The 67,271-nt window shown below is 31.9% G+C and overlaps 2 protein-coding genes across 2 annotated transcripts in view; both read left to right on the top strand.

The window, feature by feature from the left end:
- Positions 1–8,334: 8,334 nt before the first annotated feature.
- On the top strand, positions 8,335–40,935 carry LOC130897177 (pinopsin-like). Its single transcript, XM_057805900.1, has 7 exons — positions 8,335–8,411; positions 11,958–12,210; positions 13,876–14,035; positions 24,725–24,920; positions 27,627–27,759; positions 37,576–37,806; positions 40,265–40,935. Exons 1-7 carry the CDS (start codon positions 8,392–8,394, stop codon positions 40,514–40,516), a joined length of 1,245 nt encoding a protein of 414 aa, XP_057661883.1. The 5' UTR covers positions 8,335–8,391; the 3' UTR covers positions 40,517–40,935.
- Positions 40,936–62,579: 21,644 nt separating this feature from the next.
- Positions 62,580–67,271, top strand: part of LOC130897175 (UDP-glucosyltransferase 2) — an 18,261-nt gene continuing 13,569 nt past the window's right edge. Inside the window, exon 1 of the mRNA XM_057805898.1 lies at positions 62,580–62,853. The gene's annotated coding sequence lies outside the window, so the exon portion shown is untranslated. The remainder of the gene's footprint in view (positions 62,854–67,271) is intronic.

The raw sequence follows: 67,271 nt of genomic DNA, 5'->3' as shown, positions 1-67,271 counted from the left end.
CTGCGAGGAATTATTGCTGTGACGTTTAATATAAATTATCGATTCTGTTTTCACATGTTTCAGTTGGGGGTGATTTCATTGTCTGTAAAAATCATGGTAGGAGATTACTTTTATTTATTTGTTCTGCTAAGTAACAGCTACATAGGAACGAAGGAAAAACAGGATTGATAAATAGGTTGGTTATAAACGAATTGAAACTGAAAAGTTATTTGAAAACCTCGTCCTAACCACTAATAAATAAAAGGTGATTATCAATGTTATTTACTCAGTATAGCCAATACTGGATTAAACATACAATGTACGTATTCTTTACCTCATGCTTTATGCTTTATACGACAAAGTAGTTTACAAATCAAAGTGATCAAAAAATATTTAGTCCCTTTGACTTGCAAACTGTAATCCACAAGACTGTTTCATACAAAAATGATTAAGACAACTTAGTCATTTTAAACTGTACAGGTCATGTTTCTGATAACTTTGTAACTTTTTGGTAGCGTGTTAAAACAATATACATCTTGACTTTTGGCAATTTTTTCATTAGATACATCACAGTCATAAATAACTTGGGCATATTAGCTCATTTTGGGGTTTGCTCAGTAAAAAATTTTAGTAACCCCATGCGTATTCAAGATAATGGCCTCCGAAGAAAGAAGCTGATACATCCAATGTATTTGACTGACTGACCAATACTGATTAAACTGGATTTTTGTGAAACGTTACAAGAAACGAAAGCCCTGGGTCCCAATTTTTTTAAATGTAACTGTTTTATCGATGGGGTTTCATTTATTCGACAAAATTTTTTAATCCACATAATGCTTACTTAGTATCGATTTTATCAAGAGAACCTTTTTGGTGTAAATTTAAATGATTAAGTTCACTTGAAATTTTGCTTAATAAATCTAATAACGAAAAAATTATGTTCAATATTACTTGGCGCGAACCGTGTAACTAGCGCCGTCTATGAGAGTAAGACATAAAAACAAATTCATTGGATGTATCAGCTTCCAAAGTATATTTGTAAAAAATACAATGTTGCCAGTAGTTGAGACAAAATCGTAAAAAATGTATTAACGCCCTCCATTTCCAATACGGATGGCGTTACGAAAATTTTTTACTGAGCACATCCCAAATATTTTTCAGTTCACTTTCTATCCTAGACAAGGGATCACCTTTTTTAGAACACCCTGTATTTAATAATATTTAAAAAAATTCTCTACTTGCAGTGAACTTTATCTAGACATATATTTTTTGATTTCTTTTATAATGTGGCATGAGTACCACCATAAAAATCGCTTAGAGGCGATATTTGAAACTATTATAAGAGATTAAAAACAAAACTATTAATTCCAGTTATAGTATTACTACCTTATTTCAAAACAAGATGTGTGATACTCCAAAACTTTCTCGAGTGGAAAAGCTCTATACATTTCAACAAGTGGCTGGAAATCCATCGTCATGCGTGGTTTCCAAGTGAAACCGAAATTTTATATATAAAAGCGACTGCTTGGATATCTTTTCAGTTTTCGCATCTCAGTCTGCTGAGAGTTACCAAAATTTTGTTTAACAAAAATTTGCATGTGATAAACACGTAGATTAATTTTGAGTTCGAAGTTTGAATCGTGAACGTGAGGGGAAATGTGAAACCGAGATAATAGCAAGAAAATTTGGTGAGTTTCTTTGGGAAATATCAAATTAGCTTTCTATTTCTTTGAACATTTGAAAGTCTTAGGAAACTTGATACAACTAATAATTAATAATATAGAAAGTTCATAATTAATATCCATATTTAAAAGAAATCAACAAAATGAAGAAAGCAAAAAGGAATTTTAATATAATTACTTGTTGATAGCATTGATTCCCAAACTTTTTTGTTTCATAAATCACTTTCAAAATTTAACTGGATCTGTTGCTTGCTACAGCTACATTATTACCAATTTCTAAATCTCAAAAAATGTGAGGATTAAATTAATCTATGAAAACTTGCGTTGTGGCTGGGTTTCAACGACGAATTAACAGTTTTCTAAAAGAAAAGTTTTGTGAAAATTGATTGTTTCATAGGGTTAATTATTTGATAATAGAATCAACTAACGAAATTTTTAATCAAACTTCAATTGATTGTGCAAAATACAATTGGAAAAGTGACAGCATCCAACTTTACTTATTTTAAATCTACAAAGACTAATAACACAAGAACCAACAAGTTCTCACAAATGTTTTTTACAAAACTTCCCATTCGAAGTGGAAAAAGAAATATAGTATAATCTCCTACCTACATCATTATACTAATAACTATAGTTTTTGTTTCTAAATGTCCTTGATATTCTTGATTTCAAAATTAAATAAACTAATTTTGAACCCGACGAGACCTAAAATCAAGAATACTTAGAAACATAAACATATCAAAAATTCCAATAAATAAGAAATTAAAGATAATTTTAATTTTTCTAACAGTCGTAATGTAATCAAAATTAAACACTTGAAACGGAATGTAACTTCTACAATGGTAATTCCATCAAGATATATAATTTTAATGAGAGGGATGTACTAAATGGATTGACAGCAAATTATCAAAATTTGGCTTGAGTTTTGTGAGGAATAACCGTAAATATCCACGTTCTGTGATATTCAATCTGCTCTAGTTTATTGTTAATAAGTTTGTAATAACACTAAAGCTTTTTTTCTACCTGTCACCATTGAATGGATTTATAATCCATGGTGGTATTTCCATCGACAAAATATCTTTTAAACTAAAACGTCAGGCTGTTTAAAAAGTTTGAATCCTTATAACTATATAACCAGTATGACACCATGTGATACTTCCTAGTGATACAAATCCTCAACATTTTATTACTCTCTTATTTGTAGAAATAAACTCTAATGACTTGAAAACGTCAAGTTTCCTAACAATTACAGTGACCACTACGTAGACATTAAATATTCAGAATTTTTTATCATAAACTTTTGGTGTGTATGTATCTTCTCATGTCTTATGACATCCAAAAAACTCAGATTATGAGATTAAATGAATAATATCATTTGTTTTTTTTTCGTATATTATAGTAGATTCTCTGCTTCAAATCTGGGTGACAATATTTCATCAAGTTCTTAAATAAGATGGTTAAGTTCTTTTTTATGAAAGGGGCTATTCAATATATCACAAATTGAATATTGTCGTCAAAGTGAATTATTCGAGAAGACAGCACAAATCTTTTGAATACATAATAAGTCTTATTACAGAAACTAGATAAATGTTCATTATTATCTGCTGTATATAGTACAAGTAGTCAAATTGCCAAGTATCCAATAGATATTGAACAGATTTTTCAAATAGAAGATTTATTATGATTTATCGAAAGATAATCTTTTCTAATAATGTCAGAAATAATGTTTTTTTTAAAATATGTTTGCCTCATAACTAAAAAGTCCTAATATTTCACTCAGCTACATCTGTTTTCGAATGTCATTGTCAGTATTTGGATGCTCTTCTATAAAACACTAAATCGGATGCGAACAAAGAACACTGGTTCTGACTTTAATGTTTGGAGAGAGGATTATGAAAAGTTTGAATGATATTATTTATAGCAAATAACGTACACTACTGGTTAAAAGTTTTTTCCACCCTATTGATTACAAGTATATAAAAGATCTATTTCAATATTTATACTTTTGAGAATATATCTATATAAGAATATAGTAATAATGAAGATACAGTCTATATTATCATTGTAGAAATACTTAAATGGAAGATCCCTAGATTCATAGACCTGAGCACTGCTCTCACCAATCTTTTGTTCAAGGCTGTATTGCACCACATTAGTATCTCTAATTTTTTATAAGTTTTCTTCACATACAACTACTCCTTTTCTATATTGACGCTCTCTTCTTCTATTTTCGCCTTCTTCTCTTGTTAAAGCTATTATCACCCACAATTTTTTTTCCATTCTGACTGTATGCGCCCCATCCATAGCAGGCTACTACCATTTATCACCGTAGGTTGTATAACTGTCCTGTAAATGCTTAGCTTCGCTACTCTTGAGATATCTTTGGAACTTAATAGGTGCCTTTCGACAATCTTTTGTCGCATTCTTTAGTTTCATCTCCTTTACTTGTAATCGTCACTCCCAGGTATTCAAACTCTTATACTTTATTGAACGGGAGCTTTTTGTTATGCTCTGTTGTGATTTTCAGTTGACTGTCACTTAAAAAGTCATTACCTATTTCTATTATACTTGACACGAAGGCCATAACTTTTCGCTGTCTTTTCAAATAGTAGAAACATTTTTGTAGTTCCTGTTTTGTTCTGGTTGTGAGCACTACGTCATCTGTATATGTCAAGACTTGCCTTTTGCAATTATGAATAATTCCTTTCGTGGATCGTAATCCACTATCCCTGAGAATCACCTCGAGTACAGAATTAAACAACACTGTTACCGAGTAGCCCAATTTTGAGTGTTTTTTTGTTTGGAATTTTTCGGTAAAGCTTTTTTCTATGGTTTCAGTTTTGTTTAGTGCCATTTTCACCAATCGTATTGATTTCTTAGGTATTCCAAGTTTTGCTAGATCTTGGTACAGGTGTTTTCTCAATATTGAATCATATTCCTGTTTAAAGTCGATAAATAATAGCTTCAAATTCAGTCCCTGCTAATAGCTTTGATTCTGTTTTGAACACAAAAATTTGAATCGCTAGTCGATCTTGTTTTTTTCAACCCGCCTTGGTACTTCTCTACTTTTTGGTTCAGTATTTGTTCAACTTGTTTCTCATCATTCTAGCTAGCACTTTACACACAACATCCAATAAGGTGATACCCTTGTAATTGAAGCAAACATCTTTATCTCCTTTCTTATGTATGGAGGAAATATATTGTCCCATTGGCTTGGCATCTCTTTCTCAATCTAGTTTCCAGATTTTGTTTAATATCCGGTACTGTAGAGCCTCTACCTCACACTTTATCACTTTTATCAGTATTCCATCAATTCCTGGACTTTCATTATTTTTCATATTGTTTATTACCTCTTTCATATCAATCTTCGCTTTCTTCTATTCCTTCATTGAGCAGTTCATCATATTATCTCTGCCCAACTACGACTGATCCTTTGCTTCTTTTTACATCTCTATATAATGTTTTTCTATAAGTTCCGATTGTTTTTCTAAATTGTTTTTGACTTCTTCAATTTTTTTGCGTTTTTCCTCTGATGTGTATATCATTTTTTTCTCTTCTTTCATCAATTATCTTGCCCTGTTACTTCTACTCAATGGTTATCTGCAATCTTCATCAAACCATTCATTTTTTGTTCTCTTCCTGACGCTTTGTTGCTATCTATCTTTTAGTGGTTATGGTTTTTCGAGGCCTCCTCGAACATTTTCTATCGCCGAAGCTCCTAGTGGATGCATATTTTTTCACGTTATAGTGCAATAGTTGTCGATATTTTGTCAAGAATGTGAAGATGATTATTATACAAGCTTGGACCTATAGTTCTTTGGTTTGAAACTTACAAGTCTAAAATTGCGAAAACAATAACAATTCGTATAAGAATTGATAAAAATATAGTCTCACAGGACTAACTGGGACTAAACTACAATCATAAACACCGAAAAAATAATTCACAGATACAGAATAACAAACAAATCAGATAATAGATTACGGGTAGGGTAAAAAGTTTTGACCCGTAGTGTACTAGCAAACTTCACTCGTTTCCTTAAAGTCAAAAAGTTAATGAAATCGATTTTCATTTACCATATACGCCATATAAATGTAAATATTTAATATTTTTCTATTATAAAGCGTTATTTTCCCTTTTTTTTTCAATGAAAAAAAAACATTGCAAAATTGTTTTAAATGGAATTTGAAATGTTAATAGATATGCTAATTGAGAAGGGACGGTCCTCGCTTAAGCCACAAAAAACAATTGTGTTGATATTTGCACAAATTTTTGTTGAAAAAAAACACGAATCATTCCATATTGTGATGAGTAACCTGCCATCTTGTTTTGTGATTATGAAAAATTATTCTATAACGTTATAACGTCATTTGTTCGGCTTCCCTCCACAATAACACGAAGGGATGATTTTTTAAATTATGTTGAATGAACTCGGTGCGAATGAAATTTGTATATGTCACAGGCATAATTTAAATCAATGCGAATTTGGATTTTGCCATCTTAACATGGGAGAAAAAACCTTATTGACATAGTTTAATAAACAAAAAATGAAATTTAACAGCTACAATATGGAGATATAGCAGCAGTATAATTTTCACGTCATCTGTGAAAGCAATAAGGGTATTCAAACACTATTATCACTAATAATTTCGTACAAAAAAATGATAAGAATTGTATCAAGATAAAAATAAGAGAATTATAGGAGTTGCCGTACAAAGAGTGTATTTGTTCCTACCAATTTGATGCAATATATATTTTTTGCGTCCTGGATGTTTGGTTGACACTTACGTAACACATAAAATCTGGTTGTCTTGAATAAAGAGCTTCTTGAATGGTGTTCTTAGGTATATAACGGTTGGACTTATTGCAGATTAAAGCAAATTGTGTCTTTCTTTCATGAGCTGATTTTGCTCGTTTTTTTAGTATTATTCCATTTATCCAAGCAACGTTAAATTTAAAAAACACATTTCAGAACATTAATTACTTCACTTTGAGGTGAATGTTTACTGAGTCAGTGTACACTTCGAGTAATTTGGTCATGTTCCCATCAATATCGCATACCATATCTTTCTTGGTGACACTTTTGCTACTTACTCTGTCCCCACCTCGGGCTTCTTGCAGGCCTATGCCATATATTATTTGGTTGGCTTTACTTGAGTAACATGTATGAAGAGCTTTTTACACACATGAATCACTACATATTTGTTGATTAGAGTGTAGTTAACAGTGTATTAATATGATCTAGATTTTGCAGTTCCAAATCTAGACCTATTCCTCTTAACACTGCTATTATTAATCAAAGCAGCTATTTTTCTATCTTGTTTGAACGTTTTGGGTTTCTCATACAATTTATTTCTAATGCTGTGGCCACACTAGCGGCTACCGTCAATGCCCTTAGCGCGATAATTATTGTGATAATTTTTAACGCGCTAAAGCGAGTGGCTACACTTTTACGCTCAATGTGAATGCCCAAATGCCAAAACGGCGTTAATTTTACTTGATTTTAAGCAACGAAGATGGACGATGACACAAATGCACAGGAATCGTACACTGTAAGTCTTTCTGTTTATTTATTTGAAGTTTGTTTTCAAATATGAGAATGATTCCCACAAACATAGTTTGCAGAATCTCGAGAAACACAATTACTTTCTCGATATTCCATTCCATGGCCATAGTACGAATTTCAAAGACAAACACGTGCGATTCCGTCGCCCTTACGACGTACTCTGACAATACGTAGTGTGGCCGCTTCATGGCATTAATTCTCGCGTTAATCTCTTTGGTGTACCGCCACTTGATCTATCGCCTAACGTCAAACGGCAATGTTAATACCGTTGTTAAAGTAACGTCCATTATCGCGAAAATAATGGCATTTCTCGTTAGTGTGGCCCTAAAGTAATAGTTAAAGCATCATCGGGACGTAACTAGTTGAACTGAAAGCGCTTACTGTTGTGGCTGCATGGGTGCGCTAAGGAATTGCTGACTTATTGGCACCGTCTTCTTTGTCTTTTTTTGAACTGACATTCCCTTCTTCTACAACTACAATATTGTCTTCATGTTCTTTCTTATCAAAACAGTGAACCACTACTTTTTACCCAAATGAAATGGTTATTGCACTCACAAAAACACCAGTACAACTAAACATAACCTACAAAATTGTGGGGAAGTATAAAATCAACCAGCAGCTGATTTAGATGACCACTAGCTTGTTACCTATTGTCTTTTGTGATTTTTTGTGCACAAAAGTAAGCAATGGTCATGTATTTTTTGCTTAAAATTTTTGTGCACTAGTTTTTTGCACATATACGATATGTAGTATGAGTCCTTATTATTTTCTACGTCGTTGTTTGATACCCACATGAGTAAGTTATGAAAAACTGAGGAAATTTCCACATATATACATGTTAAATTATTTATTTCTGAAAATCAACAAATAAAAAAGTATTTAACGCTGTTTCAAAGATTCTGTATCCTAATGTGAAATTTTTAGCAGAAGAAACAAGTTTTAGATTTTATATTTCAATGTAGATATTTTTTTGACGTTTAAATTCAAAATTCCCTTCGAAATATGTTTGCAGTGTACTGGTGACGCAGATTCTTTAAGTAAATACCTCACATATCAGGATAACTTACTATTCAAGGTTCATCAGCTATCTTAAGTAGTTAATAGGTTTATTTTCATTTGACAATCGTAATTGTATGCAACATTCGTGAGTTGTTTAATGAACATGAATGTTTATGCAAAGTAATCGGTAAGTCTCTTCAATCAAATAAAAAATTTGATAATTTTAAATAGATATTTTGAAAATTGAGGCATTTACACATTTTTCGATTGTTTGTTTTAAAGTTTTGTTATCACTTTTATGTCAGTTTAGTATTTTCTACTTATTTGAAACTAATCTCTTATCGTTAATCCAAAAATATTGATTTGCTGCTGAATAGCTGTGAGACATAGATATTGAATCCAAAGCGAAGAGTCCGTATAGAGGCAACTGAATTAGGAAAAGAAGTTTGAAGAGGAGAGCTGAATATGAAATAAGTCGGAAATACAATTCATAAATCCAGATTGAAATAAATCGTGTGTAAATTTTGCGGCCATTGTCAAATATACGTATATTATTGATCAAGGTTGTTGTTGTATTTGGGATTGCAGGAGCTTGTCGAATTTGTAAAATCAACCAGATATTGAAAATCCGGGAACGTTATTAGTTGTGAAATTCAAGGAAACAAAGAACGATATAAACAGATTTAAAATTACTGAAAAATATGTACATTGCCCTTCGTTCAGCAGTAGTAAAGGATCGCCGTCAGTTTTATGAATATCACAATAAAAAATGTATCAGGTTGTGCGTAGAAACCAGTTTTAGAAGGTTCTCGAAACACTGGATCATGTTCTTTGACTAAAAAACGCTAACTCATACAGGGTATTCCAAAAAAGGTGATCCCGTCTCTAGGATAAATAGAAAACTGAAAAATATTTGGGGTTTGCTCAGTAAAAAATTTTCGTAACGCCATCCGTATTCAAGATAAAGGGTGATGAAGAAAAAAATTTACATCCAATGAAGTCGACTCTATGAGAGTCAGATTCAATAGATCTAATATTTGAAAAGTTATGTTCAATACTACTTGGTTCGAACCGTGTAACTAGTGCCCTCTATGAGAGTCGAGACATAAAAACCAATTCATTGGATATATCAGCTTCCAAAACATATTCGAGTAACATTTTAATACAATGTTGCCAGAAGTTGCGGCAAAATCGTAAGGAATGTGTATAATTCCTTTTCCTTCAACGTCTTTTTCTTGAATAGAGATTGCGTTATGAAAATTTTTTACTGAGTAAACCCCAAATATTTTCTAAAATTCTAGAATAGAATATACAAACAAATAATTGTTCATTTGTTTAAACAATAGGTGGAAAAAAAGCACTAATTGTATCCCCGGAGAAAGTCTATTCATAAAAAATGACATACTGCAGAGTGAAAAATTCTTTCATATTATCAGAGACGTACATTTGATATGTTTCAAAATTTCAATCATTCTCTTATATCTAATTTTATTCCACTATCTTCTGATTGAAATGTAAAACTGAACAACACTGCATACTTCTACAAAAGCGAAGTGTTTCTGTGTTACGTTTAAATAAACATGAAGAATGCTTGATGTAATTTGCTTTGAGAAAATTATTAAATGGAACGAGGAGAACGATAACATAAAAATATTCGTTTGCCGCGGTTTGTTTGATAAAAGGAAAGTCACTCCTTTCTTTGGGTAAAGAAAGATTCATAATACATATTTAATTCTCGGTGACTTTATCATGAATTTTACAGTACTCTAACTAAGAAAAATACGATTGGTGGTGAAGTCACAAGATGAACTTCATAAAACCCAATAGCAAGCAACACCTCTTTTCCAAAGTATTAATGGAAACTATTGAGAACGTTACGAGGTATATCCACAGTGTAAGTTGCGTTTTGATGTGATTTTCTGTCATCTTACGTCAGGGCAAGAAGCCGTTTAAGAAATGATTTACGATGCAGAAATCGAAACAAAATGACGAGAATTCTATACGCAAAGTGTGTATTGTAATGTTTTTCTACTTTATCCACACTCTTTCTATTCGTGCAGTGAATCACGTTCTTAGTCTATTTAAACACTATACACTAAACTTAATCAACTTATAATAATTCACTTATCACTTGAATAATTTATTCAAATTCTCCGATAACTTTTTATTTCGGTCTGATTACTATGAATATTTATTATGAACTTAAAGAAAAGTTGTAACGTAAATTTTATTTATCTTTCAAAAATTATTAAAACTAATTTTGAAACAGAAGAGACCTAAAATCAAGATTTAGAAACATGAACATATAAAAAGGTCTAAGAAATAATAAATTGAAGAAATTTGTCATAAACTTAACCAAGCCCCTTATATATCCCAGAAGAAATTCTTAAAAGTTCTAGAAAATAAAGTAAAAAGCCTAATAAGTAGATAGACCTTCCTAGATATTAGTTTAAAAAAAACAATGCAAATAAACCGCCTGCTATAATAAAAAAAAACGAGACGCCACGCTCCGCTGAATTTTAGAATTCGACTACATCCAGGCAGGACCGGCTCCAGGCCGTAGACTAGTTTGTAACAGTATATTCAAGACTGTTCCAACCATTCGTCACAAAAAGTCTGTACCTGACCCTTCGACCCATTTATCCTCAAACTTTCCGAAGTGAAAAAATTCTAATTTCATGTCGTTATCATTCTTAGTGTACGTTATTATTCTTTGTCCAGAGTTTTGGATACCATACCAGGTGTATATGGGGAGGGGGGTAAGAATGATGAAAGGGGCATATAGATACACAAGCATTATCGAATAATCGATTGAATGTATTCAAGTCTTGACATCTCTTAAACGCTTATAGAAATCTTTGAATATATCCTATCCCTATATAAATATACCAAAGGTAAGTTGGGGCGTCTAATATTATTGATTTAGTATTTTAATCAAAATAATTTAGTTGGTTTCTTTTGTATAATTCACAATTTGAAAGAAATCTATTGGGACACTTAGATATAACAAAATCCGTAACACATTGATAAAATATTTTGAATTTTCTTTTGACATCAAAAAATGATGCGCACATACAAGCCCAAGACTGAGAGACGTGGTTTAGATGAAAAGAATCTGAAATTACTTTAAAGGTATTATCTATTAGAAAAGCAGCCAAAAAATATGGTATCACACCTGCAACTGCAAATGTTGGAAAATTTAGAAAAGCTTCTAAGGAAAATCAATCGTCGTCTTCTAGTTTGTATGGGTTAAACTGTACTCTTGCTCAGATATTCACTGCCCAGCACGAGAAACTTTTCACAGAATATTTGTTGACTTGCAGCAAGATGCGTTGTAAGTTATCCTTGTTGAAACTTTTAACATTAGCTTACGAGTCTGCAGAATATTTGTGATGCAAATATTCAGAGTCATGGGAAAAAATAAACGCACCGGGAAAGATAGGGAAGCAGAATTGAGAAAGAGAAATCAGGTGCTCAGCCTAAGAAAGTCTGAAAATAATCTATAATTGATATTGGAAGAACTATAATCTCCACATTTTGTTAAATTCACCTATCTTTCTATATTTTGAAGATATTCTCTAAAAGTTGATCTCTAAGTTAGTTTCTTATCATAAAATTTTTACTATAAATTTTCTTGATGTATACTGATTCGACAGAAATTCGAAATGCTGACTGACTAATTTAAATTCTTATTATTTACGAGACATTCTAAATTAATTGTCACTTTTTTCAGATCTTATACATGTAGAAATTGCTGGCAAAAAGGTGGAGATTGTTCCTTCCGTTGTAATCGGATGACAGAAATAATTGAGGTGGTAGAAAATGCGACTAACGTAACAAGAAGAAGGTTGAATTATGGGGGGTACGATGAAATGCTGATGACCAGTGCCGGTTACACTGCAGCGGCTGTGACATTGTTTTTCATCGGATTCTTTGGATTTTTTCTCAATTTGAGTGTCATCATCTTGATGTTGAAAGACAAACAGGTAACCGTTAACCGTAATTTGATATTTGCGCTTGATAATTTTGGTAATCTTATCGTTTATTTCGTATGACTACTCTGGACTTTCATTTATAGTTTTTATTCATTTTATAGAATGAATTTATGATCATTTATCATTGAAATTTATCTAATGACACCAGTGGCTGCCTCGACTAATGGATGGTGGACTTATTCCGCGTGTGTGCACTTGGATTAGTCGCCCACTAAGAAGACGTGAATTGCTACCTGATCCAGATGCTCTTTGGACACGAATGCCTTCACAGGTTCAAACATGAGGATTCCTCGGAGTGCCCAACATGTGCAAGAAGAAACGAAAATGGAGAGCACGTGTTTTTATATGCTCATCTTCACCTGGGAAGCTGAAATTGCAGTCACAAAAATATGTTAAAGGTTATGTTATCAATGGAGAATGCCTGGACAGCGACGAGCACGTTCGCCGCTGATTTCTTGAGGAAAGAAGGAAGGAGTAAAATCGAGACTGAATGAGCAACATACGGAAAAGCTGTATAGTTATATCCTTCCTCTGAGGAATGAGAGTGCATTGGATATGTCCTGAATATGACTTACCAAGCACCAAGCTCTGAAGATACGTAACAGTATTTTTCACCCAAACATCTACAAAAAAAAACTAGCGGACTTAGGGAAACTGATAAAATATCAAAAAAAACTCTCTTAACTTATAGAATTTTCACAAATTTAAATTGAAACCTCCTGAATCCTTTTCAAGCCTAACCATTTTTTTGAGGTTGGGCGATTTGCTTGAGACAAATTTTCTGAAACTTCACGGCCTTTAATGAAAGCTTTGTACCACTCAAATATCCGTATCCGCAATAAATTATTTTCTCCAAAATAGGATTTCGTAGCAGTGACACAGAATTTTAGGCAAACTCACTGCTCAATTTTTTTTAATAGTCAAATTTCTCGCAATATAAGCAGTTGAAAAACACCAATTGAGATATGGCATGATATTCAAATTTCAAACTATCTAGCTGGCTGAGTAGCGCCAAACATAATTAGAGTCACTTCAACTACTTTTTCGGATTTATTTGATTATTTCTTAATACGATTGGTTTATGCATGATGGAGCACCAGCTCATTTTAATGTCAATGTGAAAGACCTTTTAAACCGTCAATATTCAAACGAAGGCATTGAACTAGGGAATAATTGTCCTCAAGATTGGCATTACCGCTCACCAGATCCCAATAAATATTTTCTTTCGGGGGCCTTAAAGATGTCTGTTCATTATTTTTCACTTAATTCCCAATTGTCAAATTTGATATATACATTATTGAAAATATGTTTATTCGACTTTAATGAAATCCTAGGTCGCTTCTAATTAACCTCTTTGATTGCCTTCTACTTACCATCACTTAATGCCCTTAATAGTATTTTTATGTTAAAGGGTTGCAACGAAATATGCTTCGAACTGTTGAACCTTAATTAAGCTCCGCAAGGATGGGGGTAAATTACCCCTATTATCATATTTTAAGAATTCCAAATTATTATTTTTCTCACCCATCCCACCTACTATCTACGGTTTTTATATAAAGGGATAGAAACAAAAAAATAAAGAGCAAAATTTCATTCAGTACACCCCAATTTTACATCGCGTACATTTGAAATAATAAATGAAAAATTTGTTTATAGTTGTGGACTCCCCTCAACATCATCCTTTTTAATTTAATCTGCAGTGACTTTCTAGTGTCAATTTTGGGTAACCCCTGGACTTTAGCTTCTGCTGTATCCTATAGATGGATCTTTGGGAAATTAATGTGCCAGATTTATGGATTTATTATGTCACTTTTAGGTAAGTATCTGGAATGAATTGAAATGCAGTTGTTCTATAGCGTACCTCATTTTGAACTTAGTTACATGACGTCCAAAGAGATTTTCATTACAAATTGATTTCACAATTCTTAATATTGCTACAAATGAATGATATCAAGTTCTATAGTCCCGAATAAACATTTTATAACACAATAATACGTCATAGAAATGTGAAATGTTTAATTCTACTTGATTCTTTTTCTAAAAAATATTGTATTTCATAAAAATACTGGTAGCAAATTAAGTATGAAATTGAAGAGTTCATTTATCAGTTCATTAACTCTAAACATTTATCAAGTACTTCGGAGTATACAAGATGTATTACATTGACATAAAAATAAACGGATTTGATTTTGTACTTCGGGCACGCCGCGGAAATTCACTTCCTCTCTACTCCAACGATGTAAAAACTGATCATTTGAATAGTTACGGACAATTACATGATAATGAGGACGTGTTTTATTTTGCACGAAACTACAGTGTTGTTTGTAAAAACTGCAAAGAAAACGACCCATAAAATTAGAAAACTATTGCCCAATAAATATTTTTTGTTCATCAAGAATTTTTTTTTGTGAAATATTTCATCATAATAATTTATTTACTGATCATTCACCTGGCTTTAAGCAAATGATTCGTATCCTTTTGGCCAACAGAAATATGAATACAACTCCGCTATTTGCATCAATATCCACTCTTCTATAATCTGGTGATGTGGACTTTCTAATCTAAAAAATTGAGTTCCTCCTGTTTTTGGGCTTAGATCAGTTTCCACCTAATTTTTGAATCCGTTTGCATAATTCGTAAGCACGCTTCTCCAATTTCAGAAAGAATATCCACTTAGGAACGCGAAGTACGACCTTTACCTACCTACTTCACGTTCAGAATTAGTTAAGGGCACAATATTTTACAATGCAAAAAAATTCACTTGCCAATGGAAATCAAATCGATATCATATTTTCCCGCATTTCGCAAAAATTTTAAGGAATATTTATCGGAAAGTGCCTTCTACTCTGTAAACGACTTCTTTTCTAATAATAATATTCAATTCCGGGGATGCTGCATACTGGTTTAATCTTGATATGGACTTATGTACTATTTATTACCTATCACTATCACCTATAATTTTGTTATTCATCGTTATTCTGTATTCTGAATTCTTTTTTATTTGTATATTCATTAAGTTATTTCGTAGTTTTTACAAGCTTTTGTCTACAAATTGTAACAATTTTTTGACAATAAACAATTTCTCTCTCTATCTCTATAAATTTTGTGAAATTAGTGATGATTTACTTGTATGCTATGAGGAGACACAACTGCTTATTTTCTACAAGCACCAACATTTGAATAGTTCTCTATAAAAAGCATATTTTCGTATTTAAAACTTAATTTGACGACCTTCTTTTAAATTCGATGATTTGCACTTCACTCTATGAAACAATGATCACTATTTTATAATCACACATTTGATGTAACTGAATCAGCACCCAGTCGGCTCCCTATCCTAATTTCTGCTTATAAATTATGAAATACCGAGTCTGGAGTTTGTTTAGAATTTTATTTTTGAATGCTTCATGTGTAGCTGCATCTCAACCTTCTGAATATACGTTTTGTTCCAAATTTCGCCCAAAAGTTCAATTGGACTCAGTTGAAATACATTAGGAACATTCTTTTTCATATATAGAGGTCGGCATAAGTCAGGCAAAGAAAAATCGGTATAAGTTCCGGAACGCTATAGATCTGGCAATGCTGTCGGTTTTCTTTGTTACGTCGTAACTGCGGTATTTGTAAGTTAGTTGAGCAGCCGAACCAATCTGCAAAGCGACAATCGAGAGAATATCCGATCGTTCTTTACGACGAATGCACTATCGAGTTTGCGTCTCATCCACGTACCTCACGAGGATAAATTCGATCGTAGATTGGAATTTTGTGAATGGTAGCTCGGTTACATTTCCAGCATTAAATTTTGTGGTCGGATGAAGCAGCCTTCAAGCTGAATGGTGATCTATCTAAACTACGTATACTGGAACGACCAGAATCCTAACGTCTTCATTGAATAAGAATTAAACCTACCTGGAATGTGCGTGCGCAAGTATCCATGCGAAAGATTTGTGGGTTCGTACTTTTGTGAGGGTCACGTGACGGGCCGAAGTTATCTTAAAATGCTCGAAGATTTACGTATTCGAATCGGCAACGATCTAGCAATCGCGAACATCCGTCATATCATGCAGGGTGGAGCTTGATTTCTTCCTGCTAGGCCTTCTCAAGGACCACGCAACCTTCCCGACCTCAGAATTGCAATTGAAGAAGAATTTGAAACTCTTCACGTACAGCTTGACATACCTCGTCGCACCTGCCTCTCCATTGAGAAACGTTGCCGTGAATTGATTAATCAAGATGGGTATTGACTCCAAAGTTTACAGTAACTCTTTTTCGAATCCCTTTTGCAAGGTTTTGTTAATAAATTAATTTTGACCTTGCAGTTTTTCATCTTAATGCAAATTTGTTGCCTGGCTCATGCTAACTTCTGTATATTGGTGGTTACAGATTTTCCAGGATAAATGTATGTTGAATAACCGCTACGAAGACATCATTGGCAATACCAACATTTTGATTCTTTCGAAATACACTTCTAAATTTACTTCCTCGCCTTTCTGACAATATCAGGTTTCATTATTAGCTGTTTCACTTCAAAATTAAAATGTGACAGGTCATCGATAATGATTTTAAGTAATAAACTTCTAGGGAGAACTCGTTGCCACTGAGACTTGTAAGTTTTGATTTTTGTTCAATTTATTGCCTCTCGGTATATTTGGTCGCCGATTTTCTTGATTTTTGTACCACATTCTGTTCCTTTAGAATGCTTATCAATTTGGAATTTTTTATCAATATCCGTAATATGACTCCCAGTTTTCCGTCAGCGGCTATAACCAAGGCTTCTTTCTTCATCCTGATTTTCTTTAAATCGAAATCCTTGTCTTAATAGGCCGACAGATATAATAAATTAATTGTCTGGGTATGCCCATTCAGATCTTGATTTTTTCATAAAACTTTCAATTACTTTTACGTCGTTCGTTTTTATCTAGATTTTACATACACCTCAAATAGAAACGTTATTTATATTCTTTTATACTCAGGATATTTGACAACTGCCGAATCAAGAGAAATAATTTATAACTTTCTCAGTCAACGCTCACTCTACTTGCTTAGCTGTCTAAATATATACGGTTTTTTTGTCCCTACACCCTTATCATAATCAAGTTATGTGACTGCAGGCCTAAATTCATAGTTAATCTATGTTTCAGCCCTTCAAAATAAATAATTCTGCGTAAAATATAGAAGCTACTTTTCGGGATGTAAATCCGGCTCCTTATTACTTCGTAATGATTCATTTGGAGAGATCGACTCCATCCAACGTTTTAAATTATTATAAAGAATCAATTTTTTGCTTTCAGTGATCAAAAAACTGTTAGTGCAATGTAATCTTTGGACATTTCTACAATTTGCTGCAAATGTTTCTTCTCTCCTTGGCATGTCGTTGTTCAATGTTGTTGGTCTTCCTGATCGATATGAATCAGAAATCACCGTATGTCAGTTTAGAGAACCATCATTGGCGTTCGCGAACAACTAACAACTATCATAAATGCTTTTGTTCGCAATTGTTGTAGAACTCTAAGAGATAGTTTTCAGTATTTAGCTCGCATTTCACCTTAAATCATAAAAAAGTCTCTAATTCAATTATTTGATAATGAAAAAGTTATAATAACTTCAAAATGTTTTCGGCACGATTTCGAAATACACATCGAACTGACAACTCATAAAGCCATTACTTTCTGGTCCCCCAATACTTTTTATTTCCTCAAAATTAGATAGATAGATAACAAGAAAGAAATATTACGATTCTTTTATTATAAGATAGGAAAGTTTCAGTTCGTTTCATCGTTTTAACGTACTTTTCATTTTTAAAGTTTATAATGAGTTCAAGTCAATATCTGTTAAGCGAAAAATTGACAAAAATGACTGTAGGATTATCTTATTTCACGTAATACCCCTAGTCTTACGCATTCTTCATATAACATGTGGGATAAAGAGGCACCCACTTTAAGCAGAGCTTTATAATTTTAAAATATTTATTTACAATTTCTCCAACACAATCCATTGATATCTTCAGAGTCTCGGATATCTCAAATAGCTGCACTTTATGTTTATGTTGAGAAATTTCTTGATATTTCTATCAATGATAGCCTCGTTCAAACTTAACTAATTATCAACGGTTGATTTTCCTGGGGCAGAGACCGATTGAAGTTTATCAAAAGCTAGCAAAAGCTGCTGCACTTGAAATGTTGTAAATAACAAACTATTAGTATGACAGCTGTCAAACTTATAAACTGGTTGAAGGTTGTGGCCAATTCAGAATAGTATGAAAAAAATACTAGTAGTGCCATCTTTTTGTCAGCTTACGAACTTTTCAGGCTTACTAATATTGTCTGCAGGAATTCGAAGTTTGTAGATTCTCCAATACTTCACTTCACTAAATTGTGGGACTTAGTATGAAATTCGTAAGCTTTTAAATAAATCATACTATGTACATGATATCAGTAAAATAATTTATTGAATTGCGTTTAACTTCTTATATCCAATTTATATAGTTGTAAATTATTTTCAAAACCAAACCATAATACCACAAGCATATTTTTCAAAATATTCTCATTCACGTTCACATGTACCTTAAGTAATTTACTATATTTACCTCCAATTTCTATAATGACTCTTCAATATTTTATGATTACATCATTTAATTGAGTTAGGAGTCAACACGAAGGACGAAATTTCTCCAATTATTTCCAGTTAAATACATTGGTCAACTAAGAAAAAATTAGAGTCATTCCCATTAGTCAAATATTAGTTTTTTTTTTATACGAAATGAGAGACTATAATTTGATAAGCCGACGAATAATTGAAAAATTAACTCATTATACGTATAACACACGACATCGTTGTTTTCAATTACCTTGGGACCTAATCTAAATTCATTATTTCCATAAAGTCGAATTTGTAATCAATGAAGTTATCCTTATGATCTGGTCTACAATTGTCGATAAAACTATATTGCAGAACATGTACGAAATTTGATTATTAATAGGCCAGTAAACAGTGGTAAAAAACGTTAAAACTATGAAATTTTGTTAATCAACGTCGTTTTCCATGAAAATTTGAATTCACGCTCTACTTACCCTCTTCTACAAAATCTTCCCTGTGCCGAACCGGGCTTTCTATATTTTTTGAGGTGTAAACTACCCCTTATTGCAAAAAAATTGAAAATCTCAGATTTTATGTATTTTGTTTCGGGTAAAATAAACTTTAAATGTACTAATCATATAAAAAAATGAAAATAATCTCAACGATTATTCTTTGATCATTAAAAATGATTCAAAATTCATATTTCTTCAGTATTTTCAAGAAGTGTTGCTTTGAAATCAAAAAATAATATGAAAAACAATTTTGAATAATTATATTTACCATCACTAATATCTACTTCTTCAAGTTCGTTCCAGCCGTTGCGCGATTGTACACTCCACGTTTCTCTTTTTCCAATGCTGCCAAAATTCGTGTTCCGAAATTTAGTAGTTGGTTTTTTGACAATAACTCGCTCAATTTTCAAGTTAGAAACTTTTTTGGAATAGTTTTTTGTAGAGAATTTCATGAAATTCAACGCTATATCCATCATAACTCTCTTCAAAAGGCTGCAGTTCAAAAAGGTTGTATAAACTACATTTGGGACGAGAATGCAAAGTTTGTACTATTGTATTTCCTTAAATTTTTATAATACATAGATTTAAAGAATTCCAAAATTTTTAGCAAGGAAAGCCTTACAATAATATCTGAAAAATGGATAGTTTTTGATTTATTCAACAAAAATTCATTTTTTTCAAGGTTATGGAAATGCAGTGTACAATTTAATTTAATCAATTATCTTTTCTATAATAAGCATTTAAAATATGTAAATCCACATGAATTATATCAATAATACATGAATAAAGTTAATTGCTAGTGTATTACGATTAATTTCAATTAGGGTGATAATGGCGAGGGTGTAATTTTTACATTTATTCAAAAAAGGAAAAAGGAAACCTTATTTTTGTTATAAATCAGTCAAATCTTATGCAAAAAACTTCTGACAGTGCTCATCATGAAGGCTTTTCAATGTGCTTTGAAAAATATCTCCTGAATTTTTTCCAAAAATTTCACCGATTTCAAGTTATTTGAGATTAAAGTCTTTTAATTTTGAGGTTCCCCAAAAATAGCCATCCTTCAACGAGTGATAACTCAGTTATTATTGAATTTACAGAGGTCCTTAGATAACGAATTCCCTTTGTTTTTTATCAACTACGTTTTTGTTCCAGATAATTTTCCTGATAAATAGAAACTTTTCAATATATCCCTCAAAAAACGGTAAGAAAATATGCGTTTTTTCAATGGAAAATGAGCAGTTCCAATAGTTAATAACTCCAAGTACCTGCTTTTAAGAAAATTTTGTAGAGTAAAATTGGCTAAGAATTAGTCAATCTATTGACCTACGAAATTATTTTGTAAAATGAATTTCCATCTCCAAGACATCTCCCAGGGCAAAAGCACCCTTCGGCACATGGTAGATTCTGAATATATAAATACTACCTTTGTCTCAATTTTCAAGTTAATCGACCTTGATTATTAAAATTCCATGAGAAATCGGATGGTACCTACCTGGCCTATAAATGAAACAACTAAAGTAATTAATTATTTCATCATCATAATTTATTTATCCATTATACAGCTGTTTTGAGCAAATACTAATATCTATAAACAAATATAAACAAATGTAAAACCACAAATCGGATCATTTCCTAAATATGTTAAAGAGGCTTTTTTATTTATTTTGATGATAAAGAGTGGTGAAGAAAAATGAAAACCGAAGGTTATTTTAATGAAAAAAGTGTAATTCACGCCTGGTTCCAGTTCCAGCAAGCCACAATTGATTGTTCCAAAATAGTTAAATGATTTAGTACGTGATTTGATATTGACAAAGCAAAAACAGAACTTCTTGATCCTCATCTTAAGGAATAAAACTTAAAAGATGCGAGAATTGCAACTTTCAGGAAAGGAAACACCGCGTTCTTCACATTTTAGAAAATTAAAAACTCGTTATGTGTTTGTACTGATATTAATGATAAGATATAGGAGCTTGATATCATTCAATCTTCTATTGAATGACACTTTTTCATACATTCATCGAAATGTCTTTATCTATGATAAAAATTCGAGACTATTTATACCAGATTGATAACTGTGGCTAAGAGATAGGTTGATGATACCGAAAAGAATAAGACAGAATCTTTCACCTGGAGATGGTATGATATGTTCATTTTGGTTAAGCACAATATATGTATATTCATCAATATGACAAAATTTCTTTTCCAAATGAATATGATATGGTAGTATACCACACCACAAAAAAATAATGTATTTATGCATGTTTGAAGTATACTTTATTTTTCTTTTGTCATCTAAAATGGAAAGCGTTCTCATCATGATATATTTAAATATTTAAAATTATGCACTCGATAGCAAAAACTCAATGAAACGCATCTGAAATACGAGGAATATAAAGAAAGTATTAATAAATGTTGTTAATCAATATGCCAATGTATCTGTTGAAGAGGTGCACGTAAATGAAGCCATCAACAGATTTATCCCTCAACCATTACAAAAAGAAGATATTAATTTAATCAGAAATTCAATAGTTGTGAAAACGGTGGAGAGTAACTGAGGTTTCTTCAGACAGTCGAGACTGACAAAACAGAGACAGAGTCTTTTTTTTATCTTCATCTCCAATGTACTCAGCCTTGATCTTGAGATGTCGATGTCGATGTTTAGGCACATCTCTTTGGAGGTCTGAAGGTAATTCAATCAAAAAATCCATAATAGTGAAAACGGTCAGGACTAAATGAAGTTTCGACAGCCAGTCGAGACTGTCAAAACAGAGACAATCGAGTCTTCTTTCTCATCTTCTTCTTTAATGTCTTTAGTCTTGATCTTGAGATGTCGATGACCACGTTTAGGCCCATATTTTTGGAGGTCTGAAGGTAATTCAATCAAAAAATCCATAATAGTGAAAACGGTCAGGACTAAATGAAGTTTCGACAGCCAGTCGAGACTGTCAAAACAGAGACAATCGAGTTTTCTTTCTCATCTTCTTCTTTAATGTCTTTAGTCTTGATCTTGAGATGACGATGACCACGTTTAGGCCCATATTTTTGGAGGTCTGAAGGTAATTCAATCAAAAAATCCATAATAGTGAAAACGGTCAGGACTAAATGAGTCTTCTTTCCCATCTTCTTCTCCACCTTCTCTTCTCCTCTTTAGTCTTGATCTTGAGATGTCGATGTCCACGTTTAGGCCCATATCTTTGGAGGTATAAAGGTGATTCAATCAAAAATTCCATAATAGTGGAAACGGTGGAGCTTTTCCTTAAATAAACGGATCTGTGGGCCAAATATTGTTTGTAATTTTTTCATGATCGAACCCCCCTTGCCGTTCAATTAAATTAATTGTACACCTTTCACAAAATACTTTTTAACCAAAATAATGAAGTTAAGCAATTTTTAAAGAAGCTGCAATTGGTCGGATCTTTTAAAATATGGACTATCCACAAATAAAAAGAAACAATTAGAATTTTTTTTGCAATAGATATTTTAATTGAATTTCAATAGAGTTATAGAACGTTGTATAAGAATTGAGGAATATTACATTACATTAAAGAAATAAAATGTGACATAATAGATTTTTTCTGCTGATCATTTTAGGTTGAAGGAAGGACAAAATATTTCCGGGAAACATAAAAAATTGAAAAATTGGAAACTAATGTTAATAAAATATCATATACGAGGGATGCTTAAGTTTTGAGATATGGCAACACTGATATGAATATCAACATGATATGAAATCTGTCACTGCCATAATAAAGTTTAACATTTCTAATACTGAACCACGATTCACAAACACAGGTATGCTGAACTGTCGGCTCAAATTTGCCACGTCTCGCGTATGACGTCATGCTGGAATTATAATGTTTTGTTGGCCATTAAGATTAGGTTGAAGCTGTACGAATTTAGTGGGTTTTGGTGTCTTTGTGATTTTTTTTGTGTTTCGCGACTGTTATAGAGTTGACTCAACTATTATTTTCTTTGAAAAGATTCTACTTTCTATTATGAGATCATAATGCCGTCGCTACATGCAAAAACACAACTCGAAATACCAGGTATTTGGTTTCCAACAAAAAAAAAGACTTGGCGAATCGATGGACCTCGTGGTTGAGAGGATAAAATTGATGAAAAAAATGGTAAATGAATTTCGTATATCACAAATGAATACAAAAAATTCCGATTTTTTCCCAATAATTATCCTTATTTTATGGTTTTGTTGATTGTAGAATTTTAAACAAAAACAGTTTCAGTCTGGTTTATTTTTTATTTTGGCGTTTGTTCCATTTATTTCGAAGAGGATAGTTCCTTATAATGCAAAGTGTCTGGATTAAAAACATTGTTTATTCACCCATATTTAATTAACTGAAAAAAATTGATGAAATATACCCATAATATATCAGAAGTAGTATTATTAAATTTTGCTAAATAATTCATAAATCACACACGGCCTTAAGAATGTGTAATTCAACTAGTAAATTCGATAACCATTTAAATAATACATATATGGACATGTTTTTGCATCAAATAGGTATAATGTGTTCAGAATATGTCGTCGTACGAGGTGTTTGATTTTTTACGGATACTTGAAACATTTATCTTGGTCAAAAAATGGAATTGATTCGCGAAAGTTTTCGTGCGAAGATTTCTATGACTTTCGAAGCACTTCGAAGCCTGTTTTTTCGTGGTAGCTGGACATTTCGCCACCGTCCCATTAAAGCAACGTCAACTTTGGATAGTACACTAGCATTTTCTTACTAGAATTGTTCGAAAAAATCAGGGAAACCAATCGTAGAAGAAGAATCATTTTCCACATGACAATGCGAGCTCTCACATATCAGTGTACAAACAAAAATATTTGTGCACAGTCAAAACATCGAATTGATAGGTCATCCGCCGTATAATCTTTGTTTGTTACCTAATGATTTCTTCTTATTTATGTAGTTCAAAAATAAATTGCGAGGTCAACGTTTTTCTTCACCTGTGTTCAGTGTTCTATTTTGACTGATCACCCCAAAACCATTCTTTCATTCTCATAATAAGAATCATTCTGTTTGTGAAAACAATTTCGTCAGAAAAAGGGATCACGACTCTCGTATTCCGTCTTAAATAAAGCTTTTTCACTATTACTCCAGTAAAATAAAACATATGGCTCGAATAATAGCTACATTAAATTTGATATTTTTCATAGGAATAAAGAAAATGAAGTAAAGCACTTGCTATGAAAACTTTCTGACTTGGTACAAACATAAAAATGAACAAAAGTGAATAGAGAGATATAACTTATATTTCTTCTCATGACAGTAGATAAATTTCATGTTTAAAAGAAAATTCGTGGTGTAGAGAATATAGCTTTATACCGCAGAAAGGAGAATATCATACATTTAACTGGAAAATTACTAAAAGTGCTACCGATTTTTCATTTTTCTTAGGTATAACATCAATTACAACGTTGACAGTCCTCGCGTTTGAAAGGTATTTGATCGTTTCTAGACCTTTTAGAAACCATGGGCTCACAAGAAAAGAAGCAAGGTATTTGATTGCAGGAATTTGGACATTTTCTCTCATACTCACTGTACCACCACTGATTGGATGGGGTAAATATGTCCACGAAGCAGCCAATATCAGGTAAATACATTTTTGATGCATGGGTTGTAGATATTTTATATCCAGTTATGAGGATAAATGAGTTTTTTACAAAGATAAACAAAGAGATGAGTCTAATGCATTCACGATATTTTCTTTTGCGTTATCGGACTAGTATGAACGTCAAATTTTTATATTTCCATATGATTCTGTATTTGCCAGAAAAAAAATAGTAACACGTTCAAAGTACTTTAGGCAATAGGCATGACAGAAAACGACAACTGCAGATTCTGCGAGCAAGCTACAGAAATTAACACCATAGGAAACGTCTTCTGGAGAATCTATAGAGTCAAATAGGTATAGGTGCAAAGTGGTTGAAAAGTAGAACGACTCCCCAAACAATCCACCAATTTTTAAGATCAATATTAACCGAAATCAAAGTTTTTTTAGACTTGTGGCGCATATCTCTATGCAAACAGACCAAAGAAACCTATTTTCAAGAGTGCTTAAAGCATTACCAGAACTGCCTTCCTCTACCGATCTTTTTAAACAAAGAAGGTATATTTTTTTGATTGATCCCTCACAGGCAACAATTTTTTCAAATACTTATAAAATCGGACACAGTGGTAGTCCATGATGGTGCTCATCTGTAACATATGTTACTGAACTATATGGTTAAAAATAGTTTATGTAGAATTATCATTTGAAATATTCATTCAAATGCTTTAAATAGAATATCATCGATTTAACTTTTGAACGGCATCGCACAAACCAAATTAGTAGTTGCTAGTAGTCTGAGACAAGCAAATACTTCTCTGGGAAACTATAAGTAGAGTAGAGTTGCTGAATATATTAACCTAAGTGAAAACAATCTACGAATACTAACGAAGAGTCCTACCGTGGCATTGTCGCCTCAACAAACACCTGAAGACGCTAGCAGATAATGCGGCGTGCAGGTTTTATCGCAAAGAGGACGAAATCTCTATCCACATTCTCTCCAAGTATGAAACATTAAGGAGCTCCAGAGCACTACATCTGGGAGCGCTTGAAACAGAAATCGAAGATCTCTGGAAATTGAAGCCATCCCACATTCTAGACTTTTTAAGAGGGGTGGGATTAATGGATCAGCTGTAAACACTGGGTTCTCGAGCATCTCAGCAAGAAAAGTGGATACAATAGATCCTTTCAGTCGCAGTGTATACGAGACCCCAAATCCATATATTAATGTGCAATACTCCAATAATGATTTATCATCTTATGATTATCCCAACAAACTTGGTATCCGTCTTCCATATTAAATCCCACTGTTCTTCACCTTACGATCCCAGATTTCCAAGACATTTGTTCGAGTGGTTAGGCAGATAAAGTATCTTGATGTTTGTGAGGAATTGTGTGACATATCTTATAATTTTCAGATTTCCTAAGGAAATTTTCACAACAAAAGATCTTGTAGCTAAGGGATCATCCCAAGTGACCGCCTGTTATTTAGGGATTTTTCAGGATTTTTTTTCTAAGACCATTAAATAGATATAGCTTTAAGTTTATTATCATTTCCCAACATATATTTCTACAGTATAAATATAAATTTTAAGCTGAAAATATAGAACTTGAGTTACAGCGTTCTGAACACCACCGCCTCGATAAAATGAGCTTGCTCTTCTCCCCGATTCCGGCTGATTGGCTTATTTGACACAAAAATAAAAAACGGTGTTCTAATCTATAAGCTTTAATGCACAAAATGGACTATTATCAAATATATATACAGAAAATTGGAATTTTGGTAGACATTTGAAATAAAAGTTGCAAATTTTGCGAATTTTTTTTTGTTTTTTGCCATAGAAAAAATCGAAATTTTGAAAATTTTCGATTGATAGTAGTTCATTCTATGCATTTACATGTGTTGAGTGTGCCCTGTATATTTCAAGTTACTCGGTCGAGCCGCTTGTGATGTACGATGGAGAAAAGCTTGAAAAACACAGGTTTGAGAAAAACGCGTTTAAAGTTTCAAGACCATTTAAAACTATGAAAATCTCAACTTACCATCAATCGGTGATGCCTGGTCCATAGAGTATTCCTTCCTCCTCTAGAAAGTTCTGCTTAAGCCTGCAGAAACTTGTATAAATGTATATATGTATAAAAGGGAGCCAAGTATAAAGTCGACTGTATACAATAGGCCCGGACCCCAACTGTCAACTCAGCGCTCCGAACAGCTCTTTCTTCTTCCTGCTGTATCTTTAAAACGACTTCGAATTTTCAAAAATCACTTTACTACCATATTCTAGACATGTTAAGAAAGCAATTTATAGAAAAAATCGATTTTTTGAGCTCATCACATGGTATGACCCCCTTAATCATATTTGTTAGCAAAAATACCAGGTTTTCTGTATTTCTTCTACGTCAGTTATGTTCAAAAGCTCATATATTTGGAACTCACAGCTTGTCCACGTAATTTTGGAGCGAGTTAAATATATCTTCTTCACTTGTTTCATAAATTTTTTCACTTTAAAACTATTAGAAGGTAATTGAAATATTTGAACAAATTAAAAAATTCGGTTGAGAAATACGATGTTAGAATGCATTTTTCTGGTAAATATCTAAACTTCAACGTAGCTTCGGTGTTTATTGAGGATTAGTTAACTGGCTTTCAACGTTAAATCATCACTATACAGTAAAAATATATTATGAGAGAAACTCTCGTCGAATTGCTATGATTTTTTATTTATTTTCATATTTCTAATATTATTGCAGCTGCTCGGTAAACTGGGAAGAACAAACATCGAATGCTCTATCATACATCCTTTATTTATTCACTTTCGGATTGGTGCTGCCATTATCAATAATCACCTTCAGTTATGTTAGTATAGTACTAACTATGAGAAAGGTAACATTTTATTCATTATTTTTCGGTATAGTCACTAATGATTAAGTTTTCTGAGATTATTTGGTAGTAAAAGCTATTCTCCATTAGTAAACCATGTTTAGGATTTATCTTAAAATCGCGAATCTTATAGAGTGTTATCTATAAAGTTGAAACCTTTAGATCTGGTGATTGGAAAAAATCTAACTCCACTAGTTCTGATTCAACATTTGTTTTTATGTCTGGTAGAATATGCACTATTCGTCATAGAATAAGCTACACTATATGTTTAATATCAAAGTCGATGGTATGATGGTAAGTTAGATTTTATTTTTACTACTATAGTTGATGCATTAGAAGACACAACCATTATAATAGAAATTAATAACAAGTGAACCTTTCAAAACACAACAAGGATTAAGACGAAGAGGGCCCCCATCAACGGTACTATTTAATCCAGGTTTGGAAACCATAATAAGCATAATCAAAATCAACAGAAACGAAATGTTGTTTAACAGAAGTCACCAATTCTTAGCTTATGCCGATGATGTGGCGTTGATAACAAGAAACAGAAGAAAGCTTGAAGAAACCACGATACAACTAATAACAGCAGCAGAAGAGAAAGGTCTACACTTCAATAATGACAAACCAAAGTTTATAGAAATAAAGAATAAATGTGGAAGCAAGATAAAAAACAACTTTAAAGTACTTAAACACGGTGGAAGGTTAATAGAATTCGAGGAAGTAGAAAATTTCATGTATTTGGGTGTACTACTAGAAAATAAATGCCAAGGAGAAAAGGCAATCGAACTAAGAATTGACAAAAGTAACAGTCTTAGAAGATTATTGACATCGAAAGTGATATCCAGATCTACGAAAGTTCGAACTTTTAAGACTCTGATATACGCCTGTTAAACTTGGATAATGACGAATAAAACTAAAGAGAAATTGGATATCTGGGAGAGAAAAATTTGAAGAAGAATTTTTGAAGGAAAGCAGACAGAGTTGGGATGGGAAAGAGATCGATTTATAAAATTGATACACTTTTCAATGAGGTACCAATCAGTGCAATTATAAAGACTAAAATATAAGAATGGCTAGGTCTCTAGAACGAATGGACGAAGACAGGCTCTTAAAACGAGTTGCATGGAAGACACTAGACGTCAAGAGGAAAAGAGGTAGACCAAAAAAACGGTGGAGGGAAGCGGTGAAAGAAGATCTTAGAAAGAGAAAAATTCACAGCTGGAGAGAAAAAGCAAGGGACCGAAAGAAGTGGAGAGAAATTACAAGGTACAAGAAACAACTTTATAATAGAGAAATTATTGCAAGCACCAGAAGTTCTACAACAAGGAGTACAATCAGTTTAATGCTACTAAGAGATGGTAAGGTAGTAGGCCCTGATAACGTACAAGCATAATTCCTTAAACTGCTTGATACTAAAACGATATCTCGATAACACGATTCTCATGTACGTGATTCGCATTTTTGGTAAATTGTTTGGTGTATGATTTTTAGGAATATTTCAAGTTATGAAACATCAGGATAATGAGTCTAAGATCTTTTTTGCTTTGGGTTTCTTAGAGGGATGAAAGCTGAGCACAACCACTGTTTGGGGTAGTGACCTGTCTCATATATGGTGTTGAATAATTTATCTATCTAGTGCAATTATGCCCCCTTCATCTAGAAGTTCAAGTATTTCCGAACGAGTTGCACCTTATTCAAGTGCTTTGTTATTTTTTATTCATCTATTGATTTTTCAATTTCTTCTTCTGTTATTGGTGGACTGATCAGTAGTAAGTGAGATATTGATATCAATTTCAAGTCTAACGTCGTTAAATAGTTCTTCTTTATATTTCTTTATTCTTTCCTTCACTATCGCTTCGAGAATTATCTAATTTCCATTAACAGCTCTGTTCTTGTTTTTCTTTTTTTGTAAATATGACAGCGGTTTCTTTCAAGCTTATTTTTGGTCTTATGAATGTTTTTATACATGTTTTTATACATATTTTTGTTTATCTTTCATATACATATAAGGATCTCGTCGGTCACCAATTTTCTTGTTTTGTTTTACGATGGCGGTTCAAATATAAATCGGAATTTTACTATACAAAATTTTATCATCAAGTTTTAGACCTGAAATATTTCACTGTTTTTCTGGATAGTCTCCGTCATAATCAACATACTTTTGCCACCTCTCCGGAAGCTTCTTGATGCATTTTTCGTGAAAATCACTAGGCTCTTCTTCTAACCATTCGTACACGAAGGATTCAATATCCGCATTGTAATCGAGTAGGAATCTGCCAAGTACCTTTTTCAATTGATCAAACAAATAATAGTCGCAGAGTGACAAATCGGGACTATAAGGAGCGCGTTCGAGTATGTCCCAATCCAATTCATTTAACGTTTCCATCATAAGCGGAGCTGTTGGCGGTTTGGTATTGTCTTGCAGCAATATCGAACTACGGATTGGAATGAATATCGCATTGTAGGCAGGTTTCACCGTATTTTTAGTAGATAGACACTGCGCGTTCACAGTTTGTGGTCAGTAAAAACAGTCGACCGCAATTGATCCTTCCATGTGCCAAAACGGTACACAACACCTACCACGCTGACCGTGTTACCTTCGCTTTAACTGGCGGTCCTTCGTCTTTCTTGCTCCATTCCATAGACCAGCGTTTACTCAGAGGAATATAGTGATGTACCCAAGTCTCGTATGTAGTTGAATATTATTTATAACAAATTTTCTACCTACACTTCATACCGTTGCTGAAGCGCCTGTAAACGTGTAGTCTTGGCACCCATCTGGCTGGAATACTACCTATGCTGATGCCCATTTCTTCAGCCATATCATGTACAGTACTGCGTCGTTCTCCCAAAATGAGTTTTTCTATAGTACTGATGTTCTCATGAGTAACACTTGTTCTTTGGTGCTCTTCTCGGCCTTTTTGGAAAGCGGAGCATAAACAACGAATAATGATGCGTTGCACAACATACACAACAACATATTTTTCTCAAGTATTCTAAAAAGTGAGGTTACGTAGTCCCGGCTATTCTCCACGATTCGTTATATTTAAGAATTCTTATTTATATTTGTGTAACCCTTGTATAAACTTGGGCTTTTTACAATATCTGTAATCCAAGCTCAGTAAATTAGAAAATTTTGATCTTTCAAAGATAAAAAATTAACTTAAAACCTGATAAAAGACCTGAGGATTTACTAGATCTTATATGAATTGTAGTGGTGGATTTGTTTAAGTTTTATATTCAGGACACTTGTATCGATTTTATTATTCTGTTACTGATATATTTATTTCAAACTATATCAACCATATCATCAAACTGATATGAAAGTTCAGATATAAATTGGAAGAACGAAACATGATTGACAGTTTACGTTTATAAACAGATAAAAACTTGGAACTATTGACGCGAATATCATCAATTATTTCGAATCATCTATAAATCATTAACAATACGAAGTACAAATATTATGTTAGTATTTTTTCTACGGCTCATATTGAAATAACACAATATGAATTTTTTAACATTCTCTCATTTTATGAATAAATAAAAAACTCCTCGAAATAAAATTCATTTTAAAAATATGATATACAAAATGTAATTGAATGAGTTCATTATTTTGGTTACTGTACTGGTTAATAAAAAATCTAACTGATAAATTGATACTGTTCAACGTGAAAATTCAATTTTCATCCTTGAGATTGAAAAGTCGTTTTATTCTCTACTCCAGAATGTTATCGCTTCAAAGTTCATTGTAGTAGTAAAGATAAAGAATCAAATTGTAGTTTCCGTGGCAAAGTTTGAGAAGTGAATATATTTTGATTATAAATTGGCAGTATCTTAATATAGATTTGAAATTCCATGCAAAATTTTCTTATTCATTGCCTTTATCAAAATAAACAGTAGAGAAGCAGTTTCGAGAGTTTGATAAAGTAGGACAGCTGAAAACAGCAGCTGCTAATGCACTGTGATCGGATATTATACTCAAATTGGAGGAAAATCCGGATACATCGAGTAGATAGGCATCCACTATATTAAATGTAAACCATACGAGGATTATCTGCAGTGCAGACTTATCAATATAGTGGCGAAATTTCAGCCATATTGAACGCTCAATTCATGTTTGACAATAAATAAAATAAATAAAACGAGACATATTGAAAACTTGGAAATGTTTTTCTCTATGTTATGTCAGGAACTTTTTGGATAACCCCATTCACTTAGTGCCTATTGTCGCACATCATTCTAAAATATTTTCTTGTGAAGACTTGAAAGTAGGGTGGATTTCAATAAGCTGCAGGTATTAACATCATATCATCCAACAATGGTACAGAATTTTGAATCAAATCATAAAAAGTTTTGAGGAGATAAAATTATGAGATGCAGCTACGTGCGATAAAAAAACTTTGTTTACCAATTACTTACCCAAATAATCACTTGTTTCCAAATGAAATGAAACCTTAAAACCTCTGTCAACTACACTATCGAAACAGACATGCCTCAAGTAAAAGTCTTGGGCCCATTTTTACGCTTAATAACAGTCATTGCGACATTGCTGTCCTCGCAATAGATAGCAATCTTCAGGTAGCTTTAAATAAACTTCAAGAACCTCTCAATTATGATAATCAGCTTTCCCTCAGAAATCGAAACGAGAAAATCTCATATAGAGTCAAATGAAACCCAAATTAATATCAAATGCAGTAACAAGTTTTGACACAAATTCTTATACAAAATATGCGTAATATTCGTATACAGTTATCCTTATGCCAAAGAAAAAGCTTCTATTGACGCCAATACAATAAAAATATATTCAAATGAGTTTAAGACCATAGGAATTGGAACAAAACAGTAAAACAAAATACATTGTACTGATGATATGGAAATATCTGAGAATATACTGAGAATATCCCAAAAGTTCTCTTTGAATTCAGGCTCTCTCACATAAAAGTGGATAGAAATGATTCCAGTCGTGGCCGCTTGATGAGAGGAATTTTCACTTCAGTTTGTCGTTTACAATAATACGAGTAGGTACTCTTCAACTGAATAGTTTTAGGAAAAGCTAACTACCTATAAAGAAATAAACAACGTATAAGTCGTACAGGGTAGGGAGAAAATTCCTTACACAGAGGTTGCTGATATTGTTTCTTGGCTCCAAGGTGGCGGAAGCAGGAATTTCATTATTTATAATGAGGATTTTCATATTTACGAGGTGTGTAGTGAAAATAAAGACTAGAGCTGTTACAGAAAAACTACGCATCGCCAAACGTAGTCTTCCAAATGTCTATTGTAGGCAAACCAGTGTAACTGTGATATCCATTTGTACAGAGGCTATTTTTTTGTTTTGCCTTTAAAATGGAACAACGGATTTAACATGAAACTTGACTAAAATTTATTGGAAGAATTGTCTCGTAATGAGTGGTTTTAAGTGATTGAAGCGTTTTCAAAATAGCCGAGAAGATGCTGAAGAAAATTCACCTTCGGGTCGCCCTTCCAAGTCAACAACGGATGAAAATATCAAAAAAATCGCTAATTTTGTCCAATTGGATCCAGCTGGCAAAAATATTTGTATGAATACTTTGAATGCAATTTAATCTTTTATTTTGCACTGTGGGACTTCTACCTCTTTCCTGAGGTCAAATCTGCATTGAAACGAATAAAATTTGAGTCTGTTGAAGCTGCAAAAGAAAAAGCACTTCTGAAAGAACTGACAAAAAAAGACTTCCAGCACTTTCTCAATAGAGGAGATGTACATATTGAACGTGATAATAAATAAATGTAAATTATATCAGAAAAAAAAGTTTCATACCTCGTATATATCCACCTGAAAATCTGATTATACATACTGAGGATTGGTGAGGTTTTTTTCCATATCTACTAATTTCACACTTCCACATATAAAGTTAATGTTATCATTAGTATGAAACTTTCCAATTAATTTAACAGTAGCACATCTATTTTTCACGCTATTTCCCCTTTGATCGATAAGGCTATTGAGTTTTTAGTAGTAGAGTTATAATACATCAAAAAGAACTTTGAAATTGATTGATTTCCTTTTTTTGTAAAATTTCCAAAAGCAATGAAATTTGAATAATTTCTGTATAATTACTATTAATTTATATTGTGATATGAATGGTGATTTAGTTTGTAATTGCTGGCCAAATATTTGATAAGAAATTGGAGAAGACTTTAACATATACAGGACAAGGTTAACTTGTATCTACATTAAGACGTGTTCAGTAACAACAATGAAAAAACGCGATTAAACTCCATACTACATAATCACATTCTCAAAAAAATCAAAGGTAGAGACAAGGGAAAGATGCAGACTAAAGAAAACAGAAGGCCATTCCTAGAGCTCCCTCTAGGTATTTTGGTGGAAAAAGGTGAATTGGAGAATTATTTCTCAGTATTGCTCAGTGATAAAATGAGAGGAGCTCGTTGTGATTGGGTTTCAGAGAGATAGAGAAACTTTTGTGAGGGATATGTTTGCAATGCTATAGATGGGCTTCTGCGCAAACTTTCGCTTTCTGTTCCACGTACACACGTTATATTCCATTAGAAAATATACAAAGATATGAGTATACTAATATTCTCAATAGGATTTTGAAAAAAAATGTAAAAGCTAGCATTCAGAAGCATTTGGATAACTTAATTTTATTGAACTAGTGATTTTTATGTTTTTCTCATTCCAAATCAGTATAATAGCTGACAAGTTATGAGCTGAAATATCATCTGATCTAGAGAAGATGTTGTACTGGTTGTGGTTTCCTTTTCTGGTTTTTCAAAGAACTATATAGTAGTTATAAAACCGTACAAGCTCGTGTTCTTTTAGTCAACATTTTTGTAAATTTAGATCCTTTTCTAATGTAATTATGAGAAAAACTAAGCATAATTATCTCTCAACAAAGGAAGATAAGACTTCAATATACTATTTTCAATTCCATTCTCAAGCTTTCCCATGTAAGTTCACAATTACGGTGTATATACTGAAAGATTAATTAAATTAAATACTGATTCCAGAAGCGTCAGTGTAAATTCCACGAAACTTATCCCATTAACTCATTGTGATACAAACTCATATCCAGAAACTGGTAAAATAATTTTGTAAACTATATTAAAGAGTATTCCGGCTCAGTCACTACGAACACTATACCCTAACCATAGAATATCGAATTCTGAAACGTATTTAATTCAATTTGAATTTTACATCAAAGTTATTCGTTTTGCAAGAGGAAACGAAGATGTTTGATATCGAACAACAAATTAGAAAGGATGATATAGGGTCAATAATGTGTGAAGTAAATACTCGAGAATACGTTAGGGTGTATTTTAAATAGTTTAAATTACTCAATATTTGAGCGACAATTTTAGAAGATTATACGCTTCATTATTATAATCTCCGACTTTGAAAAGCAGCGGGATAGAGTTAATGAAGAAATTTTTCAAAAAGTCTACTAAAAGATTCAAAAATAAGTATCAGATGACTTTTATGTAAAAATGTAGCACAAGCAGAGAGAGAACAGTTACTTTACTACTAATATTAGTTTACTATCTTTTTAATATTAGTATGATCCTGAGAAGGAATTTTGCTAAAACTATGATATTTTTCTTCAACTTTTTACCTCTTGGACCTTTTTATATGTTCTTCTTAATAAATTGATTTTAGGTTTGATTTGTTTGAAAACTAGTTTTTGGGAAAGGTAAAAACATTAACGTTTCGACCTATTTTACTCTATCATCAAAATATGACTTGTCATTGGTAATTCAACATGAATATGAAATAAAAGTTTGTTATCAACCAAAATAAATAATTTTTTTTTAGTTCTCATGTCTCTATCCCAAATTTATGAGAGTTCTCTTGTTTCTATGTGAGTGGAACATTTCCAAAAATTATTTTTTCTTTGTATTTATCCGTTTTTGTTTGGTATTTCATAGCCTGCTAATTTTATGCCATTTTATTTTTTCTTATCATATTTATGACCTCCTAATCTTCTTAAGAAATTCTGAGATGTTTGTTCTACGTAAATACAGTCGTTATAGGTACTTACATTATTATATAACTGATTTTGTTCTCAGTTTAGTAAAATTCGATAATGTATTATGTCCGTTATGGCTTAAACTAAAATAATAATTAAAATTCCTTAATAGTTCTTGAGTAAGTAATTGTATATATGATAAGGAAAATTGTTTCGATGTTAAGTTTTTGTTCTGTTACTTAAATATGATCATAGATGATCCAAACACTCAATCTTTTCGACGATTTGCTCCAACAATGGTAGAAGTATAATTTTTTCTCTGCTTACCAACGTCCCTTTATATATTGGTTTTATAGACATTTAACGAATTTGTCCAGCAACTTTTTCCAATGCAGTTGCTTTGCTCTAGCGTACCAAATGCGAATGGAGCAAGGATATTTTTTGTAGAAATTTCATTGACCAAGTTAAATAATAATTTTCAAATTCTCATTAAGTTTTATTGAACTGTCATTTGTAAGCGTTGCAAATTAATTTCCAATGTACAGTAAGATGCATTGTGAACTTATTCTAAAACTATCAATAAAAAGGGGTCACTCAGTTTTTCATTCCTCAAAATTAACGTCTAGAAGCAGCTTCGCAATATCCAATACCATTATAGTAGACCAGATCTTCATTTTCATCAAAAATTGCTAATAATACACTTTCTAGTGTTCTGTATGTGATAATTCTTATCACTAATGTCAATAATTTTTTGTCTTTTGATCTTGACGCTAATTCTGATTCATGTTTTGATGAAATATGAATCTGGGGTAGATAAATCAACAATACTTTCACTGATAAACTGCACCGACTTCTGTGAGTTTGGCAACATTATGTCATGCGAATTACGTAAAGAGGCCGAAGGACACTTTCGTCGTTTAAAACAGGATATTTGGTTTATGTAGGTCTGTACGTTTAATTTATATAAAAACCTCACACAAAAGTAATAATTACGAGGGTTGCTATTTAAGTTTTGAGATATGGTAACACTAATGTGAATACGTCAAATATGACATTGAAGATAAAGTTTGACATTTTAGTGAGCGTACTTAGAACTTGTTGTCATACGAGTGCTATTTTAGTTGTTTACAGACACTTGAAACATTAAAAAAATGGAATTATATCGTAAACATTTCCTTGCGATGATTTTCTATGAATTTCGACGTAAACTGAACCAGCCTCGTTTCGACTCTTGGTGATGAAACACTCTTCTCGAGCCAGCGTGTTTAGCTGATTCTCCACCTCCGCTACAGGATGATTTTCGTGAAGATCGTCCAAAATCGGCTGATGTAGCAGAAGCTGATATTGCAAGATCAACATACCGTGAGTTTGAGGCATACCTGGGCATTAGTTCAATTACATTTAATATTGCACAAACATTTGACTTTCAGAAAGATTTGTTCGCATTGGAGACCGCATAAATATTCATATGATTGAGACAGGCCACGACTCATGGATCTATGCAAATGAGCCCCAAACTAAACAAAATTTAACTATATCGTTATTTCAAGAGAATCTATGAATATAGACGATTCTCATGAAGATATTCGTGGTATGAGCATTTAAAAACATTAATATTGCGAATATCTATAACCACGGCAACAGAAGAATTTCTTTGTCGAGCTTTGTCAGGAATAAAGTATTTTAAAACTAATATAAGTTAAATCAAAATGCAGAAATTTATTATGAGGACCACTGTAATAGTTTTGGATGAATATCAAATGATATCGTAGTTATAAAAAGCTCTAAATTATCTATTTTCAGTGAGTTTCATCAAAATAAATCATCATAAAATTTATTACAGAACAATTTAAGCATGGGTCAGACTACAAAAGCAGAGAAACGTGTTACGTATATGATTTTCATGATGATTATAGCCTTCCTGATGGCATGGTCACCTTATGCAATATTTGCCCTTTTAGTACAATTCGGAAATCCTTCAGGGGTTACTCCTGCAACTGGAGTGATTCCAGCTTTACTCGCAAAAAGCAGCATCTGCTATAACCCTATCATATATGTTGGACTCAACAGTCAGGTAAATTTTCCACTTACTAATTTTATTGTTTGTTATACAGCTTCTTCAGAAAGTTATTTGCAGGTATTTCGATGTATGTTGAATAAAAATGTTTAATAGTTATTTATGGGGTACTTACTAGATTATTTTGCCTTAAGGGCGATAGTCTTGAAAAACTGACCTTCTGGCCAGAGAAACTTCGAAAGATCATAGTATGGAAAATTAGCAATACTATATGTCGTTGTATCAACAAGGAATAGTTCCAGGAAAAGAATAATTTGATAGAGAATTACTTTAGCTTATTCAATTTGTCATTCAAACTATGGAGAAAGAAAAAACTTGTTTTATTTTTATCTAACCTTGATATTATTATTGTATATATACTGTTGTTAATACGATAAGCGACAAGTTATTTAATCGATAAAAGTTCAAAATTGAAAATTCAACAAAGTTTTGAAATTCTCAAAGAGATTAAAATAGACGCTGAAAAAGCATCGCATAAATAAGATGATCGAGTTTTTAAGAGGGTTGCAAAAATGTTGTGGAAATCTCAAACGAAACTGTAATAAAATCAACTTGTAAAAAGATTTCCTAGTGACCATTTTGATTGAGGAGTACGCCTTTGAAGCCTTCTTTGGATAGGAAGTGGAGCCAATGCGTTGAGATGAATTTCAATGTGGTGAGGATACTTCTAGGGGAAGTGAATTATTTTGTCTTTAACGGACTTAATTTTAAGGTCACAAGCAATTATATTGTTGGGTGTATAGAGCATTCACAAAAATTCTAGCTACCTTTGAATGAAATTTGTACTGGATGGCTATATTTGAGTTGGATGCATAGTTGAATTCCATATCTGCAGATGTATTTTGGTGTGATTTTATATATTAGTACATGATTGAATGGATTCTTGTATTTATTTACCATCACAGTTTCAAACCCGATTGCTTTCTTTCGGTTAGCATATATGTTTTCCAGGTTAGTCGTCGATCCAGATGAATACCAAAATATTTTACACTATCTTTTGCTTCAGTAGATATGTTTTTAGTTGCACAGATCCCTCTACCTTAGGTGTAGGTAACATTAACAAATTTATTTCTATCCACTTTCACCCTCAGGAAAATAGTGTCTAAGTTTGTTTGCTATATTTGAGAGGCTCTTGGTGCGATGCTAGAGCAGCAGTGTCTACATATTTTGCGGCAGTTATGTTTTTGTGATTGGAAATATCAGTCGTGTAGATAATATAGAAGATCGGATCATTGTGGTCAATACTTGCACCCCTTATATGATAGTTCCTTCAGGATTTTGGCACTAATTAAGTTACATCCGGGAGATTGGGTTGAAAATGCTGTGCTTATTGTTTTCATCCTGTTTATAGTGAATTTTTGGATATGGATATTCCAAAAAATATTTTGAGCTTGAAGAATGGCGAACATATTGGCTTTATCTTGGCTGCTTTTTGCCTTTGACCTTCAGGAATGTGGAAAGAGGAATTAGTTTGGTTTTTTTCGTTGTTTTTAAGAACTCACAATCTTCTGTTGCTATTAAGTTCTGTATTTCATTATTTTTATTATTTTTTTATGGGGTTTCCAGTTCTGAAGCTGCTTGACTCACCTTGTGTTGTTAGCGTGAGCTTGTTTTCTTTTCCAAATTTTCTTCAATTTCTATTAATCCATAATTTCATATTTAATCAACCACGATTTAGTAAATTTATCTATAATTAGAGTTGAGCTATAATTTGTTATATGGATTGATATAATACGATGTTCAAATATATCATTAATGTTTTTTTTTGTTTTTAAAAACTCAACAAAAATTGAAAATAAAAGTATCCATATTGGTTATTGACTATCAAACAAAAAAACAAAGAAAATGTCCTTAAATTTCGGTTTAATTGGTGAATGTTGTTGTAACGATGACTGAAACCAAAACTTGCAGAAGCTGAAGCAAGTATGACTACGCTCAAACTCTCCAAAAGGATTGGAGAGTAGTGCTGAATAGTGCTGAAGGGTATTAAAAAACAGTATATTCCCAAAGAATGAACTTTTCTGGATGTTAGCAGGCTTATTATCTGATTTCACATTTCCTCACAAGAACTAAAGACCATGACAAAAAATTATGAATTAACCTTTTCTATGGATAATACAACATTTCAGAATTTTCAATTGTATCCAAATACAACCAAATGTATATTTTGTTATATTTAATTATTCAATTTGTGAATAATTATAGAAAACATTGGAGAATTGAGTTTTCGCATTGCGCATTCAGCTTGTAAGGGCTGTTACAACGATGTCTTCTTGCAAGCCAATAGAATGTGGAGTGCCCCAAGGATCAGTACCAGGCCCTATTTTTTTTCTACTGTTTATAATTAAGATCAGCTATGTAGATGTCCGTGGTAAAATATATCCTTTTGCAGACGATACTAACAGCATAGATTCTAGTTTTCAAAAAATATTAAAATTTCCGATATTTGTTTCAGTTCCGTCAAGTTCTGAAGCAGTTTTTGGGCATGAGAAGTGGCAACACAGAGAGCAACGGTGAAACGTATGCGGTTGGAGTCTCGAAATTCGTATCATCAAGTTTAGCAGAAAATAATAAAATTGGAAAACCTAATAAATCATCGAACATCGATAGAGTGAAAGAAGAAACATTTGTTTTTAGTAATGTTGACAAGTTTGATGTTAGAATTGCACGAAATCATAAAATAAGCTTCGATTCTAGTCAAGTTTGAGCAAAATGAACATTGAAGTATATCCATGGCAATTTGACGAGAAATAAATATGAAATTATTCTTGATTGTACTAGAAAGTAATTATCGACTTATGGGTATTGAAATTCGCTGTCAAATGAGATTTAAAAATTGTTAAGAAAAGAAAACTGTATTAGAAGAGTTAATAGAATTGACAAAAGATAAATTGGTATAAAGGGGAGAATAGTCATTGGTTCAGGCTTCATAAGTATTACAATTCTCCATTTTAACTTTTGAAATAATTCAAAAACTATTATCAATATTTTTCCATTTTCATATTTAAACTTTTTACTAGATATTTCATAATAAAGTACATTTACAGGGTAGTATGATATGATGATGATATTATGTTGTTTGGCGAAATTATTTTTGAAAGTCAATAATTATATTTTTCAAAATAGTTATTTGTTTTATTCATTTTCCTGTATAAAGCTCCGTTATATCGAAATAAGACGTGAGAGTAAGATTGTATGATGGACTCAAATATTGAAACATAAAATTGAAGGAGCAATAAGTAATCCAGGTGGCTAAAGTAGAACTTGACAAAGAAAGAGATGTATAGATAAACAATTAAAAAAGACATTCTTCTACTGATGCTACCTATACAATGTTCCACTTTTCCCATCGTTTCCATACGATCAAAATTTGAAACAAGAAATTTTGTTATTAGAAAAACAGGTTAATCGATTTTTATAAATGGTTCCGACAAATTTCACGTGAATAATGTGAAAGATCTTAAGACAAAACATCAAAAACTAATGGATCGTCGCTACTGATCCATTCGTGGATCATTCTTGCGTATAAAACTGCTTAACATCAGTAACGAATATTTTCACGATCCAAAACAGTTAATGTATGGGATGCTATAAAATAAACTCACCCTTATATTTATACCTGTCACTAATAGGGTCGTATTATGAATGGACCCAACGCCTTTGTCTGTGTCAGTTCATTTCGAGACATGGAACAGTGACTTTCACGGAGACTGTTCCAGGAAACTGATGACAAGTTTAATTACAACTTTATGGCGTAATCAACGTCATTTGGCGTTTTTATTTAAAAGAATTGACAAATGAGAAGTTATAATAATAATAATAATGTATCGTAACATAGTCGCCAAAAGAAGAAGGTACCAGGTCTGAGTAAAAATGAAATTCACGACTTTTTATGCAAACGTGACATATATTTTGACGAAAGTGAGGAAGAACTTCAGGAAGGTCAAAAACTTTGACAACCAGCGATATCCAGTTCACCAAATTGTACTGGGAGACATTCGAATGGATATTAGAGAGATAGATCCGCATATAAAAATAAGTTTTTCACAAACTAGATGAAGAATTACGCTTCCGTAAGCTACCAGCTTAATGTGTGCCGAGTTTGCTTACGTTAGACCAAGTGCGCGTTTGAATGAATATTTCCCAAACCTTATTGACGCGGTCTAAGAGAAATTTTTATTTGAACTTTTTGCATTGATTTGTAACTATAGGAGAAACCAGTGGATTCAGGTCGGTCACTACATTTCTGAAAATGAAGAGAATGGATTGTGAAAGACGATCGGAAATATTCGTCGACAGAAAAAGCGACCGTTATTGAGATAATTTTGGGATTGACCATGGAAAACTTATACTCAAACAATAAATCGTAGAAATTAATAGCCTATGCTATGCCAAATGTGTAGAACATGTCGAAAATTTGAATTTGATGACTTTCAGGATTTTCTATAATTATTGGAAATTGACCGAAATAATGAATTAATTCCATTCAGTTTACACACACTGTATTGTGATGTTCATAATTTGTGAATTATGTTATTAAATTATAAAGAAAATAAAGTTTGCCATCAAAATGTTTTTGTTTTTGTATGAGACAATCCCTTATGACAATGAGTTTCTCTACAACAAAGTCATTGATAATTATTAACTCATAGAGTTTTTGATTTTTCTATGTTTAAGAAGGTTTCAAAATTTGATGATAGCGGTGAAGTTACGCCGTTCGCATTAATGCTTGAGTCAACATCACTTAAGCCTCTTAATTTCAAACAAATGTGATATACCGATATAAAGGAGGGAAGAGATTTTTTTTCCAAAAATTAAAACTGAAATTTTAATTATAACACATCATTCTTATATCCTCAAAGTCGAAGCATGTCAGCTTGAAGGAGAAGTTTGTTATATTAAATATCTTCAATCTCCTTCTTCAAAACAGTATAATATCGATAAACGATGAAAAACGTGTTTCAATATTGGAGCGAGATACAAAGAAAGTTACAATACAGTTATCCTTGTTAAATATCAGAGGGTATAGAGAAGGATAACAATCTTTGTATATAAAAAGGTCCATTGAAATGCGTTCAGAAAGGATGGAGCCACATAAGCAATAGAATAAATTTCTCTCCCTACATTATTTTGTACAATGTTATTGAAATTGTCAATAATGTCAATTCATCCACAATTTCCATATCATACTCTTTCCATTTCACCAATCACCACCCAGTGGACCAAAAATAACTACCTTCGATTAGAAGCTGCTTCTTTCTAAGTCATAACTTTTCAATATGGAAAGTATATTAATCGCGCAGTTTTACTATATCCATGATAATATGACTATTTCGATAAAAAAACATGCAATACAACATCAGAAGATGAAAATTAGAACTAAAAGATAACGAAAGTAGTTATAGAGACGTAGAAGACAAAGAAAGTTACTATAAGACATATACATGAAAAATAAGCCAGAAACATTAAAATTAAAAGAACTTTGAGACTACGGAAATGGAAATATCAGATTTTGAAACATATTTCACTAGACCTATAAATGATAATATCATAAATATATATAATAAAAATTATAAATATATATTACAACTTAAGAAATATTACATCAAATTAACGATACGATAGTGTGGTGAAAATAGCAAGGAATTAATCTCCAATTGGAACATGGAGTGAAGGTCGACAAACAAAGACATGGAGAGACAACCTAGAGCCTGAAGAAGAAACAGGTAATAGTCTTATTAAGGAACAAATATTTGTTTGTTGGTGGAGTCGAAAAATTTTTGAAAAACCCTCATAGAGTAGAGATCTCGGTAAAGACGTGAAAAATTAATTAGTAATCCATATTAATCCGACAAAAATATAGGAAATTTAATAATAAGGAGAAAACTTCTATAAGGTAAGTTATACATTTGATATTTTATTATGATCCACCACTGTTCATCACATAACTAAAGTCACGTAAACGCCAGTAATTATCCGACTTTTTAGTACCTTTGCTAATTTGGAGGTCAATTACATTCAATGTTAGAACTATCAACTGTGATTGCTGATTGCAAATTGTTTAAATTTGACTTATATGTAAGACGAATAATAGTTTTTATTGAGTCTACTTTATTAGGTACTTGTTAATGGTCAAATTATAAATCTGCGTCGTATCTAATATTAACAGAGACGAATATGAAATAGTTCTCAATAATAATATTGCAAATTTGGAAAAATACGTTGTTTTATTAGGGGTTTAACCTTTGTGGATACTTCAATATTCAGTTCCAACAAGAATTCATGAATATTTAGTTGATTCTATTGACAATTTCGCCAAAGGGAATTATATAGAGGATCGAAAATATAGATAAATAGAATATTATAATTGATATCATTTGATTTGCCATTATATCAACGAATGATTGACAACCTACACTTATGAGACAAATAACCAAGAAAATTAATTTTATTCAGAATAGATCGATTAAATTTGAATAAATTACTGATTCAACCTCTAAGTACATCCTCTATAAGGTCTCATACTCAATATTGAAAGAAATCAATGAGCCCTTATTCTATTTTCAAGCAAACCCTGAATGCCTTGCATATATCGGGATACAATTTTATCTGTGAATTACAATTAAAAAGAAGTTTAGATGATTTTTGAATTGAAATTGAAGAATTTTCAAACTTTATGGTATGAAAGTACCAAAAATCCTGATACACACATAAAAGTTGAAGACTCTATATTCAAAATTGAGGGATTCTCATGCAACCCATTTGAGGGTTGCTTTCTTGCTGTCTTGATTAAGTTCAATCACGTTCAATCTAAAAATTCGCTAAAATTAATACAGTAAACCAAACTCACATAACCTCAACATGGAGTAGCGTTAAATTCAACCTTTAGTACAGTCAATTATTCACTCAATTATAGCGTTGTCTCTTTACACTATTATTAATATCAATTTAATGAAACTATATCGTGTGTTTTGTAATTGTTCTTAAAAAGAGGACAATCGATTTTATATTGTTCTTTTCGATTTCCATTGATAGTAGAAACGTAATTTAGATAAATCTTATATTGAAATTGAAGACTTTCCACTCTTTATGGTTTCAAACTCAAAAGATCCGGAGTTGATGCAATATTTATGTGTCTAATGAAAAATAAGGATTTCTTCTTTGAGAACTTGGTGAAACCATTCTTTGGGCTTAGATGCAAAAAATTGTCGCATTGCATTTCCAACATTTCCGTTCTATGCATATTTTTCTCTCACAAAAGAATTCTATCACGGATCTGAATATCTTGCACAAAATATTGTAACAAAATTGGGACCTAAAGATAAAACTTCTTTTACTTCATCAGTTAAATTTTCTATCCATTTAGATTTTATTTTATTTGTGTTTTCAGCAATCGGTTATTGTTTTAATATTAGGTTATCAATTATCTTAAATTTTCTTCCTTTGCTTATATTAAATTGTGATTCAGTTCTTTCTCCACATTTTTCACCATATGAGATAACGACTTGAGCTTTCCTACATTTAATCTAGTGAACCAAATTCGTAGGGATACCACACGCTTGAGGTTGTTTTGTCCGCTTCGTGGTTTAACCTACATGTTATTTTATGTCAGGTTCATTCTCTCCAAGTGCTCATTCAATTACTAATTTATCATCTCTACACTTTTTAATTGTTGTAAACTTGGACCAGCTGTATTTGATGAATTCATTTCATGGTCACCAATTCTAGGACACTTCGTCAGTTTCCTGTATAATATGTTTTAAGAAGGAACCCGATTTAATTGGAAGGATAGGAACATAAATATTTGATTAAAAAAGGAGCAAAGTATTCTCCACAAAAAATAATTGCACCGAAATAAGTACATAAAATATTTTGAAAGGAATTTGTTTGTCTTCCTTGAACGAATGAGGCTTCGTTCGAGTCAAAAGTCATTGTCTAGAACTCCCATTAATTTCTGGTCAAACATGATAAAGTGGAAATTACTTGGAAGAATAGAAATGTATACCTTTGTTAATTGTTTCTGTATTGCAGCCATTATATTTCTAGATTGGGGTAAATTACACTTTGATGCTGAACTGTTTAAAATAAAGTGAGAATGTGATTGGAAAATTGAAATTTTTTAAAAATAACTCCAACAAAATAGAAAATATTGATACTTCTATTATCAAATTAACACCGAAGAATTCGTAAGACAACTTACATCGTTAATATGTAATGCTAGGACGTGAGAAAATTTCTCATAAAACCCCCCGTTTCTACTATCTGGAGGCTCATGCCATATGGTTAACAATCCCTAACTTTTACTGGGACAATCTGTACAATCTGATGATAGATAAAAACGTTAAATTCAACCTTCAGTATATCAGTTATACACGTCAATTATAGCGTTATCTCTTTCTACTATTTTTACTATCAATTTTAAGAAACTATTACGTATGTTCTGTAATTAGTTAGGTGAGGTTAAGTTGAAGAAGAAAATCGATTTTATATTATTCTGTTCGGATCCTACTTATAGAAGTTAGTATGTAAATATTTGTTTCTACAACTGCTATGAAATGCGACGTATTTCTCATAGCTAACTTAATTTCAAAACCACATATTGGTTACACTATCTTATATATTAAAAAAATTGATGATTTTCATTCCGAGTCCGTTCAGGCGTTCTACCCAACCGATTTGCTTAATGTTTTTTAAATGAAAGGTATTTTTGCACAGATCAGCCATTAACCATCGGATTTCATTTAATTTTCACCATTCTCAAGTTACACTCAAATGCGATTTCCCCCTGTACATTACTTATGGGAGTTTTTCACATACACACGTTCTATCCTCAATATCTCAGGTGCTATTCAAGATAGAGACTTCGTTTTGGTTTAAGAACACTCGCTGAAACATCTTCTTTCCTTTGAGCTTTTAACCATTTAAATCGGTTGATTGGGAGAGGAGGTAGGCGCGGACATTCAATGTGGAATTATGGATTTTTGTAGGTTTTTGGCAATTTTTCTACATTCAAAGATCTATATCTCAGGTTCTAATATAGCTACAGAGTTCGTTCTTTTCTATTATAATGATTTCTGATACTTATTTAATGGATTCGATGCGAGCGAAGCCGCGGGTAAAAGCTAGTAAGAAATATTATTTCTCACGGCACTTTGTCCACACTACATATAATAGACTAGACTAGAATAGACAAAAACTGACGATAATTTATTTGGATATTGGCAACTTCAGATAGTTAACACAAATTTCAGATTATTTTATTTCATATTATAGTTTTCATTCGTGGTTTGATAAAAATCGCAATTTCCATCAAATATTGTTCAAGCAGGATATAATTATACCAATTTATAATAAATAAAATGGATACTCACAGTAGTGACGATTTTGATATCACTCCGAAAAAAACCGCAAAAATAACTTTAGATTTGTTGCCGAAAATTTCGAGGATAAATATTAATTAGCATACTAGAAACATATGGAATAGAGAAGAAATACAAAAATAAAATCGTTTTCGTAAACTATACTTTTTGGTATACTTTGAAGAGTTGTCGCAAACTTTAAAGGCGTCTACACTTTGGTCACTATAATCAATTTTGCGAAGTATAAAAAATAACATTGATATATCCACGTATCAGAAATTACGTTTATTTTTGAAAAGAAAGTTCAACAATTACTTTCCCAAAAAATCAAAAATATTGACACAAGAATTTTATTTTTTCCTTGAATTAACATAGATCTTTCTAATTATTGGGCTTATCAGTAGATAAAAAGAATTAAATAATCACTAGAAATTTCATTTTAAATTATGGTATTGATGATAGGAAAATCGTCAACTCCATTGAAAAACCACTTGAACCCTTTACAGAAATTACACCGTATAACCCTCCACATCTAAAATTAACATAAAGAAAATTTAATAAGGAGAAATGACGTTCCGAGTTTCCGGGTTTAACTACACAAAATTGTAAAAATTTCACAATCAACTACAATTTTAAATAATATTATTTAACAGTTAAGAGGATACTTTAGTATTATTTTGGTTTTACTTATAATAAAAATAAACATTAAGTTCCATTACTTTTATTCTTTCAATTTGTGCAGTTGTAGAAAAAGTATAGTGTGCAACATGTGGGAAAAGTACTTTTCTCAGTCGTGTGTTTGTGTCTACACTCGTTAGTAAACCAAAAAAAAAACGTTGAATGATGCGAAACATTATAAGTATGGCGATACAATTTCTGGACAATTGTAATGCTCCTTAGAGCTTTTTTTTTTGATTTTTTTTTATTCTTTTGTTTGTTGCTTCCAGCTTCTTCCGTTATTGTGGTCAATTTTCACTTATCCAATATTTTATATGTCTTCTCACAGTCGATCTCTCAATCTAATTTTCAAAGATCTACTTGGCGCATTTTCATTAGGATCTAATTTTTCACTTTTCTCATTATAGAACCCTGCTATCATCTTTTTATATGTCCATACCACTTTCTCTATGATTTTATGAATTTAAATATAGCACATCTCTCTCAAATCCTCATTTACTTACCTTATACATTGATTCTCGCCCATTTTGTTCTTCATTAATATTCCTCCAAACATTTTCCTCCAAATTATCATTAAGTTCCTTCGAAAGAGATATATTTTATGTGGTATAGATAACACAAGCTCTAATGGATACTCTTTATATTTTGAAATCTGTTTTGTGTTTAAATTATTATTTCTTCTAAATCTGCAGTATTTCCAATATGTTCTATATCCAAATCGTATGCGACCTTTTATCTTTTCTTACCTCACATCTTTGTCATTCACAAGTATTTTAAACTTTTTCAAAAATGTTCTTTTCTTTTTTATGTTGGTTGTAATCATTTGTCTTCTTGTGCTCATCATGAACTTGGTATTTCTCTTTCTTATTACTATTCTTGTTATCCCCAATTCCTTTTTCATTGTTTTCTCGAGAGTTTCCTGTCTTAGGTTTATTGCTTCGTCTATCTCTTCTGTTAAACCTTAGCGAAAACTTAATACGTTTGGCTTTTCCACTATCGTATTTGTTCTTTTGATTAGTTTTGTCGCACCTTCTATAACTTCTACGTTATTTATTCGTTTACTTTATGCTGTCGAAAGCTCCTTTAAAATCATTAAATAATGTATATTCGTAGGACTATACTTGTATCTCCGAGTTTATTAGTGTGTATTTTTGGCCTTATCAATAAAATTGATGATTTCATGTGGTATTTCATAGAAAAATTCATGTTTCTTTTTCCCATTTTTATTTTGGAATCACTGAAGAATATAAAGATATTGATTTTTTTTTGATATAGGACAACATCTCAATCCTAGAAAATAAATTAAGAACTCGTAAATAAAATAAAATCATGAAAGTACATTGAAAAATTATAGATTGGTACGCATTCAATTATTAATCTTCGGCAATTGAGGATAGAAAATGTTTGTATGTATGTACGTATAGTATGAGTATAATTGAGTATTTCTTTCTCAATACCCTCAAATTTAATCACAAAATAAGCAACAGTAAATGGAAATAAGTCAGTTGATAATGTTCGTGACAAAAGATAAGCCTCATTTAGTTTTTTTTTTTCAATTTATAATCACAACAAAAGTGATTCCTATCTGTGTAACGAATATTTCAATATTAGTATTGTATATATGCTTGGCTACCTCCAATAATTTTTATTATTTCATAAATTAGTTTTTAAATTACACACAAAACAATCTCCATGGGGTATTAGTGCATTACCTTCTAGACCAGCAGGTAAGTTATGTATTTGGAGATCAATTTGCATTCTTTTGAGATATATTGTTTTTAAAAGTACTAGGGATTTTAAAGTAAATAGTTTATGCGTTGATGTTCGAAGAAAACTCTTACATCTTTTTTGATAATTTATTCAATTTTAACATGCTGTCAAATTTTTTTTACTGCTATGAATTTTAATCTAGCACAACTGATTCAACAAAAAACAAGTAACAAGTACCAAAAAAACGCTTTCAAGAATAGTGAAAGATGTACTGCTAAGTGGATAAATAAATTAGAAGGAATAGTAAGATGAAAATAACATGTTTCATAACAGAATCAAACTGATTTAACTGAAAGAACGAGGGTTAAATGTACCAAACAAATACTGGAATTACTAATCGAACAGAGAAAGAGCTCCAAAAAAAGCGTCGGATGTCGTGATAGTCCGATCATTTTATACAAAAATTTGTATAAAGCTGAAAATTTGTAGGAATGTTCAATCTAAATTATAAATGGAATTCATAAAACCAGCAAACATTTGAATTTAAATTTGAATTCGGAGAAAAATTGTAGATTATAAAATTTTTCACACGTAACCTTTCAATGCTTTTATTTATAAGTGTCACCATTTCTGAGACAGTAGCTGAAAAAAATCCATGCTATCTGTGAGTTAAGTTATGTTGTCTAAAGGTCGCGAATAATACTTACCAAAAAGATATTGGTTGTGCTTGACAACAGGCTGTAATTTTACCTAACACACTTGAGTTTTAATAAATTATAATCATATAAAACATCGTTCTTATTTATTTCAACACACCTCGTATTCATTGAGTATAGACTACGAACATTGGTAATGTCTTAAACTTTTTATTTCATTTTATTTCAATAACATTATAAAACTAATATTAATTAGTCGTGTTTCTTGAAAATGCTGATAACTGAGGATACTTGGAAATATCTTTGGGCTCCTCTATTAAAAGGATAGAATTTAGCAAGGAATAATAACATCATAAGCCTGATAGAGATTTTGATGCAACAGATTTTTCGTGGAAGTATGCCAAAAGAGAAGCTTCTAAAACTGCTGTAGTAGTTCGTTTGGTACTAATCCTTGATATGTCATATCATACTGTTTCCTGGCATTTTTCTGGCAACAACGATTAACCAGCTGATTAATCTATATACATTTCGCTGTTATGCAAATGAATAATTCCGATTTCTCTCAATTTTTGATAATAACCTACTAGCTTGACGTTGTTGATGAAATAAAAATGCTTATGATGGTTTAAAAACCATTAAAATCTGAACATTATTTCAAGCAGAAAGTATTGGATTAAATTGATAAAAATCGAAGAATAATGACGAATTCACTTTTTCGGTCTATGAAACCGGTTTTTTCATTTCCGGAATAGATCGGAAACTTTTCAGAAAACCCTCGTTTGTTGATTTCTCCCTCTTGTATAAAGCAACTTCTCCAACTAGCGCTTAGAAACTTTTCAAATTTGCCGTGAATTTCAGTTTTACCACAACAATATTTGTACCAAATTTGACCGGACTATAAAGTATACTAATGGCAGAGTTTGCGAAAGTTAGAGGGGGACTTTAGACTGTTCTGAACGTTTCTGTTCCAATTTATTTCATTATTTAATTCAAAAATTAGTGTAATTATTACAAATTACGAATGCGTGCATTGAACTGAAATTCAAACATTTGCAATCGTTAAATATTTCAATTTTGTTTTGAGTATCATTAAATTCGAGAATCACTTTCCTATTACACTTTCACTATATGATAAATGATGTACTAGGTAGATATTTTTTAACTGATATAGGAAACAAAACGCAGATAACAATTGCATATGAGGTTCCTTAGTTTTGAAGAGCTGGGTAGATTGTTTTCGTGTTATGGTTCAAACGGAAAAACGAAATATTTTCAATATTTTATTATATTGAATTTGTATTTTTTCCCGTTTTTACTGCTAATGGATATATCAACTCCACTTTATGACCATGGAACTAAAAAGTTTTCCAATTATATAGTAACATCTTCCCTAATCATTAGGTGAAAGTCAGTTAACTATATCTCGACTTATCTAGGAGATTTCCGCTTAATAAATTTCAGAAAACTTTTAAAAGCTTTCGAATATTGATTGTAGCAAATTAAAAAAAAAACAAAGATACTATATTTTATGTTACTAACTTTTTAAGTAGAGAAGCGGATTTTTATGATTACGTTTTTAATATGGATAGTGATGTACTTAAAGATGTTAAAACTTACTTCTGATATGAATTTTTCTTGAAAAAAAAGTAGAATAATTTGAAAAAAACATGATATAATATATTATATGATGATAAATATGAACTCAAATAAGACATAATAAAATAGGGAAATAATTAAAGCAGCAGCTACACCGAATGAATTGAATTCAACTAAAGAATAGACAACAGAATATTTTGAAGAAGGGAACCATAAAAATATTCAATCATACCACAAAATGTCAGTTTTTTCCAACAGTATGCTGTTTTTTTCTTTAATTCAATCGCAAATTTACAATCTACTCAAAAAATGATATGATTTCTTGCTAAATGATTTGAGGCAGGCACCATCCACTGCTGGGTCTCCGTAGATAACTCTACGAGGTCTTTTGGCCAGCGTTGTTCCTTTGGATCAGAGTAAAGCTTGGATATTAGTGGATTTTGATGGTTTCCGTTGCGGTTTTTGTTTCTTATCGCTGATATTCGCATAACTTCGTTGATGGTTGAAATACCGAGGTCTGTGTGTAATATGTGGCTGCTTATAAACCATGGAGCATTAGCTATTATGCTGTGGATATGTACGTAAAATTTGGAACCTATTGAGATTTATCCGGTTGAACAAGAAACAACTGCGTTCTAAAGAATACTCCTATTCTGATTCCTCTACGGCATACTACCAATTTCCAGATCTTGAAAGAAGTGAAGATTAGATTTGTCTGGCTTCAATGACGAATTAACAGTTTTTGATAAAAAATTAATTACTTGATAGAGTTAATCATTTGATAATATCAAGTGAAAAAGTTCACAATCAACTTTAACTAATTGTGCCAAAAGTGATGCTGGTGAATCGAAAAAGTGACATCTAACTTTACTTCAATGAAATCTACAGTGACTCACATATTTGATTTAGAAAACTTTACATTCGGAGTGATAGAAAGAAATATAGTTTATTTTCTTGTCTTGTAGGTGTTCAGTAAAGCATATAACACTATCAATTATAATTGTTATGTAGTTGTTACAAAATCAAAATTGAACATATGCTAATAAAAATTCTGTAATAGTATTTACAAAAAAAGAGAGGGAGATATTTGATGAATTGAAAGTTTTGTTTTGCAATAAATGAAAATCTCCTTGTTCTGTGATAAAGAATTTCTTCTGTTTTTTTTTCAGGAATTTTCACTAACCGCCAAAATTTTTCATACCCTCTTTTAAATATCACTTATAACATTAATAATAAGTCGTATACATCAATGTAATCTGTTTCTAGAGAAACACAATCATTCCAACGATTCTCTAACTTTTCGATTCCGATTTCTTAACGGTTTCCATTTTTTGAGATCAATGAATAATCAGTAGTCACTGGGGGCCAGATCTGGACTATACGGTGGATGAGGAGGAGTGTAATTCGTTAAATTTAACCATTGTTCCCATCGACTTGTTAATCCGTGCGTTGTCTTGGAGAAATCATGATTTTCTCTTTGAGGTTTTGATCCAACAACTCTATGGAGTTATTATCTTTCCCTTCTGGAGATAATCGATGAACAATATTCCATGCGTATCTCAAATACTTGAGACATAACCTTCCCAGCTGACTGTTGCGCCTTTGGAAACTTCGGACGTGGTTCACCGGCTGCAATCTACTAAGATGATGACAACTTTTGATTCCGAAGTGAAGTGATTGATTTACGATTAGATATCACCAATTTGTGGATTTTGTTGATGTTTTTTGGAATAACCACCTCAATTGGACGATCAGAACGTTTACCATCATCGGTACCTGTACGGAATTCAGAAAACCATTTGAATGTGAAGCCAAAGTATTTATGTTTTAGTGTAGTTGATACATAGTAAAAATTCTAGTAATATATTATAAATGTACCTATCTCATATGGCAGGTTGTTTGTAAAAGATTTCTTTCCATTTAATTTCGATTTTTTGTTTATAATAAATTGTCAAATAGATTATATATAAAATAAAACCTTAGGCATATAACAAATAAAAAAGTGGTTACTTAAACAAATGAGTAACGTTTATCTTTGTTATTCGTATTTGTATGGGTGAAGAATCAAGCGAGTTCATGCAAGATTTCAAGCACAAGTATTAATTTGCACGTCTGAACAAGTGTTGCGGAAGGGACTGGGGCAAGTCTCGAAGCATTGTACTAAATATGGAATATACATGTTATCATACAGCAATTGCCGAGCTTCTTAAAATATTATCTGCCTAGCTTGATAGGAGAAGTTAAGTCAACATTTTAGTTCTTCTTATCGAGACCAAATAAATTTTCATGGACCCCCGCTTACGATTGTTGATCACCATGTTTTGTCAGGTCCTACATAGACACCCGCAAGTCTATCCTGGACTTCTTTGGGAATGACGGATTTACGTGATGCCATCGCCAACGTACAGAATGTAGGTAGAACAGCTATTTTCTCAGCAACATACCAGTACGTCGGAAGTCCGCGACATATGCGTGATTACGTTCAGGATGCTATGTAAATATTCATAGTTAAGACAGAACAACGTTTATTGGGTCAGCTAGTAACTGAAGAAAATCAATTAATAACTTTAGTTTATCGAGTCCATTCTCCCCCTCGTTTTGGTTAGTATTGTACGGCTTTGAATGCGAATTGAATGTAAAGTATATGAATTAATCATACAGTTTCGTGTGAAACAAAACTTTTCCATTAAATATATTAACATTTTGTTGTTTCTCTGAAAATCGACGAATCTTTCTGGATAATCTTTTATTTCCGAGAAACTGCTTTTAAAAAACATTCTGAATATTAATCTTCAACACAATAAATTGAGTTGCGAGATAACGTGCACTGGTTGTTTACATTTTGACATTTACTCAAGATTTCTAAAGAAAAAGGACAGTTTTTTCATTCTTTTAACTTCAAACATTACGTTTGAAATATTCATTTGAAGAGCTCGTTGCCTTGTCAAGATTGTTAACCTCTGATATAAAGCGTCTATGGATCTCTTTTCATTCCTAAAATGGTATCGATTTCCTGGATACCCTGTATTATCATATTCAAAATTGAGGGTCAAAAATCTGAAATACAAATAAAATTGAAGAGCTAATGCCACCTTGTCCTGGCAAAGTTTTTCCAACTTCCTAATTTTTCACTTTGCAAGAAAGCAGTTAAGCGATTGAAGGAAAGGAGATGATTGGTATACATTTTCATGAACTTTGAGAAGTTTTCCTTAACATGGAACCTGCTTTGCTATACACTTCACAAAAAAATCTACCACCAATAACTCATGTAGTATAGTGCCTTGAAGTTTTTAGTTGGTGATAAAGCTATGTACACCAAACCACGACATTATTTCTCCAGAGAGGTTATAGTCACTGCGCGCTAAATCATCACTCTAACCATAAACTTACCATATAACTTTTATAAAAGTTTCTTTGGCGATAGTGCAACGCCAGACAAGTGTTTGTTTGCTACTACTTTTCGTACTTTTAAAAAATGCATCCCAACATACTATAGACATTGTTTTTTTATTGAAAGAACTTCCTCTTTGTGTGTTTTCACTATTCTTCAAACTCTGAATCATCGTACAGAACTCAAATACCATCTTCACTTCAATATTTTTCGAAAAAATGTTGTGCTGCATGCGTGATAGCTACTGTGAGTCAAGCAGACGAAATGTATAACATTTTCAGATCAATAGTGCTCTTGCTACGAATTTCACCAATACCCATGATTACTATATAATTCATGAAGTTGTTGCTAAAAAACTGAAATTTTGAAAACTTTGTTTACGTTGGGTACACAAATAATAACGAACAAGCGTGGATTTTCTTTCTTGGATAGTCACAAGCAATCAAAATTTAGTATCTCAGGACACATCAGGACACCATGGAACATCGCTGATTGATTTCTTATAATCAGTGCTACGCCATGACAATTGCCTACAAAATTTCGAAAGCTAAGTAGAAAATTAGTTTAATAACTATAGATTTTCGTACAATAAATATTTTTCTTTTATCTGTTTTTTCAATTTAACTAAACCAAACTTACTGAGACAGATAGTTTTTGAAATCGTTGATTATTGCCACCATGTTATACAGAGATGGACGTGAAATTTTTAGAAATTGTATGTAAGTTTAATAATCATGAGCCTTGCGAATCACTTGATTGTAGGAGTGCATCCTTAAGCTTGTACTCAGGAAGCATCGTTGTTTTCGCGTCGCTCGGTGACGACTTACAGATTAGAGTCAGCACTGGCGGTAGATACACTGAAGAAGAGACGCAATTATTCTGAGGAATTCACCTTTAGAAATTGACATTGAAAAAAATACAACGTGAGCAAGTATATGTTGCTGCTATATCGTGATATATAATGTTTCAACTTGTTTCAGACGAATTTAATCCAACTGATTGTGACTCGATGAAAAACAATTCAATCTATTCAACAAGAATGATCATTATTTCATCACACAATACGATCCAATTTTATTTGGAACTGAGCTCAGAAAAGTTTCTTCAAAAAAACGAAAAATACTATTAGTATTTTCTTTTTTTTAAATAAAATATGTTCCAAAGCATTTTCGATATTTTTGAAGGAAATTCATGAAACAAAATCGAATAGTCAGTATTTTTTAGATTGAAACAAAGGAATCCTGTAAAAGTGTTGAAGAGCCCTCGTAATATAAAATTCTACTCAATTTATACATAAAAATATTCAGTGATCGTGATTTTTCACTTACATGTTATAAATTACATAACGAAGAGGTACTTTTAGGTTGATGAGAGTATGACATAACTTTTTACTTTTCGAACGAATTGAAATTTATTCCATTCGTATTCTGAAATTCTTCGGAAAGCGAATATTACCAGTGCAAATATTTGAAAACGGTTTTAAGTGAATTAATGATACTAACAAAACCGACAAATTGAATGACAAATATGGTTTTATTGATTTATTCTCAAGAGCAAATATTTAATAACATTCAATGACCTATATCAATTATGGCACGGTAAATTATCTTTTCGCAATTTGTGTTATCCAAAATATCAATCGTAGCTCATCATCTCAATTTATCATAAGAATGTATATAGAAATGTTTCACGCACTTGAGAATAATTTTTAAAAAACTTTATTTCCTACACACAAAAACAAAAAAATGGAACTTTCTTACAATTTTGTTAATGACAATTTGTACGAGAATTTATAATTTACTTATGTTGATATCGCATCTTTGCATCATTCTTGACATGACGTTCACATTTCTATACAGGGTGTTCGGCAGATCTTTGAACATAGGAAGGCATGGTGTAGGCGGAGCCATTTTCTATCTATTCGGGCAATAAAAAAAATCCAGGTCTTAAAAAAACTTTTTATAGAATTTTTTTTGTTTCTTAGAAATTTTGTCACTTTCGTACCTCTGACCTTTTGTAACTTTTTCATTTTTATAGCTAGGTCCAACTTTTTTTCTTTGTTAGAATCTTGCTGAATGGTATGGCCCATAAAAATCAATATTGGTCGCGAATTATTGCTAGAAACTAACTTGTAGACCGTCGAACTCCAAAGAAAAGTTAATAAAGATTTTAAGCTTCAACTTTGCGTTGCGTTTGAAAAAAGTAAAGATGATAGGAAGCTTTTGATTTTTTAAAAACATCGATAGTAGGCTTTCTAATGGTATGTAATTTGTTTAGATATATTTTTCCTAACCGGAGTTGTAATTTTTTCTACGTAGTTGGACCATTTCGACGAAATTCGACTTCATTTAAAATACAGATTTTTTTAAAAATCAATACAAGGATGGAAATAATGAAACAAACAAAACAAACAAACAAAAGAACTTGAATTATTCATTTTAAGATCAGTTAAAATCATCATTTAATTTAAATTTTGTTCGAATTGGCGCCCCTCATTGGTTATGCAAGCTCTGCATCAGTTACGTATTTCCACTGTAGTAGTCCGCAACAACATCTCTTGTTTCATTGTTTCAAATGCAGCGTCAATCCGAAGAATCAATTCTTCACGGCTTGTGACAACTGTGGTGTATACTAAATCTTTGGCCCTTCTCCAGATATAAAAATCGATAGGGGTAAGGTCGGGTGATCGCGGGGGACAAGGAATTGGACCACACCCCTACCAATCCATGAGTTGGGAAAGACGTTGTTTGAAAATACCTTCACATTCAAGCTCCAATGAGCCAGGTAGGTCATTCATCAGAAATTCTAAGTAATTCTGTCCAATTAAATTGTCGGGTAAATAATACGGCCCTATTAACTGGTTGCCGATCACACCTGCCCAAAAATTTACGCTAAATCTTCTTTGGAAAGCCTTGTCTTTCTTGACGCTTGGTTTTGCGAGTTTTGGTGCCCAGTAGTGTAAAATGAAAAATAGTTTACGATTCCCTCTTTGTCAAATTTGGAGTCATCGGTCCAAAGAATCCTTCTTAGAAAGTTAATATCATCTACATTGGTATGGAGCAAATGGCGGCAAAAATTAATACGCCTCGCAAAATCGCTATCCTCAAGATCTGGAACAAACAAAAATTAACTTACGAAACAAAGTTACTATTACGTTTATCTAGTTTTGTCATAACATAAAGGCGTAATGGTTAGTTAATCAAAGAAAAGATAAACTACTGTGGCGATTATCAAGATTGGCGCTGCCTACATGGTTACTACACGATTTCGGCCACGTTGACTTTTGAAAAACAAGTTAATGCATTATTAACATATGAGAAAAAACAAGAAGCCGAGTGTGCCTAAGAGTAAGTACATACCTTGAACTGGTGTGTAGTGGATATTGATTATATAATCAAATAGATTACTGCTAATTTACATTTTTAAGTAGATATATCAAGAATTGAAAATTATCATTTTCATTCAAATTTGACTTTTTACATGAAATATTCGAGATTATGTAAAATAATCACAGAATTCAAAATCGAATAAAAACACTTTAAACAGTTCATTTTATTACCCATCTGTCATTTGTCAAAGTTGTGATATCATTAATCTTAAGTCAATCATAAAAAAGTTCATAAGAATCCAAATAAACTTAGTTTTAGTGATAATTTCCAAATTATCTAAACAGTCTATTAAATCAAAACTATTTCTTATACGAATTGTTCAATCTGTATCCACTTCATTATCTGAAACAGTCCTAGACGATGGTATACCAGTTTTAGCATATATGTAATAGAGTTTGTATGGGAAAATAAGTCCCTGCATTACGGTGGTGACAATATTCATTTTCTCTCTCATTCGAGACACTTTATCTATACTGCGCATGCTTGAAAATGCGCAGAACCAAGCTGGAGGATAAAGAAATAATTGCCATTAAGTCTGCCTTAGTCGTAACAGCTTTCACTTATAGAAACTGCCCATATAGAAGTATTACGTTTCGATCATCTTCGGAGGTATATGTATCATTTCATAAATACTCCGTTCCATCAAGTCTTCTAAATTTTTTGTTTGTGTGACATTAACAACTTTTCAAATGTTCTTATAAATTTGATCAAGGGTAGAAAGATAAGGTTCGTACTTAGAGCCACGTTTCCTTTAAATTTGTTATTCAGAAATCTTCAAACATTAAAACCATAATGTGATGATGTATTGTTGGAACCAAATAATGGGATGCAATTTTTCCTTGTTTTTTGGGTCCGAAAATACCGCAATTAAATTCGGAAGCAGTGCGATACGAAGATTCTCAAAAAACGCTTAGCTGTTAATTTTCGGCGCAAGTAATAAGGACCAAAGAATCTTCTACTGATAATTCCTACTCGGATTTTAGTTTTTAAGAGGAGCTTGGTGTGTCGATTTACGAGTTACAATGCCTAAAAATACTAATCAATTTCGAAAATTTGGATTTTCATCACAATGAACCTTTTATGAGAGTTTGTGAACAAATTCAGGTTTGTTTCCATACTTTTCTTACCACAAACCGCCATTGTCTTAACTGTAATGTTTTTCTCTCGTTTTCTATACGTTGACACAATAAAGAATATTTTTTTTTTTTCGTTGAATACAATAAGTAAAAACAAGATTAAAGAAAATATCATATCTCTTCACAACGGATATTGACCTCCTATTATTGTGGAATCATTAATTCTGTATTTTTGGGTCTAATGGATTTCTTTACTCATAGTCATAAACAAAACAACTATAATACATCAATTTCCTTCACTTGACTATTCATTATTTTTAGAAGTAAAAAGCTTTTTCCGGCGTCAAATTACTGAATTCAAAGTGATTTTCAGTATACGAGAGTTGCTACACACGTCTTGACATAGACACATGAAATTAAAGTGGATAGTAGTCTGGCCAATATAGACATTTAAAATAACAAATAATCCCGAATAGCCAAATATTGGTGAGGAACTGAGGTTTACCATTACAAATCTAGTTTTAAAAATCACCATTGATTCTATGTGTGCTACAAAAGTTATTCGGGATCAAAGATAAAAATATATATAGATTTTTCTCAAAAACGGTGACTTTTATAAAAAAAAACTTCAAATCAAAGTTGTATATTTCAAAATTGTCTACAAAAATGGTCCATATAATTTTTTTCTAAGAGTGACCATTCCTGAGATATCACGATTCTAAGAGTCACATTATACCTGCAATGCACACATTTCCACGCTACCTTTGAGGTGGTTTTTTTACCGTGGTTTCCGCTGTAGGCCTACTCCACTAACTGTCATGACAATTTTAGGAAAATTTAAGGGAACAATACCTGTCAAGTTCTAGATATCACCTTATTATTGATATTCCTATTGATCATTCTTTTGATTTCTTCAGATATTTTAATCAGATTCATACTCTTGTCTAGTCTACTTCAACAGTCATGTCTTCTTCGATTACTTCTTCCTCTAGCTGGATGTTCATAAAATGTTCAAATGTCAAATTGTTTTAGGTGTAAAATCAATTTCTGTTTGTAGCACACATAGGATCGATGGAGATTCTATTTTTATATCAAAATTGACCGGACTATATGGCTTCATTGTTTTTCAAAATATTCTCCATTGCATTCGTTTGAATCAATTCGATATTTTGACTGTTCAAAAACATTTTTATTTGAACTGATGTGTCCAGTTATTCCAAAAAACAGGCCGCTTCGAAGTGCTTTGTGATTGTCAAATTATGCGGTATCCAATGCGAACAAATCTTTATCTAAGACCATAAATGAAATTAAGCATTTGAAAACTCAAATAAATACGCGAAATTACATATTAAACATTATATGTTTAAAACCGCCCGAAAAAGAACAATTCTTTTCAAATGTGAATATCATCATAACATTCTTTTTTTATTTTCTTATCTATCAAGTTAATTAGGACAATTTTATGTTGTGTATTTTGTCAAAAGTTCTGTGATTTTAATAATTTTGTACTGTTATTGAGAAGTGTGAAATTTCATCGTCATTTTGCAAAACATGTTTCTAATTTTGATAGATAAAACACTGATTGTTTAGCTAAATAAATATAAAATAAGAATCTGATTGCACTCCTGAAATTACAGAAGTTGCGTGCAGCTAAAAAATCAAAAATTACACTATAACATATTTCTCAGAAAAGTCAATCCGATGTCAATGGAAATTATCAACGTTAAGGTCCCATTATTCAATGTTTAAAACTACCATGAATTCAAATCTGAACATTGATATGGGTATATTTCATAAAAGTATTTCTTAATATGGTCGTATATAAAATAATGTATGATATTCGTGCGTAAAATACTAATGTATGCGAGTGGACATAGTGCCTCAATTTCACGGTATGTCACGTGACAATCTTGCCATATCAGTTCACGCTTGTTATCGATGTTTTATGGCACGACAGAACGATCTTCACAAGTTGGAATTATGAACACACCATTTACACTAACACTACACCAACTCTCGCAATTACACTGTCTGTCGCGCGTTTCGGTAAGCAAGTTATCGTCTTCAGAGACTGAAACGAAATTAATCCTGCAGCGAAGATCGACCACGATTTCAAATCCAAAGAAAAGTTACGAACAAACAAGCTCACAAACAAACAAACAAATCTATACGATTGAAGATTATATAAACTTGTTAAAAATGGGGTCTAACATTAAAATTCATCGTTGATTTTGAGAATAGCATTACAATTCTTCGTATAAAGGTCTATTTGCGAAATTACAATGAATAAGTTATGGGACACGTTAAAAACAATACGTAATTTTATTTTCGTTCTTATTTTTTATTCTGGTTACTGATGTTACAGAAAATCTCTGCTGTACCCAATGAACGATCTTAAAAAAGAACTAAGCAGGCTTTTCAAACATCTTGTCATTATCAAAATCAAAGGATTATAATAACGAATTTTCAAAATAAGCTCAAAATAATAACGAATCGAAAATACTATCATTTTGTGTAAGTATAGTTGGTAAGGTTGTAGAAGTGCTTAGTATCCTGCACGGAGATCGTAGGTTAGAATCCTTTGTCGAAAAAAATGTTTACTTAATAAGCAACTTGCTCTAAGTCCAACGAAAAGTTACGAACTATTTATTACTACTATTACTAATTATGATGCTATTTTGAAAATAGCATTATAATTCTTCGTATAAACGTCTATTTGCAAAATTACAATAAATAAGTTGCAGTACACGGTAAAAGCAATACGTAATCTTATTTTCGTTCTTATTTTTTATTCTGGTTACTGATGTTGACATTCAAAAAAAAACGAAAGTTCTCGATTACTGCATACTACGAAACTTGACACAGTGAAGCAGATGAAACATCAACATTCATAATATCTACAACTGCAAAATTATATCGAAGTAGGTTCTACACGGTTTGATATCACGCTAGGGTACCCACCATTTCTCCTACTTTCGAAGCATTCACTATGGTTCTAGTACTCACTTAACACTCCACGACTAATCATTCTCTCGTAATTTACTTGTAATTCTCTTAACGGTTATCAAACGCCGCGGATTAAGATCTTGTGCAAAGTGATTGAATTATGAAATGTACAAGAAAATATGTACTAATAGTTTTTGAAGTGATTTGAATTTGGAGTCTTAACTTAAACCTCGACAAGTAAAAGTAAGTTTAAAATTTGACCTGGTTGAAGACTTTCCATGATATTATTGTTGTTTTGGTAGGAATCCCATAATAATGTTCAATTTATTTATCAATAACGAATTCGCTTGGGTTAGAAAGTGGTGATATGAAAGGAAATAATGATCTTAAAATGCTACAATAACGTCTTTAGATCAAAAATCAAAATAAATTTGACAAAATATTTATTTAGCGTTAAAGAATCTGATTTATATCAAATCAAAATATATTTTATCATGAATATTAACCAATTAAAATTTCTAGTTATGATTTATCATTTTTTTTTCAATTCATCAACAGAAAAAGTTCATTTTCATTACTAAAATTAATGGAAATGGTATGGATATATCATAAAAACTAATATCAGTCTTGTGACCTTTCTCCTATTCCTTCCTATTCTTTCTTACATCGTAGGTTTCTCGCCTATTCGTTCTTTGATATCTTCCTTTTCTCCTCATACTCTTCCGAGGTTGACTTCTACTCGGTATTCCAATTGTAGATTTATCCCTCATATTCCATTTTATTTAAATTTAACTGTACAAAAAATTCATATCTTGTTGCATACCTCTAACTGACATCACCACAACTACTGGAAATGCTCAGTATTCATAGATGCTTTCTCAATCACATTCTTTCTAGATCTATGTAATCAGCCACCAAGAATAATGCTCTGAGCTCCGTAGTTTTTGAGAGAATCTGGATTCTCTACGTAGCAAAATTTGCGTATTGCGTTCCCTAGTAACATAAAATTGTCTGATATATTGTACAAATCTGAGTAGTTAGTCCAATTTATTCTCTAATATTCTTCTTCTGTCCTCCATATTGGTCTGAATGAAAAATTTTTTTCTCTCATATTTTTTTTATTTCAATCAATTTCAATCAGCAACAGTGGAGTAAACGAAGTAGAAATCAGAAAATTAAAATTCTGGCTTCTAGAGAAAAACTTAAAATAGAAAAAAGGCACCGTTTGTACGCTGGTTTTCAGTCCGTCGTGGTAAAAGTGTGATCTTCCTAGTTATTCCATTTTATCTTAATGAAGCTGTACAACAAACTGAAGGCGTACCACGTCTCCCAAATACTGGGAATGATCAGTATCCATTGCTGCACTTAATTAATTGATTCCACTCCTTTCAGAAAGTCCAGGATGTGGAAAGACTCATATATATTTAAGAATCTTGGTTATTAATGAAGAAAGATAAAAGCAGCAAACATTGTGGGGCCACTTACAAAGTATGGAAAAGTAAAATACCCAAAATAAAAAAGGACCACAAGTTTTGAACAGCAGAAAAAGCAGAAAAAGAATAGGTTATAGGAAGAACCGAAAAATTTGAATAGGTTAGGTTATGTTAGGTTAGGAGCCATAAAGAAGAAGAAGAATAAAAAAATTAGGTTCCAAATAGAAAGATGGACAACTGTTCATAAGAAATTAGTTAGGTAGTGAAATTTACCTTACAGGATGAGAAGGAAATACGACTTGTATTTGTAGCTTCAGTAAAAATCATTCTAACTCGTGGTATATAATTATTTTATCAATTTTTCACCCTTTACCATATTTGATAAACAATTTCAACGATGTAATCATCGAATCATGTAAAAATGTTACGTTACGAACCAAATTAAGAAATATTGTTACTTCATACATAGTTGTAATAATCATCAACAATGAAACAGGAAATGAAAGAATGTATGTTTTACTTGAGAAAGTTGATCAAACAATACTTTGACTGACGAAAAAAATTAAAAAAGTGGTGAATTAATCGATAATCTCCTGATTGAAGTAAGATTAATTCGTGTCTCACTCTTTCATATCAACTGGAACTCAAAAAATTGATTATTTTATTTGATTCTGTTGTAAATTCTAGAAGAAACAAGAGAAGGGTTTAAAGTGTCTTGATTAAATTGATTTAAGGGTCGTATTATTTGTCAATTACCCTCCAACACGAAAATACAAATTTATGTCTGAAAAACAAAACGTAATAATATAATTTGGTGTGAATGGAATCGTATTTCTTGGTATGTTGTTTGATCCCTCTTAAGCTACATAAAATCAAATCAAGTCACAAGAAATTGTGGTAAAACTTGCCTTTAAGAAACGTCACGAAATTTTCAAACATTGTTAATTTTTATTTCAAAATTTCTGTAGGATAATTTTTTATCGATTCTTGCAATTTTGAATATAGTAGTTAACTTTCCAAATTGTAAATTTCAGAACCTTCATATCCAACTTCGTCGAAACTATCGCTTCTTCTAATAGAATTTGTGGAATTTACAAGAACGATTCGATAAAATAGTAACTTTTAATTGAATTTCTATAGATTATATCGACTAAGTATATGGTAAAAACTAGAATCGTCTCCGTAGTAGTGGTGAATTTTCTTGCAGGCTAAGTAGGATGTAGCCTAGGTGAATAAATGTCAAATAATCGCAAATTTTGTTCAAAAATTGTATTTGGTTTGTAATGGACCTGTATTATATGATAATGTCTTTCAACAATTCTTTGACCTGTAAAAAATCAAGGATCTCACACAAACCCTCACTTCTCCATTAATTATTAAGTTAAAATTTTATTGATGAAAATGTAATTGAAATAATTGTAAACTAAGTTATTGAATAATAAAAGGTCAGTAGAGGCGACAAAAGGCGAATCTGTAAATGTAACCTTGAAATTTGATTAGTTTGAGATTGAATATCAAGCAAGGTCTGAAAGATTTTCATTTATTTCAAATCGTCGAACGAACCCTTATAAGATCGACAGAGAATTTTGATATACGATAGCTACTGAGGTGGAATATTTTCCCCCTTTTCCTCAAAAAACTTAAATACTAATGTTAAGATGAAGGTTGAGAAACATGAAAAAGTCGCTAGAAGCCAGATCTGGTGATTATAGTATGTGGTTAACCACATCGAAGCGCAAATCGTGAATTTTAGGCTGAAATATTATAGAAATGCGTGGTTCTGATGAAACCTCACATTTTTCACATAAATGTGGTCCTTCTTCACAATTCAAATTATCAAAGCATGCTCAAATATACTTTCAACTTATATTGAGTTCTGTATTCAATATATGAGGATGGTCCTACAGGTACCTGGTCTGATCTAGAGATGGCGGTAGTTGCTTGAAAAATAGTACACAATCTATACAGCATACGTTTTAAGTTTGAAGACGTCACGTTGTTTAGTCCTTGTTTGGAAGCCATCAATAGTGAATGTTTTCAGTGAGTTTGTAAACATGGAAAAATTGATCATGGTTATATGATACTATACTTTGATTTCAAAGGCATTTTCCCAACGAATATAAAAGCTTCACAAGATTCTACCCTGGGTGAGACAGCTTCTTCGTTATCAACATTTAAATACCAAGTAGCAAAGTTTAATAGAGGCCGTACGACCTGCAGAATACAACATCGCAATGGTCGATCAAATGAGGTGACGACTCCAGAAATATTGAAAACAATTCACAAAGAGGTACCGGGTGATCTTCGACTGAATGTGCGGAGCTAGCAGATGTAGTAGGCATTTCAAAAAATGCAGTACATCGCATATTAACAGGATATGAGAAAGCTAGACGCAAGGTAGGTGCCGCGTTTGCTTACAACCGAACAAAATCAGCGTCGTGGAGATGTTTCCATTCATGTGTTTGGCAAAGTTTCACAGAAAAATGTGTTCGTGAAGAAATCGAGCAAAACGGCTAAGAAGAAAGTGTTGTTCCATACATTAGCTCACACATCCGTTATTGCAATGACTAAAATCAACGAATATTGATTTTCCACCTTATGCATTATTTTATGTTCTCAGACATGGAAAGTTGGTTCGGATTTTCCAACACTAAAGAGGTGATGTCCGGCAGTTAATTGCTATTTTGAGGACATTGACCATTCTCATTAGGGGAAGGTTATCAAAATAAATAGATTTCCAATATACGAGTTTAGACACAAATTAATTAGGAGTTTATCCCCGAAAAAGTCCAAGAATTTAACGTTTTGATCGTGTGTACCAATTGCAGTTCTGAGTATACATTTTTCATCAGTTATGTTTGTCGGAAATCGAAAGTATTCTCGAAAACAGACTATTAAGTAGATCGGTTATGAAAAAAATCGAATATCACTACAAGCTTACATAACTATAATATAAACATAATTTTTTTCCCATTATATTCATGATGTAATCTAAACTACCGAACATCAGCATTATGAAATTGGTAAAAGTTTAATTTAACTCAATCGACTGAACATATTTACTTTTACGGTTATATACAGGGTAGTTTATTAAGGTAAATGCTAAACTAGGATCATAATTGACGATCCTCATACCTAAAATGCAGAAATTATGAAAATATGGAAATATTTTCATGAAATATCAAATATAGAATGAAACATTGGGCATTATCAATGATACCCTATATA

This window comes from Diorhabda carinulata, chromosome 8 (genome assembly GCF_026250575.1).
Source record: "Diorhabda carinulata isolate Delta chromosome 8, icDioCari1.1, whole genome shotgun sequence".
NCBI lineage: Eukaryota > Metazoa > Arthropoda > Insecta > Coleoptera > Chrysomelidae > Diorhabda > Diorhabda carinulata.
Note: the sequence above shows the minus strand (reverse complement) of the source record. Positions and strands in the feature narration are given on the sequence as shown.

Bases quoted from the DNA above. Each gene is read 5' to 3' on its own strand.
- LOC130897177 (XM_057805900.1), top strand. From the start codon at position 8,392: ATGTTTATGCAAAGTAATCG. The intron at 8,412-11,957 runs GTAAGTCTCTTC...CACTTTTTTCAG, and splicing joins ATGTTTATGCAAAGTAATCG to ATCTTATACATGTAGAAATT. The intron at 37,807-40,264 runs GTAAATTTTCCA...TATTTGTTTCAG, and splicing joins ATGTTGGACTCAACAGTCAG to TTCCGTCAAGTTCTGAAGCA.